The sequence below is a fragment of the Myotis daubentonii genome, chromosome 1 (assembly GCF_963259705.1).
Source record: "Myotis daubentonii chromosome 1, mMyoDau2.1, whole genome shotgun sequence".
Taxonomy (NCBI): domain Eukaryota; kingdom Metazoa; phylum Chordata; class Mammalia; order Chiroptera; family Vespertilionidae; genus Myotis; species Myotis daubentonii.
Genome location: NC_081840.1, coordinates 219,736,684 through 219,808,772, shown reverse-complemented (window position 1 = coordinate 219,808,772; position 72,089 = coordinate 219,736,684). Strand labels below are relative to the sequence as shown.

General features: G+C 38.5%; 1 protein-coding gene and 1 pseudogene across 1 annotated transcript; one reads left to right on the top strand and one right to left on the bottom strand.

Moving 5' to 3' along the window:
* Positions 1-14,646: 14,646 nt before the first annotated feature.
* On the bottom strand, positions 14,647-71,069 carry DHX15 (DEAH-box helicase 15). Its single transcript, XM_059674312.1, has 14 exons — positions 70,849-71,069; positions 64,202-64,637; positions 58,441-58,634; positions 39,432-39,591; positions 37,965-38,183; positions 32,298-32,465; positions 28,880-28,966; positions 27,801-27,950; positions 27,289-27,397; positions 26,589-26,780; positions 23,631-23,753; positions 19,599-19,789; positions 16,676-16,845; positions 14,647-15,214 (listed from the first exon to the last, which is right to left on the bottom strand). The coding sequence occupies exons 1-14, from the start codon at positions 70,917-70,919 to the stop codon at positions 15,097-15,099; spliced, it is 2,388 nt and encodes a 795-aa protein (XP_059530295.1). The 5' UTR covers positions 70,920-71,069; the 3' UTR covers positions 14,647-15,096.
* Positions 17,071-17,982, top strand: LOC132214204 (reactive oxygen species modulator 1-like; annotated as a pseudogene).
* Positions 71,070-72,089: the final 1,020 nt, after the last annotated feature.

Here is a 72,089-nt window from a genome sequence, read left to right as displayed (position 1 = left end):
ACACTGGGCAAGAAGGTGGCTCAGCATCCCCATCTCCTCAAGGCAGGTCCCTGTGAAGGGATAGCTTAGATTGATCTGAAGACTGTGTGGCTCCCCTCAGCTGGCTCCCGACTCAGTGTCACAGCCACCTCATCTGTCCACAGGGAAGATGAGAGTGTGAGAGGCATGAGGCTAAGAGCCGGCTTCACTGTTCTAAGTTAACCTGGGCAAGGAAGTGTTTTGGTTTCAAAGCCTGACAGCTAGGTGTCAGGCATCTGGGGAAAAGAAAAGAGAGAGGGTTTATCAAACCCATTTAATTATGCCAACAGAGCTCAAGTGAGATTTGTTACAAGATGGACAATTGGATGGTCCATGTATGTCAATGTCAGGGAAAGCTCACTAAACTTCACTCCTCTGATCACATCAATAAATATTTATCTTTTCTACATCTATTCAAATAATTCATTAGCCGGCAACTATGATGTGACCACAATATTTTCTCTCAATTTAAAGATTAAGGGGGAGTGGTCAACTTCTAGATCCAGATAACCTGAAAACTTTCTGTAACACCTGGAAATGAGGGGGAATAAATATATAATAAACATAAATATATGTAATATCTTTCAAAATGCATAGTTTAGCAAGTCAGAAAAAATAGGGGAAACCTCCAGGATGAGGATGGAAGGACTAAAAATTCAAATATGGACGTGTGACTGTGTGTGCTTTGGACATTTGCCAAACTTGGCAAGATGGGCAGGAGGAAAGGGAGTAAAAGGTGGAGTAGAACTGCAATTTCTATATAAATCCTGGGCCTTCAAAAGAGCACATCCCAAGTGGCACAGATATGACAGTGAGGTTCATCTTTGCAGTGGGGCAAGGTGGATTATGAGAAAGAACATTGCTCTAATATAGTTGGCTTTGGGGCCCTACTCTCCCCACCTCCACCCCACCTTCAAGAGTTCAAAGCCAGCTCTCTCACTTACTAGTCCTAGACCTTACTTAGGTTACATAACCTCACTGCACCTCACTTTCCATGGCCGGGCTGTTGTGAAGAACTGATGAATTTAGTACCTAAGTGCAGAATTAGCACAGAACCTGGTACATAAAAGTCATGTTCAAAAAATGGTAGGGCAAATCAAAACATGTTTTCCTTCCACAATTATACAGTTTTCCTTAAGAAAGTTAAGAATGGTAATGTATTATCTGAGAAATATACTTCATCTTTAGTTGTAAAGGACTAAGATTTCACATCTATATCAGATGCTAATCAAATGATCAGAAAAAAGGCTGAAATTAACAAAGGTTAAAACTTCCTCCAGCCCGGCCCACGGCTCAGTGGTTAAGTGTTGACCTATGAAACAGGAGGTCATAGTTCGATTCCCAGTCAGGGCACATGCCCAGATTGCAAGCTCGATCCCCACTATGAGGTGTGCAGGAGACAGCCGATCAATGATTCCTCTCATCACTGATATTTTTCTCTCTCTCTCCCTTCCTCTGTGAAATAAATTTAAAAATATATTAAAAAACAAAACAAAAAACTTCCTCCACAGTTAAATCACTCCATTAATACAAATGTTTTGAGTAACTATTATCCAAATTCTTTTAATGCCATTGGCATAATTGAAAAAGTTTTTTGTTTATTAGAGGAAAGCAGAAATCAACTGGAACTATACATAAAAGCTACAATCTACATATATAAAGAGCCAGGGGCTGTCACATCCAAAACAACCAAATGGACAACCAAACAGGCTGAGTGGGACGACCAGGCCAGCAAGGTGGTTAGTGAGGGATGACCAAACGACTGGACAGCAGGCTGTGTGGGGCAATCAAGCCAGCAGGGGTGGCAGTGAGGGGCAACCAGGCCAGCAGGGGGTGCAGTTTGTGGCAACCAGGCCAGCAGGGGGGGGCAGTTGGGGGTGACCAGGCCAGCGGGGGGGGGGGGGGGGCAGTGAGGGGCGACCAGGCCAGTGGGGGGGGCAGTTGGGGGTGACCAGGTTGGCGGAGGGGTGGCAGTTGGGAGCAACCAGGTTGGCAGGGGAGCCAGTTAGGGGCAATCAGGCAAGCAGGCAGGTGAGCAGTTAGGAGCCAGCAGTCCTGGATTGTGAGAGGGACATTCGACTGCCGGTTTAGGCCCTGGGAATCGGGCCTAATCCAGCAGTCGGACATCCCCTGAGGGGTCCCAGATTGGAGAGGGTGCAGGCTGGGCTGAGGGGACCCCCCCCCCATGCATGAATTTTGTGCACTGGGCCTCTAATTTATATATATATAAAAGCCAAGCGACCAGAACGCCAGAATGACCAAAACGACCAGAATGACAGGAACAACCAGTTTCTTTGACACATACTGTGGCTCCGATCAGCCCCCACTCCCACCCCATTTGGGGACGGGGCCGGCCGGTTGACCTCCAGCGTGCCCCCCCCCTCACCCCCCCCCCAGCCCAGCCCTGATTGGCCCCAATTGGGGCAGGCCAGCCAGACCCCACCTGTGCATTAATTTGTGCACTGGGCCTCTAGTGTATATATAACTGCAGGTGGGGGGAAAGCCAGCCCTTAAAATGAAAAAATAACAAACTGAATGACCTTGAAGAGAACCTTGTTATCTCAGGGCCTTGGTTTTCTTCAAAAAGGAAGGTTTGAAATCGGTGACTTCAGAGGTCCCTTCCAGCACTGGTTTTATGAGAGCTGTTGCAATTGCAACAGAAACTATCCATCCATGTGGCCCACCCATTCCACAAAAACAGCACGCAGAGTATCATTTTAAGAGCCAGAGTCAAATTCTTATTTTGCATTTTAAAGTGCTACATGACTGCTAAGGTTAAAACTCTTTGTCGAAAATCAAAAAGGTTGAATTATCAGGATAAAACCCATCACCACTGCAAACCAGAGTGGGTTTTCAACCTAGTAGAAAATGTGAATTGACAAAGAAAGCAAAAATTAGCTCAAATAGCTGCCATCCTCCTCTCGGAGTGGTAAAAGCTTGGTGGGTTAAGTGTTTACTGTTTATGCAACAGGAAGCAATGAGGCTGGAAGCATGAATGTGATATGCCTGGAAACTAGATCTTCATGTGGCAGGGAGGGAGTCTTCTCCAAGGAAAAATAACACAACTAAAAATTAAAAATTCTTAATCAGAATTGTTTTCATAGGATTTTAATATTTTGGGGGGGAGGGTGATGCATGGAGGTAAATCACCAACTGTCAATCATGTGTTTGCAAATTTTGATTTTTACAGTCACTGGATTTATACACTCTTAGAGCTGTTTCTCCATGTACACATACAGTGAACAACATTGTCCAAATAACTTTTGAGTAAAGTGGAACTTAGAAAGAAAAATCACTTGAGAAATCAAATCTCATAGAATGGAAATACTTTAACCACAGCATTCACACATCCCAAATGCTTATCTAAACAGAGGCAATGCAATTAAACTGCCTTCACTCAAAATGGTGTCAGAAGGCAACTACCCTATTTACTAGCCACTGATAAGTTATGACAACACTATTTCACAGCCTGTCACTGTATTTCTTTTAACCCCAGGGTGCTAGGATTCAGGATTTCCTCAACACTAGGACTTATCTCAAATGCTTTACTGCAAAATGTTAAAAAAAGAAAAGAAAAGAAAAAAAACCTTGGGTTGCAATGCCGTATTCAGAAATGAGATAATGACTTGGAAATAAAAAGTGGGAAAGTGATGAACTGCCATTTATCAGTTTTTCTACGTTCTCTATTTTTTAATACAGAGGAAAAACTTTAAACTTAAAACATAAATCTAGCAGGCCTAGAAATTCTTTGGGAAACCCCCAAAACACAGAAAACTTTTAGGTTACATCTAGTAGGTCTTTGTATTGTTCCAATATAATAATAAAAAGTATGACTTTATGATCAATAGTGCTTATAGTTACTAACCAGATAAATTTGGCAAAAGATACCTAATATTCCTTCTCACAATGAAAATGAATTTCGAAAAAATTATTCTCTAGATATCATGTCTATATAAACACTATCAGTATTATTGTTTGATATAAAATATAGTAAGCAAATATCCTTACTTATGTCATTGAATTATTTTTCTTTTTTCTCTTATAGGACTGGAGAAAGATGCTACAGAAGAAAAATAATTGTTTCTGCCAAACAGTTAAAAAAAGTCTGAGTGCTCCTGCTACCTAACTGCACTGCCCCCCACCCTGCAGACAAATACTTTGGTCATTTACTTGCAATCAGACACCGCCTTCAGCAGATCACAGCACAGCATCTGTAACAGTCATGGGTACCACACTGTCAATTCACAGACATAGTGTGGATTATCCACGAAAAGCTTGGGATTCCTTCAATACATTCTTTCTGGAAACTTCCCTGCAAGCATCCCTGACATATAATCAGGGAAGGAAAGCATTCAGGTTACCTAAATCTTGTCATATTCATAGCAGTATCATTGTTTACACAGGGGAATCTCTTTCCAGGTGACTTTAAGAATCCTAGAGTCGGGGTTTAAGCAAGACAGACCTCTCTGGACAGAGGTCACAATAAATATTTCAGAGTCCAAGTAAAGACTGGGCTTAATCAGCCCCCAAGAAATACCTCCCACTTACAGGTATTCATCCACTGGACCAGGTATTACTTATACGCATTATTTCGTTTAGTGAAATCAATCCTTTGGCAAAGTTTTTAAACCACCCCCCCCCCCCCCTTTATAAACAAGGAGGCAGGTTAGGTAAGTCACAAATCCACGATCTCACTGCTGGATAAGGGATTTAAAACCAGTTTGTTTATGAAGTTCATTACATCATATTCCTACCTTACTCCTTGGACAACCTGGTTTCTGGCCTATGGGGTAAAGGACAGGCCTAAGAAGTTCCACCATCTCAGTGAGGAAGGAAACAGCACTATTAAAAAGAAAACACAAGAAACCACAGCAGCAGTATTTTTTAAATATCTGCTGAAAAGGTGCACACCAGGCCGAGGGTTAGGTACGAGGGACATAGTGACATATGGCCTGGCTCCAGCCCTTCCTAAGGTCAGCCGCAGAGTCCATGACCATCACCGTGATGGCGCCAAGTCCTGGGAAAAGGCATTTCATGTGAATAAGCAAGAAGACATGTGCTTCATTTTGGTTTGGAAGTATTTTTCATCCTAACACTGAACAAGTGGCTTTTGGATTCTGTTCACTTCTGACTAGGATGTCACTGATCCATTCTAAAACATAATCAAGAAATAGTTGAGCTGAAAATCCATGCTGTAATAAAGAAGCAGGTCACAAGTAACACAAGATCGCCTTTTCAGACCCCTGTCTACACACACTTAGGGACCTAGGATGCAGCGCAGTTTCCTTCCCCATTTTCTTGTGAACATTAAACCAGAATGGAGAACCAGACTCACCTCACTCACACAGGTGACTAATAGGTAATGTGGGTAAAATGTTTTAAACTTGTGATGAGCACCACAATCTTAGAACCAGGCAGCGAATCAAGGACTCCATCCAGGATTTATGGATGCAAACTCCCCAGTACACAGCCCAGGGAAAACGCATGAAGTCCAGGAGTGGTTAGAGGCAGAGCGAGGAAGGCCAGCTCTGCTGGTAAACAGCCACATGACCTTGGACCTCAGAACTTCTGGAAAAAATAGGAATAATGCCATCTACCATAGAGTTATGAGGTTCAGTTCTGATCAAGGACTATGAAGAGTTCCTGTAAATTACTTGAAAAGTTGCTGTTGATCGCTTTCTTTCTACAGCATGCCCCATCATTTCTACTCCTTCAGTCTGTCTACCTTACTATTTCTTGGTGAAAACATGACTAGACTACAACTGTCCAAGAGCTATCTGTTCCTTGAAAAAGTCCTCTGTACTAAAAGGCATTATACTAGAGGCCCAGCGCACGAAATTCATGCACAGGGGTGGGGGGGTGGGGTTTCCTCAGCCCTGCCTGCACCCTGTTGAATCCAGGACCCCTTGGAGGATGTCTGACTGCCGGGATGGGGCCTAAACCAGCAGTCGGACATCCTTCTCACAATCCAGGACCGCTGGCTCCTAACTGCTTGCCTACTTGTCGGCCTGATCACCCCCTAACTGCACCTCTGTCTGCCTGATCACCCCTAACTGCACCTCTGTCTGCCTGATCACCCCTAACTGCCCTTGCTTGCTGGTCTGGTCGCCCAACTGGCCCCTGCCAGCCTGGTCGCCCCCTAACTGACCCCTGCCGGCCTGGTCACACCTTAACTGTCCGGAAGCCGGATGTCTGGAAGATGTCTGGTTGACTTGGTCTAATTAGTATATTACCCTTTTATTAGTATAGATTCTCTACCAGAGGCCTGGTGCACAATTCGTGCATGGGTGGGACCCCTCGGCCTATCCAGCAATTGGGGCCAATTGGGGCCTGCCAGGCGAGGGGAGGAACTGCAGGAGGTTGGCCGGCTGCGGGAGAGCACTGACCACCAGGGAGCAGCTTCTGCATTGAGTGTCTGCCCCCTTGTGGTCAGTACACATCATAGTGACCAGTCAACCAGTTCGATTGACCGGTTGTAACAGTCGTTTAGGCTTTTATATATATATACACTAGGGGCCCGGTGCACGAAATTCGTGCACTGGGTGTGTGTGTGTGGGGGGAGTGTCCCTCAGCCCAGCCTGCCCCCTCTCACATACTGGGAGCCCTCAGGCGTTGACCCCCATCACCCTCCAATTGCAGGATCGGCCCCTTGCCCAGGCCTGACGCCTCTGGCCTAGGCATCCGGCCCGAGCAGCGGGAACCTGCAGTGGCAGCGGGGGGCGCCGCGATCGCGTGGGCTCCGCCCCTGCTCCTGCAGGATGCCTCTGACTGAGGCGTCGGCCTGGGCAGCGGGCACCCACAGCTGCAGCGGCCCCGCGATCGTGGGCTCCGCTTTAGGCCCAGGCAAGGGGCCCCTAACTCCTGGGACTGCCAGCTTCGACCGTGCCCAGCTCCCATCGCTGGCTCCACCCCTACTTCCTGCTATCACTGGCCAGGGCGGCAAAGGTGCCTGATTCTCTGATCATGGCTGGGGGGCAGGGCAAAGGCAGCCCCAGGGCCGCCTTTGCCCTGCCCCCCAGCTCTTAGCTCCCCCCTGGGTTTCCGATCACTGTCAGTGGCAGGGGGCTTCTTCCTGCTTTCCCTTTTGCCTCCCTGCATTGTGTCTACATATGCATATTAACCACCATCTTGTTGGCAGTTAACTGCCAATCTTAGTTGGCAGTTAATTTGCATATAGCCCTGATTAGCCAATGAAAAGGGTATCACCGTACACCAATTACCATTTTTCTCTTTTATTAGTGTAGATACTAGAGGCCTGGTGCACAAAAATTTGTGCACTTGGGGGGGGTGTCTCAGCCCAGCCTGTGCCCTCTCACAGTCTGGGACCCCTCGGTAGATGACCACCTGCTGGCTTAGGCCTGCTCCCCGGGGGATTGGGCCTAAGATGGCAGTCAGACATCCCTCTGGCAGCCTGGGAGCCCTGGGGGGATGTCCACATGCCAGCGGGGAGCAGACTTAAGCTGCAGTCAGACATCCTTAGCGCTGCTGAGGAGGCAGGAGAGGCTCCCACCACCACTGCTGTACTGGCAGCCATCAGCCTGGCTTGTGGCTGAGCAGAGCTCCCCCATGTGGGAGCGACTGACCAGAGGGCAGCTCCTGCATTGAGCGTCTGCCCCCTGGTGGTCAGTGTGTGTTATAGTGACTAGTCATTCCCAGTCTTTCTGCTGTTAGGGTCAGTTTGCATAATACCCTTTTACTATATAGGATAGAGGCCTGGTGCACGGGTGGGGGCCAGTTGGTTTGCCCTGAAGGGTGTCCCGGATCAGGGTGGGGGTCCCGCTTGGTTGCCTGGCCAGCCTGGGTGAGGGGCTGAGGGCCATTTTCAGGCTGGCCGGGACTGAAGCTCTCAGCCTCTCCTTTTTTCCCCTGGGATTTATTTACCTTCTGTAATTGAGACATTGTTGCCGTCACTGGCCCTCCCAGCTCTGAGGCCACGGCCGGATGAAAGCAAGTATCTGGGGTTTGTTTAGCTTCTATAATTGAAACATTGTTGCTTTCGGGCTCAGAGCCAGGCCACGGCAGGCAGGGAACCTTGGCTTCCTCCATCACTGAAGCAAGCAAGCCTCCTGCTTGCTTCAGCTGTGTGGCTGCCGGTCGCCATCTTTGTTGGCAGTTAATTTGCATATCTCGCTGATTAGCCAATGGGAAGCGTAGCAGAGGTACGGTTAATTACCCTTTTGTCTTTTATTAGATAGGATAGATAGTAATAAAACAAAAACTGAGGGAAATGTGGGCTTCAAAGACTTTTCTTACCCCTGATAGACAAAATGCCTTGTACAAAACTGTTATGAGCAAATCCTGATTACATTCCTTTAAGGAGACATCTCTAAAGCAGTTGGCATTTCTGTACAAACTCCTGTCTCTTTAAGGTAATTAAATGTCTCTAGAAAGGAAAGTACAGACTCAGACATTCACTGCTTTAAAAAAACACTTTTAAAGCCATCAGTCAAGGCCCTTTTATATGTAAAAAGGTAAACAATTAACAAAAAATGTAAATTATTTTAAATCACAAAAAATTCATTAATGTAATTAATCTTGGGAAGTAGCGATTATACAAAACAGCCAAATATAGCTTTAAGAATTTTTAAGTAAACTTTCTACAAGTCTTATGTTTTTGTACTAAGCAGAACTGAGATTGTACAATGAAAAGCAAATACACTAACAATATAAATCACTATTGCAATTCACAGATGAAATTCTAATCATTTCATTTATAATTTTCTGCAAAGGTTTATCTATCATTCTGTAAAAATGAAAATGTTATTTATTTATTTATTTACTTACTTGGCTGTAGAGCCTTATCTATTGGTTTTATGTTAATCCTCACCCAAGGATATTTTTCCATTATTAGAGTGGAAGGGAGCGGGACAGAGAGAAACATCCATGTGAGAGACACATCAATTGTCTGCCTCTTACATGTGCCCGACCTGGGCCGAGGCTGGAGCCTGCAACAGAGGTAGTACATGCCCTTGCCCAGAAGTGAACCTGAGACCCTTGAGTCTTCTGGCTGATGCTCTATCCACTGAGCCAAACCAGCTAGGGCAAAATGTTTCCCTTTTAAAGAATATCAGCACTGGTAAACTCTCCCTGTGAGTCAAATACTAGGTTCTTTGATATTGCACTAAATAATGCCAGTGACAGACTGAAATAGTTGCCGGCATCTAATTCAGCAATTCTACTTTATATAATCTAGATTAAAACACACACCTCTGTACGCATTAAGATGTCCACTGTTTTAAACAAGTCACTCCTTAAAAATGATAGCATACCTCATTTCATTCTGATCATGCCTCAGATTTCGCTAAGTCAAAATTTCTTTCCATTGTCCAACAATTCTTATGAATAATCTGAGGACACCTCTTATTAAAGATGTCACATCTATTACTGAGTAGAATGTGTTCACCAATGCCACTAACCCCAAATCATAGGAACACAAGACATAAGGTGAACTCACAGATACTAGACGAGTTCATGAGTGTAATTGCCACCCAAATCTAAGTACGCAGAATGCATTAAACCTTAAGTTTAAACAACATTGGCTTTGCTTAATGATTTTTAATGGCAAGATCTTAGACTTTACCACTTCTCTTCATGTCTACAATACCCCTCCTCAACAACCCAGGGTTCTTTGCTTTCAGTTCCCAGGCTACAGATCACTGAAGAGAAAACTAGAGAGTGAACCCATTACCAACTTCTAAGATCTAAACCCAACCATGACCTGAAGATCCCTTTGATAATCCATAGCTTATTTATAAGCCACTTGGCAAGTCTCATTCAGACATTATTCCCCTTCTTAAAGATGAAATTAATCTGCCTCACACTCAGCTCAAGATACCACCTCCCTCCCCACCCCCCCTCCCCCCAGAAGCCATGAGTTGAGGTCCTTAACCCTTTCTTCCATTTTTACCTTCGTTTTCTCACTCCCAAGGTTCATGCCACCAAGCTTGGCCTCAACCCATCTCTCCTAAGATACCGGTGGAAGTTTTGCCTAAATGTAGTTTTTCTTTAAAAAAGTATCCCTCTTCTTGATGTGTCTTAACCACACAATTTCTTGTAAAAAGTAGCCTTTGCAAGCCTTTTCCACTTCAAAACCCTTGTACTTAGCTGTGCCTACGGAGGCCAGGTAGGTGGGATAAATGTATGCAAGGGGATCTGGCAAACTGAAGAACATGTGCCTATGTACAGGGGACAGCCACAACCCCAATGCGGATAGTTAGGCCTGTTTTTACCTGGTCTATGGACAATTTGAAAACTATGTGGTATCTCTCCATTTCTAATCAGTGGCTCTGATTTAACACATCCCATGAGGCTCCATAAAACAGATGGTCAGGCTACATCTGGTTCTTTTGGCTACCTGTTTGCAGCCTCTACCTTAAACCTACATAAGCTGGATAAAGAACAAACTACCAACTCCAACTGCCTTCTAGACTCGTAACACTCAACCAACCTATCTCCCTGCAACATGAAACTGCACTTATCTAAATTGTTTTCTTTCTTAGTCTCCTACTCACCTACCCCATTCCCTTATTAAAGGTTCTATACTTACAATCTCTGCCACTTTTTTCTAGGTGGCAACTAGGATCTCAATAAATGATCTGAAACTTAGATTCAGTTGGCACACCAAGCCATTCATTCATGTATATACGCTAAACCTGGCAATTTCTCTTAAAATTAAACAAACATGTACTTATCACACAGCCTAGCATTCCTAAGTATTTACCCAAGAGCAATATGAACCTATAGGCCAGTATACAAATTACTTGCCTGCAGCCCCTCCCCCAGGCTGGAACTGCCCCCAATTGCTGCCCCCCCCTACCCCAATCAGAGGTGGTGCTGGCCAGCCAATCTCGTGTCCCCTCCCCCCTGCCAGCCTGGCCCCAATAGGCCCCTATCAGGACTGGTGGCAGGACGCCACCCGTGTACGAATTTATGCACTGGGCCTCTAGTTCAGCAATAAAAAGAAATGTACTGATATTATCAATATGGATGACTCTTAAAAGCACTATTCTCAAGAAACCAGACACAAAACACTATACAGAGTATGATTCCATTTATGACCTGGGGAAAAACAAAAAGGACAGAAACTTTAGTGGTTGCCAAGCACTTGGAGACAGGTAGAAATCCTTTGGGGTGATGAAAATGTTATATATGGATTATGATTATACAACTGTATACACTTGTCTGTAGAGCTAAAAAGTGATACTTTACTATCTGTGTACCTCAAAGCCCAACTTTAAAAACTTCCTATGGCCTGAAATGCTGTTAATCAGCTAAGAAATCCTTAGTGCTGTTGAAATTAATGTTCTGAAGTCCAACTAAACCTCCTTCTCCTTCACAAAAATTTTCTGATTACTTAATGCAGAAGTTATAAACAGCTGCCCAGAATCCAGCATTACGAGTTTGAGAAACAAAAAATAGAGTAACCCTGCAATTTCAAACAAGATTTTATACATAAATTTGGATTCCCAGCTTTGTTTGAAATACTATCAGGAATTCTGACAAGTGGCTAGAACCAGGGATGTAAGCTAATCTCAGTCCAATGGCTCACACTTAACTGTTTAATTTGCTTATTTATACCACTTTCCTCAATATTTGCCTAATCTTAACCCACCTTTCCTTTCTGATTACTATAGCTCTTTAATCTTTTCACTAACACATTAACTATACCTTTCTTTATAATACAGGTCTTTGCACATTTTTTAAAGCTACAACCAGCCCATAATTCAAGCTATCATTCTATTTTTATAGTCTCACACAATGCCTTCCAGAGTTAGTGCTTAATGAAATGAACAATGATCGGTATCACTAGGCAGTTTATACCGAAATTCTATGAGGGAATACTACAAGCAAAACAAAACTGGTGTCAAAAACAAAACCAACATATATAAATGTGGTTTTCCCATGTTTATGATTCGAGTTCTCAATCAGATTCCATTTATTACAGTCTACTATTATAGATGAAGACTACAAAAAACAGCATCTTTTCAAACAGTAAAATATGCCCATATAGTAGTTAAAGAAAACAACCTTGCTAAACATAAGTAACTCTCAGGTTTGGGCTAAGTGAATAATACAGGTGCTAGAGTTTTTTGCTGGCTAAGTTCAAATATCCTAAAAATGAGAAACTACCAAGTCCAAACTAAATAATTCAAGTAAACAAAATAATAAAGTTCCTATGATCTGGGCAGTGTATGCCAGTAGAATTAAAAAACACTATCTCCTCCCATACTTTCTCTTCTATTAGAAGAAACTATAAAATTTAAATAGATGTTTAATGAAGTATATACCAAATCTCTTTATTAAATTTAATATTGATAAAAAACTGCATTTGAAGTTTCTCACTATAAACTGCATAATTAAGATATTCCTATCCCAATTTTAGAAGCAATTTTAAAAATGTCTTTGATATTTTAAAGGTTATTGATGAGCTATGGATACATTTAAATGTGTGAAGTCTCCAAAGATTATCGCGGCCCAAGGTCTGTAAGGGTCTTTTCTCAGCCCCGAGTGACATCCACAACTATCATGTAATAATTAGATGCCTTAAATTTATAGTAAGATAAATATAAGCTGAAAGTGTGCTGTGCTTGCTGGAAAGGTTAATATAAATCATTTTATGTTATCAAACTTCATTATAATGTTAGCCATAAGCTGCATTAACAGAAATGATGGCATGTCTGGTCCCCTGGGAATTATAAGTTCCACTGCACGCTGCCCATTTTAGACCACAGTGCTGAATGCCTGGCAGAGGTAGCTCAAGATATCCAGAAACCACGTCAAAGAGGAGGCTGAGGGGAAAACAGGTGATTCAGCCTAAGTAAGAATAAAGGAAGGTGACAGTTAAATGGCGTCGTGAAACAGTCTTACTTAACTAACTTTGCTCTGGAAGGAAGAATTAGAAACAAATTTTAGCTCAGCATTTCTAACAGAACTATTAAGCTGTCTTCCAAAGTAATGGCCTTTTTTAAAGTATCTGGGCAGCGGGATGGCCATTAAAAGTTATTCAGAAGAGAATCCCAAGTGTTTGTAGGTACTTAATAAACCCTAAATTGTAGGACTGTCATAGGCCACATAAAGAAGTTGAGAGAACACTTTCTGGCTTTTTGGATTATGGCTAAATGACCTGATGACAGGATATATTTTATCCTGTCCTATTCTCCCAAAGCTGTGTTTACTTTCTCAACTTTTACAGTCAAAAGTTCTAATTGTTGCTGGCCTTCTTTCCTTACCATATAATCACAATCAAAGCTACTGTTTTAAGTTGTGAGAGACTTTTTCTGAAAATCTTTAAAAACAATTTTCTACACATTATAGAAAAAATTTAATTTTCTTGTTGTGACCACCTATGTGAACATGGGAAATTGTAACCATTTTAGTAATCAGTTGCCAAATCTATAAAACAAAAGGATTGCAGAACATGTGCTTTAAAGCCATAGCCTTGCCAATAACATCAATGATTAAGAAATTTGCTAAAAATGTGGTTAACAAAATAATAAATTACCAGATATGATCAGATGTGGCCAGCCTTGCAAAACTGGAAACAGTGAGTAGGCAACATATAAATTTGACAAGAGCTGACTTTTGGTGAAAAAGTCTGACCAAGTACTTTCTTAACCTAACTCTAAAAAAATCTAGCAGATAATGTTGCCAATACTTAATGTAGGATAAAATGTTAACCAATTTAAAAGTAATCTAAAATATTATATCAGCATGTAAATTGTTCCACAGAACAAAAACCAGATACTTACAGAAGCACACTAACTCCTTTAAGCCATCAGGCATCATTTAGTAACAACTACCTACACTCAAAAGTACGTCAGTAGCCTGAAATACTCTTTAATTTGCCCAATTAACTCTCTCAAATCACATACTAGATTTATGCTTCCAAGTATATTTAAATTCCAACTATACACACACTTATAAATTTCCTTTAACATTTAAATATTTTTAAAGGGGGAGAGGTTGAAGAAGGGTGTCCAGGCATTAATGGGTACCAGTACTTAGTCCTTATGCAAAAGGAAGTAATTACAGACCCTTTGATGGGTCACACCAAACACTTTATTTATGGTTTAGAAAAAGTTTGTAACTTGTCTACTGCCTGTTACAGTAATGGAAAGTCAAATGCACATTTTACACACTATACTAATTACTTTTGTACATCACATAAAAACACCCAATATGGAAACCAAGACCAAGATCTACCATATAGTATCATTCCCTACTATCAATTTAATACAAATAAACATTTTTTCCATAGTATAGTGCTTGGATTGTTGCTCTAACAAAAAGATTTGCTAAAAATGTGGTTAACAAAAATAATAAATTATCAAACTTATGAAATGCACTTTAAGATGAAGAGAAAGCTCTCCTTTTCGGATCCAATTTTGAATAAAAACCACATACTTTATCTCATTAGATCAGATCCTACTCAATTAATAAAGTGCAAAACTGTGTGTTTAAGACTATTGCTTTAAAGACTACTTTATCTAAAGAGTAGTCTTTGTGGGAAGATGCTAAATATGTAATCAGAGTATACTTACACTTTTTAAATAAGCCCACACTTGGGAAGAAAAGAAACCATATACTTAAAGAGACTAAAACAAATGTATCAAAGTACTTTGACCAAAATTAGTATAAATAGACTTTATTGAAGTCAGTGCCTCTGTACTGAGACAGAAGATTGTGTCTACATAAGCACAAGTTGTAACATTTCACAACTTCTAAAAAGGAATGTCAACAATTACAACGATCATGCATACCATGGTCGATAATCACATTTTAGAAGCATTTTCAACCATTTCTAAAGAAATGCTTATAACATTGTTATATATAGAACTACTTTCAATAAACTGCAAAACATTGATCGACTTTTCCAGTATGAGCTACAGTGTCAACACAAAAGGGAGGCATAAATGTTTAATTTATGAAATCAGAATGGAATATTTACTGTAAAGAAAAATTAAAAAGCTTTCAAATAAAGGCCATTATTGAACCAACGTGAAGAGCACAACTTGAACTTTTCAGTTCATTCATCTTTTAAAGCTGTCCTCTGAATAACTTCAGTTCTAAGCATTGAATTCAGTACTGTGAATATTCCTTGGATTGAAGTTTGGCAATGATGCGGTCCAACTGTCTCTTTGCTTCACACTGTGGGAAATTGCTCATGTCATAATATTGAGGGGCAATTTTCACCAACCTGTCCAGAGGAGAGTAAAAAAATTACCAAATTAACATTGAATTAAAGTTCTGGAGTGCTAATAAGATAAGCATTGCCCATGAATGAACTGATTGGTTTAGGCAAATGTATAAATCCAAATCAATGTTGAAATGATAAATTGCCTAAATCCTTGTAAACCTCTTTTAGCAATGTGTAATTCTAATAAGCTCTAAGTTTTCTAATGTTGGACTTTCCATAAACTTAAAAATAAAAATCAAGATAAATAAAAAAACCCACCCTTTATTTACATTATTTCAAAGATATTAATATAAATGCATTCATTTATTCACTCTAGAACATTATTTTAACCAATCTCTCTGAGGTGATAGTAATACAGGTCCTATAAAGGAAACATCTTGGTATTCAAATGATTGGATCTTTTCATTTACATTTTCATGTAAATATAAGTCGATACCCCAAAGAATACAGTTGACTGAAATCTTTTTAATGTTAAGCCATATAATTTTTTCTCAACAAAGCATGTAAGATAAAATGGTAATGTCCTATACAATTTAAGTGTCAAAAGTCATAAATCACTGTATGAAAGAAGACTCACAATATATAGCAAAGTGACATCAACTAAATAAGTGCTTTCAGTCCCACCATTCTTGGCTGATGTTTGCCATCATAAATTATTGAATGGATTCCCGGAGGGGAAAAAAAGCCCCAAAACACCCACACCCAAAGGGTGGGGGGTGCTAATTTTGCTTAAAATAACACAATCAGTTTTGATTACATTTTGTAAAATCAAGTATGCTAAGATACAAAGACAGGCATAATTTTTATGCTTGCTTATTTAGCTCCCAAAGCACCAACATGTAAATAATAAATAGTTGAAAGCCAATTACAATGGGACAGATAAAATATAAAGACTGATTGACTTCTGGAACTGGGGAATTTGAATTAATCACAATAGCAGGAGAATGGCTCCAAAACCACTCCTGATGCTAGTCAACTGTAGCTTTTTATATTTGGTTCCAAATCCTGCCCATCGGCGTACCAATAATCCCCCTGTCCTCTTAGCAGAGCAAAGATTTTAAGAGATCAACCATACTATGAGGTCAATGCCACTAACTACACACTGAAGTATATAGAATACGAAGTTCCTTTAAGAGGGAAAAGAGAGCCCGGCTGGCTTGGTTCAGTGGTTGAGCATAGACCTATGAACCAGAAGGTCACAGTTCGATTTCAGGTCAGGGCACATGCCTGGGTTGTGTGCTCCATCCTCAGTGTGGGGCATGCAGGAGGCAGCCAATCAATGATTCTCTCTCATTATTGATGTTCCTAAGTCTCCCTCTCCTTTCCTTTCTGAAATATATATATATATATATATATTTATTTTTAAAGAGAGAAAGGAAGAACGCCGCTCCTATAATAAAGCCAGATTCCATTCAGAGCAAAATGCATAACAAAAGCTAATGAAAAAAAGATGCTGCTTACCATTCTGGCTTGATATCTGTACACGTCCGAATATAATTCTTTGTTGTAAGAACAAACTCATTATAAAGCACCCATTCAGGCTTGTGGTCAAGAACAGTAGAGGGATGCAACTGAACCACCTGGTTATCTTTCACAGTTAAGTAATGCCCTGTTCGTTCTAAATGTGCCACCTGAAACCAAAACACAGTAAATTAATACAATGCTTCTGATATGCTAGTTACAAAACTAAAGTGGTGTAAAGCTACCATATATATAATTAGCATTCAGGCCTCACCTTTTGCCTTTTATTCCATGGCTAGCCTTATTTATCACTGCCTGATAAAAGCAGGGATGAGCAAAGTACTGCAGGTCAAATGCAACTCACTGCCTGTATTTTTAAGGCTTGTCAACCAAGAATGGTTTATACACCTTTAAGTAATTGGGGTAAGAGGGTAAACAATCCACCAACATTTGGTACTGCAGAAAGATCATAAAGTTTAAATTTCAGTGTCCATAAATAATGTTTCGTTGGACCACAGGCATGCCCATTTGTCCACAGTTGCCTTTGCACTAGAAGAGCAGGCACAGCTGAGTAGTTTCAACAGGGATCCAATGGGCCAGAGAGCCTGACACATATACTATCGAGTCCTTTTCCCTGCCATAGACAGTGGGTTCTTTAGCACCAGGTGACAACTATGGAGTAGATGGAGCAATTACTAGAAGATTCACATACAAAACCCTAATACGCGTAAATCAACCAAACAGTGGAACAACTAGTTGCTATGATGCGCACTGACCACCAGGGGGAGCGCTGCTCAGCCAGAAGGCAGGCTCACAGCTGGCAAGTGCAGCAGCGGTGGTGGGAGCCTCTCCGGCCTCTGTGGCACCTCGGACTGGGAAAGGGCATGGCCGGGCTGAAAGACACCCCCCCAAGTGCACGAATGTTGTGCACCAGGCCTCTAGTAGAAATATAAAGAGTAAAAAAGGAGAAGCAAAAAGTACCTCCGAAGACATAAGACTGGAGAAAAAGGTAGAGCTGAGCTGGCAGTGGTCCTGGGTCCCTATGGACAGTTGCAGCCAAGCTGCTTCTACTGCCTGAAGACCAGCTTTGTGATGGGCTATGCCACAGGCATGGCAGCTGAGGCACCTTTTCCTGTCTCAAAATTGGAATGCAGGGTTGGAAGCCAATGGGTGGAACTGGGACAACCATGATGCAGAGTACTGGCACCTTTAACACACTCATGGTTATGGAGATAGGCTCCAATGCTAATCAGGGAAATGGTTGTCACATTCACCCCATCCCACCAGTCCCAGGCAATATACTATAATAAAAAAACTTTTGAGTAATCAGAAAAACAAAGGGTGAAAAAGAAGATGCATGTGGGTCTTGCCTACATTTCTTCTGTCCAATATCAAACACACTGATTTATGATTCTCATCTAATATTTAACAAATGCTAAAGCAGATAACTATGCCCTTTCCAATTCTAGAACACTAATAACAGTGTAAATAAAAATTAATAAATATAAAATGAACTCAATTTCAATCAATATTTAGTAAGCACCTACTGACAAGCTACTGTGATGCATACCCTTTTTCTAATAATGCTTGAATATGGCTTTGTCCATCTTCTTTGAATTATTAAAAGCAAATTTAAGAACATGTAAAAAAGACACTAGTATATACTAGTACATATTATGAATGCAGTTAAAAATTTGGAGAATTTTTATACTAAACTCTTCTATTCATCTAACTCTGATAAGCATAAGTACTTAAAATAAGACTAGAGGCCTGGTGCACGGAATTCATGCATGGGTAGGGTCCCTAGGCCTGGCTGGCGATCAGGGCTGATCTGTGAGGTGACTGGCGGGGCGATCGGGGGGGCCCCTGCTGGCACCCGCCTTAGCTGGCTTGGGGCCTGCGAACTGCTCCTGTGTTGAGTGTCTACCCCCTGGTGGTCAGTGCGCATCATAGCAACCGGTCATAGGATGCTGGTATAAACATTCTTACACTTACTTTGAATTCAAATACAGACAAGGCACCAATTTGCTTTTATTTGGACTCTGCATTTTAAGTCCATTTTATTTATTGAGCACATATGGCCTTAACGCCAGCCACATTCTGCTAAACAGACATAGCATAAGAGAGAATGAATAAACAAGCAGGAGACAGAAGAGATTAAAATCAATACCATTCCAAGTAATAAACTGATTTGTTTTCGCTTTTTTATCACCAGAAAATTTGAGTTTTTTAAATTCCTTAAAATAAATGTTCACTAAATTTGCCTGAAAAGTTTCACTTCAGTTCCTATAGCTTCCAATATAATACACTTAAAACTAAGGGAAACATTTTAAAATTATTTCATCTTTATTACTTAAGATACTTTTGGCTTTTGTAACACCCAAAAGTCTTAGTTATAAATACCAATGATCTCTATACTGTTTGAGTATTTGAACTTTTGAAGTGATCAGTTTCTACATAAGGAAGAAAGTGAACTATACTTCTGGATCCATCCAGACAGCTACTTCCTTTCAGTACCGTTACGATGATAGGCCTCCAATGGTGATGTAGATTCAAGGAAATTTTAATACATTTATCAAAGTCCAGGGTTGAAATTTACATTGAGTAAATAGCTGCTAATATCACCTGAAAACAGCCAACATATCCATTTGGTATAAAAAACACTCCATTAATAAAGAAGTAACTCTAAAATTGATTTTTACCTAACTGAATTGGTAATTTGCCATTTAGAGTATTTTAATTCATTAGACACATAAAATATCTTAGTATATTAGTTCATTTGCGACTCTAGACATAACATTTAAGATCAATATTCATAGGCTTTCTTAAACTGACTTGTGTTTAAGTAGATTCAAAGGGCTGTTATGGGAAACAAGCAATATTATGCAAATATTTATATTGTATTCCTGTATTTTCCACATACCTGCATAAAATAACCAGTAACCAAAGCTTTTCTTATATTAATATAATAGTCCCTGCTTGTAAAGTCAGTACTTCGACGAGGCAAATTAAATCTGTCCATAATTCGAGATAGCTGCTGGCGAACATTGTCTGCTGACATCAGGGACCTGTAGTTAATGAAGTTGTCATAACACCACTGAACCGATTCATGATCTACAAAGTTGAAGAGAAAGGTGGGTGGGGGAAGAAGAGACATGAATCATCCAAACAGGTGTATCATTCTAATTAAACAGGAAAGTTGTTATAAAGAGTAACCAAAGTAACCCAGAAAAGGGATTTACCCAAATCATCTTTTTATAAATGAATCACAATGTTACCTACCACTTTACCTACCACTTTACTAACAACCCGTAGCGAGGGTCAAAACCAGAAATAAACAGTTTTAGGTGATTGGATGACAAAACAATGATGTTTTTAATAAATCTTCTTTAATGAATTGAGTTATTGTTTCCAATTCATGGTCAAAGAGGGGGTGAGTGGAAAAAATTTGGTAAAATGCCATGTCTTTCTTTTTGTTTTTCTTTTTAAAAAAATGTTTTTACTGATTTTTAGAGAGGAAGGGAGGGGGAGAGAAACATCAGTTGGTTGTACTTCTTAATCCTTCACTATATTGTGACCCATGTGCCTTTTAGTGTTGGACACAGTTTAAAATGCAAGTGATAAAGTTTACAAGGATATCAGGAACCCCCACTCACATTTAATAAGCAAGGCTTATATTTAAGCACGTCTAAGTAATTTTGCTACAGGTATTTATTATCAAAGGAATTTCCCCATTGATGAATCCTTGACAAGCTTCCCACTAACCTAGTGTTGCTCATCTAAGAGTTAAACTGTAGCAAATGAAAATATACAGTAACATCTTTATGCACCAAAGGCAATCACAAGGAGGCCCTTTGAAAAATAAACCTGAGGGTCACTACAAAATGGAGGGAATTGGGGGACCTAAGAATTGGAACCACATTGCTCCTTCTCCAGCTACTGTGATATACATTAATCTTTGACATACTCTTTTCTCCTTGGTTTTAGGATTCTATCACTTATAATCTTCATTTTCGTTATAGTTTTTCAGAGGAATAACAGATATATTAATAAATGTTTACATACTATAAAATGCAGCCACATTCATAAACAGAATAGGAGGGGTAGTAAAATGGATCTTTAAATTGAAGTGTTAAAATGTCCATTAATTAACTCATCTAGAATGAGAAATAAAAGGTACCAATCTGAACCTACTGACATTTAAAACAAAGCACTGAATATGTCCAGATTAAACAGAGAGAAAGTACGCTTTAGAGGTATTTTTGCTCATGTTGATGCTTTGTAACAAGCTCAAAGGCAATGACAATGTCGAAACTAAAACAATAAAAACGGGAACTTTTGAAAAGTGTTGTTGATTACGCTTTGGAGTATAGCTTTTCTGAGGTTCTAAAGTTTTAGAATACACAAAGAGCAACAAACTTTAGGTCAGCCGTGGGCAAACTACGGCCCACGGATCCGGCCCGTTTGAAATGAATAAAACTAAAAAAAAAAAAAAAAAAAAAAAAAAAAAAAAAAAAAAAAAAAGACTGTACCCTTTTATGTAATGATGTTTACTTTGAATTTATATTAGTTCACACAAACACTCCATCCATGCTTTTGTTCCGGCCCTCCGGTCCAGTTTAAGAACCCATTGTGGCCCTCGAGTCAAAAAGTTTTCCCACCCCTACTTTAGGTTGTCAAGATATACAGAACTATCAGACATTATTTATCTAAACTTGTGAGAAATAATTTGATAAATGGAAGGGATAAAAGAAACATTTATTAAACAATTCTAGTTATATATTTCTTGCCAATCAGTAAACTACAATTACACCTAAGATCTAAAGCAAACAATTTCAGAGGGAAATCATACAAACACACACAGAAATTAAGGCGTTGCAAAATAACTCAAATCCAGTTGTTTTTCAAGTGTTATATAAACAAATAGTATTAAGATGAATTTTAGGTTTACTATGTAATCAATCATTGCATCTAATAAAATAGACCCTCTTGACTAAACAGAAATATATGTTATTTTTCAAATATACTTATTGTTTCAATTAACACAATATAGCATCATTTAGAAATAAATTAGTGAAAACATTCCAAATTCAATAATTATAAAATATCCAAATATATCTAGGAGTTTGATATTTGCACTTCTGAGTGCATGTTGTAATTCTAACCCATGACACTTTTTCTAACTGCTAGTCCTATTTAGAAGTAGGAAAAAGCTTTTATAGATATCTACTATTAAATATTTTCACAGAAGTCTCCCAAGAATAAATACAGCATAAAGAACTAGCATTATTTAGCAATGTTGTCAGTTTTAAATCTTAAGTTCCTAATTTCATTTAGTACAGTTAATGACAAAATAATAGAATCTCTTCATTTTAAAAGAATTAAAATATCTTGTGAGAATAATAGGCTAAAGAAACCATCTGCTCCTTTAGAAATCTTAATACTATCAAAGGATTTTGAGAACCACGATGGAAGTGAATCTGCTCCTTCTCAAAGACCTCCCTTTACAGCAGGTGTCAGTCTGTGAGTAGGTGATGTGTCTGATGGTTACGCTGTATTAACCAGTATGATACAGCTTGGCACACAACAACAAGAGAGATTTCTTAAACTGACCTATCCTATAAGGGATAATCTTTGAAAGTATGCATTTCTAATGCTTCAGGCACAAGAGGGATAAAATAAATGCTCTGAAGTAAACTATGTATTGACCATCTCCTGGGTTCTCATTTACCTCCCTTACCTGCCCCTAATTTGTCAGACCCGGGCAGAGAAGGGTTCCACACTTTTTCTCACCTGACACCATCAATTCTATCGAGCTCATACCAGGGTTCACAGGTAAAACACAGATGTGCAGAACCTTGGCTGCTATGCTCTTTGTTCCACATATTGGCCCTCCAGCACTTTTTGGACCCTGAGATGAGTAAATTCACCATCACTCCTACAGAGAGGTGCCAAAGTTAACAGACTACTTTAGAAGTATAAATAGAATTCTCATGAGATAATAGAAATGAGTTACAAATAAAACAAGAGGTGTAAAATGTGAACACCAATGTTATAAATTAAAAATCTAACATTAGCAGAAACCACAAACTCAGCATGACTGAGAACCCCATATTTTTGGTAATGGTGATGATGATGTATGTCTGTCTTTGACTGCCTGTCATCCAACAGGGTAGCCTACATATATGTAGAAATCAAACACTTTCAAAAACAGTCACTATTATTTCTGTATTTTTCTTTTTAGGTTTTCCTCTCATCTAATTTTAAAAATGATGCATACCAACAACAGCATCTAGCATCAACTTCATTATTACTACGTTTCCTCAACTTCAAGTAACTATAACATGCTTCTCATGTCATTAAAAATTGCCTGAAAACATGACTTAAAGCTAGAATATCATGTGGCTATAGCATAAATCACTAAATCATCTTTCTACTGGTTAGCATTTAGGTAGTTTCCACTTTTAAAGTATCTTAAATAATTCTGGTTAAAATTCTTTAATCATATCAGGATACTAAAAGATAATTTCTGGGTCAAAGAGTGAATTTCTTAAAGTTCTTGATAACACAAGATCTATTGCTTTTCACAAAGATGACAATTTATATTCCAACTTCTGTTGTATGATTGTTCCACTAAACCCACTTGTACACAGCTGTGTTCTTTTTTTAATTGCCTTTGCCAATTTTACAGGTAAGAAAATGGTATCTCATAATAATAATAATGCATCTTGAAAAGTTTAACTTTGCTTTCTGTAACTGCCCTCCCATCCTGATAAAAGCAAAACTTTAAAGAAGATAATCAATTTCTATCTTAAATGCTAGTCAGGAGTTTTTCTAAAAAGTATCTCTGACTTTCCAATGTAAAGTTGTCTCAAATATATGAAAGTGAGATGAAGACATATATGATGCACATGACATTTGGACAAAAAGTACCTTTAGCCTGTTTTACACTTACTTTGTTTAAAAGCGTGGTATACATTAAGCAGTGTCAGATGATCTCCATCTATGTGGGCAAATCTCATCTTGGCCTCATCCGCAGCTTTCTTGGCCTCCGTGGGGCGAACAAAACACTGTGGGACTAAACAAGGTTGGTATGGGCCCAACACAAACGCCCATATCGATGAGTCACGCATTCACAGATAGAGGAACAAGGCCTAGCTAGGTCAGTTCACAGAGCATAGGGCAGGGCAGGATGGCCTCCAACTGCATCTTGGACTGTACTACCTTGATTTGGTACATCAACACCTAACCACATCTGTAAGACAAGAGGGTTGCAAAGCTACAGAGTACCTGATTATTTTAACTAGATCTAAAAGTAGGCATCAAAACAGCTATTCTGAAGGCCATCAAGATACTAGAAAGCTCAACTTATTTCAAAAAACCAGTGCTGATAGCTCTACCAATAACCAGAATTATGGTGTCAATAGCCTTTTAGCTAGATGTAATTTTTCAAAAGGCCATCCAATGAATCTACTGAATGGCTATTAAAGTTATGAAGCTACACCTGCAGGGCTAAAAACAACTTTCAAACCAGTCTACTGCCACATTTCTATTTTAATTTTTTCCCTAGTGCTGTGGCTATTACCAACTGGTGGGTATCACTATTAGCACCGGTGAGCAGAAGCATATGTAACATAAAAAATATCATGAAATCTTGGGTTTTGATGATAGCAGTAGTGGTGGAAGGTTAAACCGCCTCTGAATTAAGAAAATTCAAAAAGGCTTGGATGAATATTCAGCCTAGTTTTCCAGCATTTTAATAAAAAGATTAGTAAATAAAGTCCCAAGCTAAAAAAAAAAAAAAAAAAAAAAGTTATTTAAATCAAAACCTCAATATAAAAGCAAAATCCAGTATTTAAAAAGTTGACAATTAGTCTGAAACAGTCATTATTTCAAGGGTCATCAAAATGTGTAACTACAGTGTTTAGAGCCTCAATATTAATTCACATGAAACTTGAAGTTGTTACAAAGCGTGCACTACATTTTTTGAAATACAACTTTCCTTAATTCACTTTAGCAATTCCATAGTCATAAAAGCAATATGAAAATAAAAATACTTAACAGCTTGGGACTTTGTCAACACATTTTTAAAGCTTTTAAAACCTTGTCAATTCAAATAATTATCAGTTCAGATAGAAGTTAATGGGAATAACCGACAATGAAATCATATACAGTATCAAATTACTTGTTTCCATACAGTTTCCCCTTTAAAAAGATGCCAAAGAAGCCAAAGAGAGACAAAGACACATGACCACAGTAAATATTAAGTCTTGCTTAATGTAACTGAAGCAAGGTAATCCATTAAAGTACATAAACCTCGCATAGTTGTGAAAGTTAATGTGAACTAGCTACCAGTTAGTGGGAATAAGTAGCACTCCATGACCCGATTTGTATTATAAACTTCAGAAACTATTTTAATGGAAAACAAAGCATTCCAAGCTCAGCAATCTTTTTGCTCCATGACATCTTCCTCGCCTTTCAACATTTCCCACCCCCAAAGGCCATTCTTAATAACTGCTGCACATAAATATTCACTCCCTTAAGGTACTGAAGATGACGGCCAGTAAACCCTATGTTTCGTAGAATTCCTATTACAAGTAAGACATGTAGTTGGAAGATTATCAACTGCATCACAATGACCACCTTTTAAAGGGACTAATATTAACTCAATGGTAATTGTATGCCTGATAAGAGAACTAAGAAAAATAAAAACTAGATAGGTAACAATAAATATACAGTAAATACACAAATAATCTGATAACTCTTGTCCTGTTCTTGACCTAAAAACTAAAATCCTGGGATAAGCACAGTGGAAGAATCTATCAAACAACATATAATAAGAAAGGCAGACAACAACCTACCACCACCTCCGCAAGTGAGACTACAATTTAATTAAAATGATTCAATACACTGCCCTGCCCATCTGCTCTGAGTCTGATCAGTCATAACTCTGCAAAAAACATTTTAGCTAGTTCTTAAAACAAATTTCACACCATTAAAATATACCATAGATCTGTAGTAGGCCAAAATTTTATATTTAGAAAAAATTTCAATTTATTCTTTAATTCCATAACACTTTGAATTATTTGAGGCATTAAGTTGTAATTAAGACCAATAAACCACTCCATGACTGGAAGTCAGTTCTTCCCAGTACTAAAACTAGTAGAATAAAAACTTACATATAACCAAAATAATCAGTGTTCCTTTATATATAAAAATATTTCTTCTTTTTGGAAAATATAACTTCCTAATTATTACTCAATTGTGAATTAAGCTTTACTGCTACTAAAACAGCACTATTTATTTTGTTTAATGTTCCAATTTTCAAAATTAACAATTTTATCTCATGTATATTTCTTTTATCAAGTGTCTGTCTTCCATAGTAAAAGAATTATCAGGTTAGATCTTAAAGCTAAAATTATACATTACTATTTCTATTTACTTGATACTAAGCTTGAAATTCATCTTTGACTGCCACAGAAATACATATGTACACAAGTAGAAAAAATTTACTTTAAAAGATATAGTTTGGGTTTGTCTCAGGCTGACTTAATAGTGCGAAGTATAGAACAAAGTTCTTCTCGTATTGTCGGTAATAAAGGGCAAAACTGATGGACTTACCAAAGAACTCAGTTACAATTGTGCTCAGACTTAGTTTTTTCTTATTTCATTTTTTATTTGCACTAAAGGGAGCCAATGTTTTTACTCTATTTTGTGCACAATGACTTACTTTACTTTTCTAAATACTATGTAATTATAAAGCTATTTACAAGATATTTAGGAAACAAAATGAGTTCCTTAAGACCATCTATAAAATGCACTATAATACTAAATATTAAAAAACAAAACCAAAAGTGAAGTCCACCCAAACTTTGAAGAGCTTGGTTTTTTTTAGTTCCTTTCCCTCTATTACCTGACAACATAGCAGTAATAGATAGGACCTCATTAGAACAGTTGTAGTCACAACTTGCAATAACCATTTTAGCGAGCTGTGGATCTAGAGGAAACTCTGCCATCATGGATCCCAATTCAGTCAGATCTCCATCATCATTTAAAGCAGCCAGATAATTCAAAAGTTCTAGGGCTCTCATCAGAGTTTCAGGAGCTAGGGGGCAAAGATAATCTATTAGTCAAGCTGCCTTCAGCAAGCAAAAGTGTGACTAAGTAAAAGGCATTATAAGCAGTCTTTTCATTCTATAGTTGACCAAACTAAAAACTCAAATTGTCATCAAATTCAATTACCGAGATCTAGCAAACAATGAATCATATGAAATTATAAAACTTTCCTGTATAGTAGTTAAAATAGTCATCAGTAACTATTCATTCAACAATGTGTTCATCAAATTATTTTTTTCTAAAAAGTAAATTAGAAAATTTCTCTCATTTTCATGCCTAGTCAATAATTCCCAGGATAATTTAGTTATTCTGAAGGGAGGGAAAAATTGATTCATATAGTTGTCACTCTTTTAGTTTTAATGCTAACGCATAGGATTTATTTTGATGCTTACTGGAAGAAAAGGTAAAATGTTTTTAATATATGTACTAAATAGAATGCAGAGAAAGACAGCCAATTTTGGTCATAAGATTTGATGAAATATACTGAGAATGCATACCTGGTGGATCCATAAAATCAAAATGCACCAAATCATCAATACCAAGTTTCTTCAACTGTAACACAACTGATCCTAAATTAGAACGCAAAATCTCAGGATAGGTATTATCCTAGCAAAAAACAAAAATGGTTGTTCTGTTAAATATTCCTTAATCATCTTGCTCCAGAAAACACAACATTTCTGTTCTCTTCCTCCTTAGCTATTTACTTTGACATTACTCCCACACCACTGACTCAGATGAGAAACATACTTGTGGAACAGACTTGAGAGCATTCACTTTCTGTAAACTATCTTTATGGTACTCTAAGTGTTAGTGCTGCTGTCCACCTCAACTTCAAACTGTAACAAGAGTTGCATTGCTAGATTACACCATAATCTGATCAGGGGGGAAAAAAAAACTAAGGAGCATATGGTGCCAAAAGGCAAGATGAAATAAATGAAGCAATTTTCTTCTGGTAACAAGTTCAGCTTAACTTTCCAAACACAAAGGAAGGATACAGTAAATCTCTTACCTGCATTTCTGTTTTATAAGCTTTCTCTGTGTAAAGTCTGAAGCATTTCCCAGGTCTGGTACGTCCAGCACGACCAGCCCTTTGTTGGGCTGAAGCTTTACTAATAGCTGTCACCAAAAGGGATTCAACTCTGATTCGAGGATTGTACACCTATTTGAACATAAACAAACAGCAGAATGATTCTTCAATTAAACTTAAAACTGTGATCTACAGGAAGTACCCAAAGCCCACAGCTAATCCCAAAATAAACATAGTATTGATGACCACCACAAATCATGCTCCCACAGAAACAGAATCTGTCATCCTTTACCTTAACTTTTTTCAGCCATTTCTGACTCCATCATTCTGAGAGACTCAAGCTAACATGGAAAAGCTCTTATCTAACACACAGATCATCTTTACTCCTTCTAATTTAAAAATCTCATTTCTATCAGTTTTACCTTGCCCTTATATAGTGAATAGTGCTGAAGACTTTTGCCTGAAAAGAATCCGTCAATTCCAACACCTGATGTTCAAAGTGGGCATCAAGAAAATATTTTAAACTTGGTCCAAGTCAGTTACATGCTTTCAGTTTAAAGGGAAAGTTTTCCATCAAAAATATGAATACTATGTACAATGAATGTAATCAAATGTGTTTGAATAATAAAACATACGGTATTTACTGAGTCACTTCATTTGGCAAAAGTACTTGGTATTTAGTACTATTACTAGGTGTGTCGTCTCATAAAAATTCTAATTTAGTTGATAAGTAACTGATCTGCAAGGATAATTCTGTACTATTAGTACCCCCATATTCCTTAAATACATACAAACCAAAACACTTACCATTATTATATAGAAACAAAGAAAATATAACCTTAAGGAGAAATAAAAACTTTTAAAAAATCTAAAAGTAAACATTAAAATGGACTTAATTTTCAGAGCCATATAGAACACAAAAGGTTCTTAATGCAGTCTTCTAAAAATTATTTTTAAAAAGTCTAAAAAGTAAATTTCAGCCAGTAAATGAGTAGTTAACTACTGTTAAGCTTATACTAATTTGTTTATAAAGTATATGACTATCGTACTAAAACATGTACCTTTTGTTTTGCAAATCCAGGATCAATCACAAATACCACACCATCTATTGTCAAAGATGTCTCTGCAATGTTAGTTGACACAACTACCTGTTTAGAAATAAGCAGTATATAAGTTTTATTACAAGTCAAGTAAAATTCAAATGACAGTAACATTAGCCATTAACTTTCACTAACATCACATTACAATCCAGTAAATAAACTTGAAATAAGGTTTGATGTTCAATGCCCAATGTTATAAAAAGACTTAAATTTAACAATTCAAAATTTCATTTATCTCATCGTAGCAATTTTCTTCTTCAACAAAAGCTAGTACATTTTGAATATTCAAAAAGAAACATACCATAAAAAGAGAATCACCAATAAAACAGTATCAGTTTACCATGTAGACTATCTCCCTGATAGAACACTCCTTGGTTAATATCCTACTCCACACAGGTACATCTTTCAATATTTACAAAGGAAATTTTCTATCACCAAACCTCAACTCAACATTTTAAGCAAAATGGCACATGTAGGGAAAAATCTCAAATTATAATACAAGAAGAACAGGTAGATCATGAGAATCAACAATAGATGTTTGGGTAAATATACAATCTCAAAGATAACATGTAATATACCACTGCATTCAAAGCAATTATTAAGAACCAGTTGAACTTTTTAATTAAAGAATCTACATACAAATATAGCTTGGTTTTTTGTGTTTTGTTATATTTTAGATGTATTTGGCAAACTGGTTAGAAACTTGAGAAGATAAATCAGATAGTCTGCTCTTATAGCTTTTACAGTTTGTAAAGAAAGATTAGACACGGATAGTGCCTGACCAGTGTGTTTCAGCTATCTTGAGCTGAAACTGGCATCCCTCCCTCCTCCTTTCAGACAGCTTCCCTATTCAGCACCAAAAATATGATTTGATGAGTAAACCTTCCCGTATGAACTATCCTTCTATAAAAATTTTTCACTTTCCCTTAAACATGGGCTTCAAGTGTTCTTCTTCAAAATAAGAATGTATCAATTGCCAAGGAAACCCTCCTTCTCTCTCTGGATCATCCAGGAAGTCTATGGCAATGCTCTTCTTAACCTCAAGATGAATTTGACTCATGCCAAGAGATAAAATATTTCCAGCAAAAAATCCTGTAGCTTTAGCTGAAAGAAGCACCATCAACGGATGATGAGGTGCCATTGTGACCCTTAGCTTTGATTCTGAACTAAAAGCCAAGGTATTACAATCACTTGCTGGAGAATCTCTTTTTTCAGTGAAACATTTTCCTCAATATTCTAGGATTTACTAGAACACAAAAAGCAAGTTAGGACTAGCTTTAAATAACTAATTCTCCTCCATGGGTTTAAGTTGTAGATTCTACAAAATGTATCATGCATTGAACTGGCACCTAAATTAACAGAGCAAAGAAGGGCACACCTGTAAAGTAAGATTAGTCAGCGTGGACCCATACTTCTCAAAGTAACTCAAAAGAGAATGAAGAGAACTACATGAAAAGACAACAGTAAATCTTGCTATATGACAATTTCGTGCAACAATAAATAAAATCACCATTGTAAAATTAAAACAAATGCAAATATGCCAAATGCACAAAGAAGAAAAATCCCTTGCCTGGTGGATGCATTAACTTCTCTTGCCTACAGAAATGTTTACAAAATAGCTAGCTTACATACTTCTGTTAATATAAAGCTAAAAGCTTCACAGAGAATTAGTACTTTTTAGTCAACAAATCAACTTGAAAACTGTTATATACTAAATGTATTCCTTAAAACTTCATTCCCCCCGCAAAGTTCAGTATGCACATAAAGTAACAAAAAGAAAAATATCTTAGCATGTTCTGGAGACACTCTGAAATTGGAAGGTTCAACATAATGAAGCTAGCATCAGACTATTTTTATGGCGCGCACTACTCATGCTGATCCATGAAAAACTAAAAAAAAAAAACAACAACAACAAAAAAACTGGTTTATTCCCCCTATCAACTTTTAAAAAATTATTTTTATTGATTTCAGAGAGGAAAGAAAAGGGAGGGATAGAAACATCAATGATGAGAAAGAATTATTGATAGGCTGCCTCCTGCACATCCTACACTGGGGATCGAGCCTGCAACCTAGGCATATGCCCTGACTAGGAATCGAACTGTGACCTCCTGGTTGATGATCATCCACTGAGCCACGCCAGCTGGGCCCCCTATCAATTTTTTGTTAATTCATATTCCACTAGGCTGGTGTTGCATATCGTTTCAGTAATTCTTTCAATTAAAAAGTGTTTTTGGTTCATTTAACTTTTATAGAGCCATGTTAAAGAATTAGCCATGATATAGTTAAATATCTTCATTAATCTGTAATTTGTCAATAATCATTGAAAACATTAGCATAAAAATTGAAAAAAATATAGCAAAAAGAGTTGTGGATCTGTTAGTTCTGAACACAGAAATAAGAAAAGCAGTAGATACCAAATTTGACAAGTACGTTATAAATGAGTAATATTTCAAGTTAGACTTCTTTCTACACATATAAAACTCAAGAAATTTGTAGTAGATAAAACCATGAGGACCTAGTCTGTTCTTGATGTTAGTAACTATATACACCAAGCTTAATCCTTGACAATCATCTGTGAAGGTGATGAAAGTAATGATACCTACTTTAAAAAATGAAATTTTAAAACTGAAGTCTACATGCAGCTATCATGTAAGTTAATGACTGGGCTCTTAAAAAAGGCAGCCAACACCTTCCTTCTAGTGGTTTTCAATCCTTTTCAAACAACACAATCTTATTTTCAAAGAATCTATTAGAGTCACCATGTGTTAAAATACAAAAGCATGGCTGTACTGTTTCAAACTAGAAAACTCAGATCCCTTTCCCATCCCCAATAAAACACCCAGAAACAGGGTTGGAAAACCCTTGCTCCCTTCTGGTGCCAGGTACATAATCGACTGTACACCAGTAAGATCCACAATTCTGACACTCAAGAAACCCACATATTTATACAGTGTAGTTTGTGCTACTGTTATTAGAGATCTGTGCAATCAACATTTCATACCTGTGGACATATTTGGTTAGACCTTAAAGAAAATTCTAAGCAGAAGCCAAGGCACCGAAGAAAAAATGCTTAGTTTTGGCCATGTAACTTAATAGAAAGACAGCAGTTGGCCATATTCCTCTTTTCTTAACTCACCCTAGCCAACCTCCCATTTGCTAAAGTGAAAAGCAGTTCTGCTCTTTCTCTCAGGTCAAGAGGTATACAAAATTCCATCTAACTGTATTTTTCTATTTGTTTTTGAACTATAGATTGTTTTGTAGTGTATAAACCAGTTCAATCACCCATAACTTAGTCCTTTGTAATTCAATATAGTTTGATCTCTCAAAGACAATTCTCATAGTATACATAAAATGTTTATACAGAGCACTTCTATGCTACCTTTCTTCCAATTGCTCCATTCTGTTTTTTTGGAGGCGGAGGTTCAAAAATGCGTTGCTGCTGCTGAGGTGGGAGTGTAGAGTACAATGGAATGATTTTAATGTCACCAACTTCAGGGCCCAAATCATCAACCTCACGTTTTATTCTCTTGCAGGCTTCATCAATTTCCTACAAAATAAAGTTTGAGTCTGAAAACAAAACAAATACACCCTAAAACAATTTAAGTATTTATCACAATCCCATTTCTATGTGGCATATTTTCAATTTAGTAATCAAACTAATTTAGCAAATTTCATTGGGATTTCTAAAATAACTTAAAAACTTTGATTTCTGTAGCCAAACATACAACTGCCTTATATGCATCCCACACCCCTTATCTCAAAGTTGGATGTCCCAATTAATTCTCAACAAATTGTACTAAAATTCAATTTCTCACTTAGGAATATTTAACTGCAGTCATAACCTTTTCAATTTTCACAACCTAAAAGAAATTGATGTGCTAGATTTCTAAAGAAGCCAATTAGGCTGTAATGTCCTGTTATCACTAATGCAATTATATGGAAGATTTGTTTCATTGTTCCTAATGAGAACGTACACCTTTTACAGTATCAACATACTTAAGAACTAGGCTAACCCAAATATCTTTAGAGCACCTTCAAAAATGTTCCCACCACAGAAAACTACTTCAATACATTTGCATTCAAATCCAGGTTTAAAGTGAGGACACACACTGAATACTCAGAGTGTGAGAGTCACAGAAAGGTAAGGTAGGTAGAGGCTCTAGCAGTTGGCAAAGGAAGTTAAAAATTCAGGAGGGAAATGTGTTTTAAATTTCACTGAAGCATTAATTCAGTTAAACTCAGAAGTATGTTGAACAAATGATTTGGCAACCTGTCCAGTGAAGGACCCAATCATAAGCTATCCTTATAAAAAAAATTATCTTTTATTCAAAAGGCAATATTTTTACAAAAGAAAAAATTTATCAGGTAAACTTATTCCGTATTTTCACTATTTCAAACTAGAATGTTTCTTGAAATGATTTTAAGTCAAAGTGCAACCTTTTGTGCTAAAGCATGCAAAATTCTTGGATACTTAAAAAAATTTTTTTTGGTCATTTCAAGCATACTAGTTTTCTTAAGCAACAGGTATAGTCTTGAAAATTATGACAAAGAAAACTATCAATGATTTGATGTTCGTAGTTCCCTTTGAGACCTAGTTTCGAAAAGAAAATCAAAGAATGTTATTCACTGAAAGATAAATAATGTAATGAAACAATTTTTTTTTTAAAAAAAGTATTGTTTTAAAATGCTGTATAGAGATTAGAATGCTCCCTGCTGGTATGCAAACACAAAAATTAGATTATCTTCCAAATCAAAAAGTTTGCATATAAATGCAAAACTAGATTTTCTACAATAAAAAAAAGAGAGAAAATGGCTGCAAATATCCTGAATAGTCACAACTTTATTAATTTAATCATATATTTGGACAGAAAATAAGTTGTTAGAAGTCACCAAACACCAGATTTCATATACAGTATTAGAAAGCTATGTGCGCCAAATTGTACATTTGCAGATTCTAGAATTTTAACAAGAAGATAATTCCAACTTTACTTGAGGGGAATGGACTATTTAATCTACCAAGCATATGTGGAGCTAAAATGAAATCACTACTTCATGGACTATAAAGACATCTCTATACAGCACTGATGTTTTTAATAAACAAGATTCTAAAGACTAAATTTAACTGCAATAAAATTTTCTTCTAAAGTTTATACAACTTTGATAAAGTTGACACACTGTTCAGAAGACCACAAAACTCAAGTCATCAACATAAAGCAACCATCTGCTCAGTCATGAGCAATGAGCAATACTGAAATTTCAGACATGAATATCTGATTTGAGAAAAGACTTTCAGTTCTAAAAGGATCATATATAAATTAATTTGGACACCACTAATATAAAGAATCTGAACTCACTAGATGTGTAAGACGTTTTACTAAGCAAAATTAAAAAGAATGTTGCTTAAAGAATGAAGGGTTTTAACATCCTCAAGTATGCATTTACAAACAATTGGTTTTTCAATTACATCCTTATCTAATTCAGTAGTGTAGCTCCCCAAAGACTTCATAAGTTCCGATTTTAAGCATTAGAACATAAAAAACATTCTACAATTCAAATCTTTCCCAACCTCTCACCAATTAAAACTGGTCTCTTCCAAATTAAGTCAGCTGATTACAGAGGCACTATTGTTTAAGTACTCAAAATGGTAATTTAATATGATCTTAAAAATCATTTTAAAATTTCACGAGATACACTTTATGGATGCTATTCAAATTTATGAATAAGGAATTCCCAGAATCTGCCATTTAACTAAGAAAAAATAACAAAGGGTCAAGAACAGGAGGAATAATTATCCTATTTTATATAAAAAAAGGCTAATATGCAAATTGTCCCCTCAGTTCAACCAGGAGTTCGATTGCTCGCTATGATCTGCGCTGACCACCAGGCGGCGGTATAGAACATGGCAGGCGACCAGCTGTGGGGTGGCAGGGGTGCTGAGGGAGCCAGGGAAGGAGGAGGCAGGGAACCTGATTAGCCCTGATTGCTCGCCAGGCCTAGGGACCCTACCGTGCACAATTTTCTGCACCGAGCCTCTAGTTTTACATATCTTTAAATCAGTGCTAATATACACAATCAATGAAACAAAGTACATTTACTTTGCTACTTTCTCCCCAAAGGTCTTCAAGACTAGTCACCTAAAGGGCACATATAAACCTAGTTTGGCATTACCATGACACTCTATTGGAAGACATATTATACTCCCCCTCTAGAACACATTGAAAACCATGGAGCTTGCTCCTTTCCCTTCCCGAACTATAGGAAAGTTGCCAAAATATTAACTGCACAAAATATCTATAATAATAAAAGTGTAATATGCTTATTAGACTGGACAGCCGAATGACCTTCTGGACGAAGCCGCAGGAGCGGCGGCAAGACAGAGGCAGTTGCCATGGCAGGCAGGCACTGAAGCAGATGTGGTTAGGGGCGGTGAGGCAGGCAGGCAAGTGGTTAGGGGCAATCAGGTAGGTGAGTGGTTAGGAGACAGCGGTCCCGGATTGCGAGAGGGTGCAGGCCGAGCTGAGGAACCCCACCCCCATGCACAAATTTCATGCACTGGGCCTCTAGTCAACTCATATAAAAGTCTTTCAGGTCCTCACCATGAGGACATCTGATATTTCTGATAGATTTCTAATATGCTTGGTTACCTGAACATAATTATTTTCAGTAGTCATTTAAGAAAATATGCTATGCATTTTAGAAGAAGTGAGAAACTATAAAGACCAGACACAAAAGGACAAAATGAATACTTCAACAACATATGGTTCATATGCCATCAAAAAAGCATTTGGTACTCTTGCTTACACAATATACAAAATTTCTTTCATTCAAAATGCATAGAAAGGAAGACTAATGTTAACAGAGGTTTATCTGTAAAAAACTGAATTTGCAACACATCTTATTCCCCACCCCCCAAAAAACAAGTATGATTCATTCTTTACTAAGAATGATTTTTAATCCCTCCAGGGACATTTGACAAAGTCTGTAGACATTTTTGGTTATGACAATCAGGGGAAGGAGTGTTACTGCATCTAGGGGTAGAGGCCAGATAGTCTAATAAACACCCTACAACGCACACTGCACCCCACAACAAAGAATTAATTGGTCTTCAACATAAATAGTGTTGAGGTTGAAAAAATTTACTCTACAGAAAAGAAACTATAGCCATTAGGGCAGAAATTATAAATCATAAGACAATACTGAAGAAATGGACAAAAAGATTACTCAAATATTATATACCAAGGATCCCTGTCAAAACAAACACAAATTAATACTTCACATTCTAGTGGAGACAGGCGATAACACAGCAGACCTCTGGGATAACTAGGGCAATTTCCCTCAACATTGTTTAGGTGGTGGCAATAACGTACCAAAGCTACTAAAGCATTTCTCTGGGATAGAGAACTTTAAACCTAAGGAAATATAAAATGGCTGGAGAAGCCTGTGGAAGATGTGATTCCTATATTTCACTCTCAAACTTCACCTGTTTTAGCAAGTCTGGAACAGGGTCAAGAACCTCCTTTGCTTTAGCAAACTCTACTCCCCTAAGCAGGCAACCCACTGACCACACTTGAGCAAAAATGTTCTGGAACAAGGGTCAGAACTTTCACTATAAAGGGCCAAAATAGTTTAGGCTTTGTATCCATATACCATGCATGCAGCATATTCCTTGTTTTAATTTACAACTCTTTAAAAATGTAAAAGCAAATCTTAACTAGTAGCCATACAAAAACAAACAGGAGAGAGGGGGGCAGCACATGTAGACATTTAAATTTAAAAATTAACTAAAATTCTAAAATACTGCAATTCAGTCCCTCCTCACTAGCTACATTTCAAATACTCAAAAGCCATGTCCTTGGTGGCTACCATATTAACAGCAGAGATAAGAATATCCCCAGCCCTGACCAGTTTAGCTCAGTGGATAGAGCGTCGGCCTGTGGACTGAAAGGTCCCAGGTTCGATTCTGGTCAAGGGCATGTACCTTGGTTGTGGGCAACATCCCCAGTGGGGGGTGTGCAGGAGGCAGCTGAATCAATGTTTCTCTCTCATCGATGTTTCTAGCTCTCTATCCCCCTCCCTTCCTCTCTGTAAAAAAAACAAAAACAAAAAATAAAATATATTAAAAAAAAAATACTTCCTCTCAAAAAAAAAAAAAAAAAATCCCCAGTACTGAAGAAGTTCGAATGGGACAGCACTGCTCACTCTTGAACCTTGCTATTTATCCCTTGAGAACTGCAGCATTACCTGGAAGCTTGTTAGGAATACAGAATCTAAGGCCCCACCTGACCTTTGAATCAGAATCTGCAAGTTTTCTAAGTGAGCTGCATGTTTATTAGCTTGAGGAGCACATTCTAGAAATTCACAAAGCCCATTAGAGCAAATGACAAGCTCTAAGAAAAAACTTTCTTAAAAGGCTTTATAAAAACCATTTTATACAGATACTATTTAAGATTTTAAAAAAATGTCCAATGAACAGGAATCGAACTGGCAACCTTGTGCACTGGACACGACCTAACCAATTGAGCCATACCCACCAGGGCTACAATTCATATCTTAAAATGAGGTAAATTCCAAATAAGAAATTTCAGTGATTCCTTTCAATCCTCAGCAAGCATGTGGAAGACGACAAAAACCTTCTTGGACTGTGGATGGGCACCTAAGTTACCCGAGCTTCCTCACAAACTTAAATAACTATCATAACCTGATTTCACATCTGCTGTGATTAAAATTCATACTTCAGTAAAAGTGCAAATTACCACACACTACTGACCACCTAAATCTCTCCAAAACCAAGACTAAATTGTTAAATCTTAACATTCTGAGAGCACTTAACATTCTTAGGATAACTAGAACACAACATTAATGGCATAAAATAAGTATTCTTAAGAGTGCATGGATAAAAAGGTATATAAATACAATCATGTTGAAGAAATAATTTTAATGTTGGGATTTAAAAATGGTTAATACATGCCCGTTTCTTAAGTTAAAAGTTGTTGCATATAGAAGTAATACACCAATGGCTAAATAATGAAGCAAATAATGACGATACCTCTTGACCAGTTAAGAAAAGTAGAAGATCTCCCTCCTCTTCTTCACACATATGAATTTGGATCACTGTTCGAATTGCTGCTTCAAGGTAATCTCTCTCTGGTTCAGGAGTATAAAAGATCTCAACAGGATGCGTACGTCCAGGAATAGTTAAGAGAGGGCAGTTATCAAAATAAATCTGGAATTTTCCTGCATCTAGAGTAGCACTCATAACTATAACCTGACAAAAAAGAAAACACAAAAACAAAACAGTAAATTATCTGAAGTTGTCAAGGATTCTAATGTGGTTTTAAAGAAAAAACAAGTAATGTTTCCTGTTCTACATAATGTGTATCAGTTATAAAAAATCTACAAGTCTTCATACCAATAAATTGTGATTACAAAAATCAAATACAGTAAAATTGAGCTACAGTAAGCTATTTAAATTTAATAAAATGAGACCTAAACCTGACATCCAATAAATAGACTACAAAATTATCTTCATGAAGCAATACCTTAAAAATAAAAATTTATAAAATCACATAATATGTAAAAGGGATTTTTAAAAGGCATAATTAATATGTGGTATGATTACTGCTCCATTTACTAAAACAGAACACAAGAACCTTGCATATGGGAAAAAACAAAAAGAATCAGTGGCAGGTATAAACTTTATCCTTTCTTCCAAATCACTTTCAATAAGCATGACTTCCTTGATAGATTCCTAAAATAAACATGTTTCCTTCTTTAAAAGCCACAACTACAAAAGTTTGTTCAGGTGCAGATCTGCATGATTGTGTAATTACCATCCTTCTATGTAAGTCATACATTATATAACTCATTAAAAATGTACTTAAATAGAAACCCCCCAAAACATTCTACACTACAGAATTAATTTCTACTTGATGTTTATTTGACTTTGTCCCCAAAACTTCAATAACTCATAAAGCTTAATCAATAATGGTAGTATTCATATAGTTTTTCAAATGCATTCTTTAAAAGCATAATTTAGTTTTTATAAGAAAAACATACTCAGACATAAAAAAAAAAGTCAGAACATTTAGTCAGTTTTAAGACCTTATCAACATAGTAAAACTGGCCAGAGCACAACTGGTATAACAGACAGAAAGAACAAACACACTAGGATAAGCAAACGAATTTCTAAGAAGTGGGTTGTTCTGGTTGTAGCTATTCCCACTCACTAGCACTGTGTTGGGATAAGGATAAAGATTTGATCCTTAGAGATCTCTATATTTAATAAAGGGTAGGGTGAGCAGAAGGGTTACAAAACTACCCTATTAGATCGTTAAAAAAAAAAAACAACTAAAAAAACCTGGGTGGGTTGGAAATTGAAAAGGTTTGGCTTAAAAATACATTACTCAAAAGTAGAAGTATAGTTCAAATCTAAAATGAAGACAAAGCAAAGTAGATTAGAAAAACAGCAATATCTACACATATGCTTTATGAATAAAATGAGTAAAAAAATTACCTTTAAATCTGATCTCTGTCTTACAACTTCCTTCAGAACACCCATGAGAATATCTGTAGCCAATGTCCTTTCATGCGCCTCATCGAGAATTATTACACCATAACGCTCCAGGAGGGGATCATTCATAGCTTCACGAAGTAACATCCCATCAGTCATGTATCTGTATTCACAAAGAATGTGGTTGGTCAAGTTTCACTTAGGGAATTTTAGAACTAAACTTTGTGACATAAAAATGAAATGTAAAAACAGCAGGTAAGTCAAAATTTGCCCAAAACAAATGTGCTATTGTTTCATAATCATTTGCAAAATTAAGCTTTAAGAAAAAAAATTTAGTGTATATCAAACAAGCTATACATTATCAAACCTAGTCAAGTATGATTGCAATACTGAAATGCATGGAGAAAACACATCTGAATACAAAATATAATGGTCACATGGTTTCACACAAATGCCAAAGCAAAATTCGAAGCATATATTACTACATGCACATGTGCATTTCTTTAAAACCCTTAAAATTCTCCACTTGCGCTACAAAAGGCTCCTAGTTCAAAAGGGCTAAGAGAGCACATGAGTCTACCATCTCTCTCCTGCCTGACCCAATTCAATAAAGCAATTATAAAGAAGCACAAAAATACACTCACGGAATAAAGAGCATTAGTAACAAAGAAATGCTGACAAATATACAGTATTTGGAAGAGCTATGTACACCAGCTAGATTAATGAACCAAAGAGAGGGAAACCAGGCTTAGGGGGTGACTCAAAAGAAGTTAGCTAGTATGGAATCCAGGAACTAGTTGAAGGGTGGTTTGCAGAATGGTTGTATGTATGGGTCAGCCATCTCCTGTCCATTCCATTCTATTACTGTCTCTAATACAAAACAACTATCTTTAAGTTTGGTGCCTGAACATAAAGTCTGCCTACAAATGCCGATGTCACAGTTTGTTCCTTTAAATATAAATCTATGATTTTATTTATGGATTTAAAAGCGGTATAAAATCTGAAGTCATCATTTATGACTTCACTATTTTGGCTCTATTTTTCACAAAATTAGTCTAACCTAATCTTTCATGGACCAACTTGATATTCTTAGCTGATGCCATCTGTTGGAGCAGTAAGTTCAACAAATTGACAATGCACAAGAGAAATGAATCCTCTTTATTTCAACTGAACACATTTCTGGAATCGACACAGCATTATCTGCAAGCTTATTTTATATTAAGACCGTAAAAGCAAAAGTGTCAATTAAATTATGACTCAATGCCTTAATGATAGTGTAGCATGAATCAACTACATTACAGTCTCTAGTTGTCTTTGATGTATTTGAGAACATTTAGTAATTTCTTCTGTCTTAGATGTTAAACAATCTTTTTGCACATTATCTCAATAGCAAAACATAATAGCTTCATCTTCTTGTAGGTAACTTCCTGAGATTAAACAAAGCTCTTGACTTGCTTTTAATGGCCAGAAAAAAAAAATTGGTCACTCTTCCAACAACAAATATTTGATTAAATATGATGAAAAGTACAACCTGCTGCTTGGTTTCCAAGCCTATTTATTTCAATATGGAATCCGAGTGTGATATTTTTGAAGGCATTTTAATTAGCAAGTAACTCAACAAGTAGTTCAAAATATGTACATTACTTAGCTGAAGTGACAATACGTATAGTTACATCAAGTTCAAGAATTCACAGGCAGTGACAACCACCAAACTACCAACAGTTTATAAGACCCTCATAGGTTATAAAATAAATACAAATTTCACATATTAAAAATGTGAGAAAGGGTCACAACTGATAAAGTATCAAACTTTAACGTGAAAACTTCTTCTTAAAACTCATTTTTAAAAAGCTAATCTTTACTTTGATCTTTTACCCTCTCACATTGAAGCTTCAGACAACCACAATATAGAGGCATTCAAAAGCAGAGCTGACCCAAATATTCATTCTTTTACATTTTTCCGAAGGAAAATGTTACAAATGGTAGATTATAAATATTGTAAATTAGGTTAATGACACTATTATTTTCCTTGTTTTATTAACAACTATGCATAAGCCCGAACCCTATTACTTCTAGGTTCCAGAGACAGACTCCTGGATACTCCTCATTGTTTAATTGATCATCACCCAGGGAGATCCAATTCACTGAGATGCTACTTATGTACTATATCACAAGTTAATCAAAAGTTAATATGAGAAGACTGCCATTTTTATAATAGACAGCTTTAGGAAAAATGACATTGTAATAGCTAGAAGATCTCTCTAAGATACAAATTGGTTGCCTTTACAGTGGAAAAAAAAAAAAGAATAATTAGCAGCTAACTTTTCCAAGGTCTCAAATCCAGTCCAATAACTTACCAAGACTAGGTATCAGTGCACCAATTCCAATCTTAGACCCCTCCTACAATACACTTTCCTGAAAGTCCCAGATAAATATGTGTGTGTGTGTTCATACATACATATACATCTTATATAAGGCTAATATGCAAATTGACCAAACACAGAATGACCGGTCGCTATGATACGCACTGATCACCAGGGGGAAGACGTCTTGCTCAACACCGGAGCTGCCCCCCTGGTGGTCAGTGCGCTCCCACAGGGGGAGCGCCACTCAGCTAGAAGCTGGGCTCAGGGCTGTGAGTGTAGCAGTGGTGGCAGGAGCCTCACCTGCCTCCACAGCAGCACTAAGGATGTCTGACTGACGGCTTAGGCCCCAGGAGCACACCTAAGCTGTCAGTCAGACATCCCCTGAGGTCCCCTGGACTAGGAGAGGGTGTAGGCTGGGCTGAGGGACTCCCCCCTCCCCCCCCCCTCACCAGGTGCACAAATTTCATGCACCGGGCACCTCCAGTGTGTGTGTGTGTGTGTGTGTGTGTGTGTGTGTGTGTGTGTGTGTATTTTATATATATAGCAAAAGCTGATAATTCTCTGTACTGCTAGATGCATGAACCCCTTTGCTAAAAAAACAAAGGAAAACAAAGGAACCTGACACAGCACAGAAATAAAAGGCAGAACCAGGTACTGGTGGTCCTATAAAAACTATAGTCATTTGCCTTTACCTAAGTCAACTTTTACTACATTTCATAGTAGTAATGAAATAATTTACCCAGTCTGAGGGGTGAGTCACAAGAATAGGATGTTACAATAAAAAAACTATAATTATATAATTTTGAAGTTTCAATAATAAAGAAGTAAACAAAAATTGCTTAGGATGGCCAAAGTCTGCATTTTTCTGGGTACCCTATTATCCAATGTTTTTCTCACTCTTTTGGGACAAAGACTCACTGAAAAGTCATCTGCATATCCTGGGAAATGACTAGAAATACAAAACTTGGACCTCATCCCAGACCTATTTAATCAGAAATTTTAAAGGCAGGGCATAGCAATTTGTGCTATAAGCTTTAATGTAATTCTGATGCTTGCTAAAGTTTGAGTAGCACTAGTCTAAATTAATCAAGTTTAACAAGATGTAGATTAAGCAAAGCAGACACATAAAACAAACAAACAAAAAAATCCTTGGAGTAAGTCAAAACAAGTTCATATTTCCAACTACAACTGTTTAATGAATAAACAAAAAGAAACCAAAAGAAACCCAGTGTGCTGAGTAGTATCAATTCATGTATTTTTGCAATGGGCACACACAGATGGCATAGTACAACTACAAGCCAACAGCCAACCCTGACCCCAGTCAACATCATCAACTGTAATATAAAGCATGATAAAACATTATGCACTACAAATGTGTTGTTTATAGTTTTGTGTTTACATATATTTATATATAACTTTTTTAAACAGCTCAAGTTGTCTGATTCCTAAAAATTCATAAATGAAAGGAAAAAAGATTCACAGAAAGGTGAAAAATGTTTTCCTAAATGAATGCCATATAAATTCTAAAATACACCATATATTATTCATAACTTTAAAAATGATACTGACTAATGTTAAAGTATGAGTAATAAAAAAACTGCCCATGTGGGGAAGCAATCCTCAGTAACTTAGTGTTATACTATTTGGTGAAGGGGGGTGGAGTGCAGTGGGGTGGAGTGGAAGGGAGGGGGAGAGCCTTCTTAAATCCCTCTTACCTCCCCCCAAATGCCTGATTTATCAAAGATGTTTAAAACAAAATACCAAAATACAGAGATTTAAAATCTTGAGCAGGGTATGATGCACAATCCCATGTTAAAAAATACGTTGCTGTCCAGACCGGCGTGCTCAATGGTTAGAGCATTGGCCCACACACTGAAGGGTTGAGGGTTCCATCCCTGGAACTGGTCAGAGCTCATATGGGAAGCAACCAATCTATGTGTTTCTGTCGTTCTAAAAATCAATGTGAAAAATATCCTTGTGTGAGGATTAAAAAAAAATTATTAATTAAATACTTGCATAAAACTCAAGTTTTCTGTATGGCATGAAGTACAGGGGTGGGCAAAAGCAGGTTTTAATAATCTATAATAATAAAAGCGAAATATGCTAATTAGACCAGATGTCCTTCTGGACATCCTTCCTTCCAGACAAAGCCACAGTGGGCGGGGGCTGCAGCAGAGGCAGCAGAAGCCCCCCGCCACAGCGGTGGTGGGCGGGGGACGGGGCCAAGGCCCTTGTACGAATTTTATGCATTGGGCCTCTAGTAATGAATAATACAAGAATAAACTTTTCACTGCTGTAAAAAAGAAAGAACTCTTACCATTCGCAACAGCATGGATGGACCTGGAGAGCATTATGCTAAGCAAAATAAGCCAGTCAGAGAAAGATAAATATCACATGATCTCACTCATTTGTGGAATATAATGAACAACATAAACTGATGAACAAAAATAGATCCAGAGACATAGAAGCATTGAACAGACCGTCAAACCTCAGAGGGAAGGCAGGGGAGCGTGGAATAGGGGTAGGGTGGAGGTAAGAGACTAACCCAGGGGTGGGCAAACTTTTCGACTCAAAGGCCACAATGGGTTCTTAAACTGGACCGGAGGGCCGGAACAAAAGCATGGATGGAGTGTTTGTGTGAACTAATATAAATTCAAAGTAAACATCTACACTAATAAAAGAGAAACATGGTAATTGGCATATGACCGCTACCCTTTTCATTGGCTAATCAGCGAGATATGCAAATTGACTGTCAGCCAAGATGGCGGCCAGCAGCCAGGCAGCTTGAAACTAACATGAGGCTTGCTTGCCTCAGTGACAGAGGAAACCAACGTTCCCGCCTGCGGCTGCAGGCCTCTGAGCCTGCAGTTTAAACATTGTAACAAATACCGCGCGGGGGGGACTTCAGCCAGCCTGGTCGCAACATTGTATGCAAAGGCCAGAAACCAACTTTCAGCAGCGGAGGCCTAAGAGCTGGAGCCAAGCCTCAAGCTAAAGCTGGCCCAGAATAAAAAAAAAAAGGAAAAAAGGAGCGGTTGGGAGCTTCAGTCACCCCCAGCCTGAAAACAGACCTCAGCCCCTCACCCAGGCTGGCCAGGCACCCCAGTGGGGACCCCCACCCTGATCCAGGACACCCTTCAGGGCAAACCAGCCAGCCCCCACTCGTGCACCAGGCCTCTACCCTATATAGTAAAAGGGTAATATGCCTCCCGGCACCGGGATCAGCATGACAGGGTGCAGCACCCAAACCCCCTGGTCGCCCTGCGGCTCTGTGTGGGACAGGGGAAGGCGCTCCAATCCGCGCCCCCCCCCCCCACGGGCCCTGCTCTGTGTGTGACGGGGTAGAGCCATAACCTCCCCATTGGCCCTGCCCTGAGTGTGAGAGTAGCGGCGCCCCAACTCCCCTATAGGCCCTACTCTGTGGGTGACAGGGGGGAGATCCTCAACCCCCTGATGGGCCCTGCTCTGTGTGTGACGGGCGGGAGCTCCCCAACCCTTTGATGCGCCCTGCTCTGTGCATGACAGGGGGTGGGGCTGCAACCTCCCCATCGACCCTGCCTTGAGTGTGACAGGGGGCGGTGCCCCAACTCCCCAATCGGCCCTACCCTGAGCGTGACTGAGGGTGGCATCGCAACCTCCCAATCCGCCCTGCTCTGTGCATGACAGGGGGCGGCACCCCAACTCCCCAATTGGCCCTGCTCTGAGCCCGACCAGGGGCTGCACCTAGGGACTGGCCCTGCCCTCTGCCACCTGGGAGCAGGCCTAAGCCAGCAGGTCATCTCCCGATGGGTCCCAGACTGCAAGAGGGCACAGGCCGGGCTGAGGGACCCCCCCCCCCCCGAGTGCACAAATTTTTGTGCACCGGGCCTCTAGTCATTACATAAAAGGGTACGGTCTTTTTTTTTTTTTAGTTTTATTCATTTCAAACGGGCCAGATCCGGCCCGCGGGCAGTAGTTTGCCCACGGCTGGACTAACCAAAGGACGTGTATGCATGCATATAAGCATTACCAATGGACAGACAGTAGCGGGGTCAGGGCATGTGCTAGGGGGTGGGAGTGGCCAGGGAGAGGTCAATGAGGGGGAAAAGGAGACGTATGTAATACTTTTAACAATAAGGAATTTAAATTAAAAATAAAAAGACGACACTGTTTTGTGTACTCACAACTGTAGACCTATTTTGCCCACCCCTGTATTATAAACAAAGCAAAATACCAACTAGACAAAAACTGCATCTTATATACAGAATGCTAATTTTGTGAAAAGCTCCTACAAATCATTAAGAAAAAGGCCAAGCAACCATACACAGGCAAAAAATAGGAAGACATCAAATTTAATCAACCCTATAATTCCACGTATTTTTTCAAATTTACCTTCTATGTTATTGGGATGCAATCTATCTATCTATCTATCTATCTATCTATCTATCTATTATAATCACCTGAGGATATTTTTTCCTTTGATTTCTAGAGAAAAGTGGAAGGGAGTAAGGCGGGGGATGGAGAGAGAGAGAGACAGAGATATTGATTGGTTGCCTCTGGTACACACCCCAGGGCCAGGGATTGAACCCACAACCCTTTGGTCTGCAGGCCGATACTCTAAGCCAAATCCCAAACCAGCCAGGGCTGGGATGCATTTTAAATAGAACCTTACAAATGATTGTCAACCAGGCAGCAAAACTTCTGGAAAGAAAATCTCAGATTGCAAAAAGAAATACAAAGGGCTCATAAACACATGTAAAGTTGCCCAATTTCATATAAAAGAAATGCAAAGTAAAACAATAATGAGATTCCATTTTTCATTTCGACAATGACAAAAATAAAAGTTCCACAGCACAACGTTGGCAAGGGTACAAAAACAGATGCCCATTTGCTCATTTTTTACTCGTCAGAGTAGGTAAAATCTCTATGGAGGGCAATCTGGCAAGAGTTAATAAAATTCAAACATACCCTTTGGCTCAACCAATTTCATTTGTAATAAACTCACTTCAGTTATACAACTGTGCATGTGTGAAAAACAGCATATGTATAAGGTTGTAAGAGGTACTAAGGGCAGCAGCAATTTTTATATATATATATGTTTATTGATTTCAGAGAGGAAAGGGGGGGAGGGGGGAGAGATAGAAACATCAATGATGAGAGAGAATCATTGATTGGCTGCCTCCTGCATGCCCGACACTGGGGATCGAGCCCATAACCTGGGCCTGTGCCCTTGACCAGAATCAAACCTGGGACCCTTCAGTCCGCAGGTTGACACTTTATCCACTGAACCAAACCAGCCAGGACGGCAGCAGCAATTATTAATAACAAAAACTGCAAATTTGTGTATCCATCAATAGAATTAGTTAAATAAACTATGCAGCCATTAAAAAGAATGAGGCAACTTTATATTTATTGTTCTAGGACAATCCCTAAAATTCAATGTAAGTGAAACCAACAGCCATTTGTATTTTTTTAAAAAAAGATTTTTAGAGAGGGAATTACTGTGAGCTACAAATATCCTCCTGCCCCCCCCCCCCCCCCCCCCCCCGCCTCAAAGACCTCTACCAGGACATGTGCCCCAACTGGGAATCAAACCTGCAACCTTCTGGTGCACAGGAGTTCACCCAACCAACTAAACCACACTGTCCAGGGCAGGAGCGGTATGTCTTGAAACAGCCCTGCTATAAATAAACTCTGAAGTTAATTTTTTCTGAAAATCCTAGTTATGAAGTGCTATTTCAATACTGTTAAGATCTGGTTACCTTTCAAAGTATAGGTGTTACCCTGGATAACTAAATATTCAGATAAATCAAAACTGTTTTTAAATCATCTAAAACTTGCCTCAGCATGATGCAAAGAAATTCTCAGCATCTGCTTTAAAAAGTATATCTATACTAATAGAGGAATGTGCAAATTGTCTGGGATGCTGTCACAGTACCAGTAACGACCAAACAGTAGGCTGCATGGGGCAACCAAGCCAGCAAGGGCGGGGCAGGGGCAGTTGGGGGTAACCAGGTTGGCGTGGGGACGTCCAGGCTGGCTGGGGGGGAGGAGGGTGCACACGACCAGACTGGCAAAAGGGGGTAGGGGCAGTTAGGGGCAATCAGGCAGGTGAGCAGTTAGGAGCCAGCGGTCCCAGATTGTGAGAGGGATGTCCGACTGCCAATTTAGGGCCTAAACCGGCAGTAGGATATCCCCCGAGGGGTCCTGGGTGGAGAGGGTTCAGGCTGGGCTGAGGGGAACCCAGCACCATGCACGAATTTCGTACATCAGGCTTCTAGTATTATAAATGACTGGCATTGTTTAATCTGAGTAATTAGGTTTACTGCCTTCCCTATTACCTAGGAAAGATTTACAAATACACAGAGATTTGCATGGAGACATGAGGAATGTGGATGGAAAGGAATAATACATACAGTGGTTTAAGACATCCTTGTTGCATAAGTTCAAGTTCCTGCTTTCTTAAAATGTTGTCTGACCTTGACCAAGTTCAACTTCTCTAATGCTCCATTGTAAAATGAGAATATGGTGGCTAGTGTTAAACAAAACAATGTATATAAAGCACTTAGTATACCAACTGCCTGGCACTTGGAAAGTATTCAATATAGAATTCTGTACTACACTCTTTAACTTTCACCTAATAAATTGAGATAACCTTACCCTCCATAAAACATACTGTAGTATTATAGTTACATTTCTATCCCTACCAGTTGGATTAATTATATTTGACATGAAGCATCAAACTTAACACAGGAAAACACTGTTGCATATCCTAAGTTGTATGCTTCAGAAAAGTTTTAAAAAGATGAGTCTCACACACATAAAAACTATCAAATGGATGAGGGTAACTATAAAAGAGTGAAAGGGGTCTGGAATTCCAGAAAAGCAACACCTGTGTATTTTGCAAGTGTTTGAAGTTTATACTTCACTTTAAGAACTAGACTATTTTAGCTCAGCAGATGGTTGGACATCATTCCATGCACTGAGAGGTCACAAGTTTGATTCCTGATCAGGGCATACATACAGGTTGCAGCTCTGTAGGGGATGTGCAGCAGACAGCCAACTGATGTTCTGATTGCTATTTCTCTCACCTATGTTTTTATCTCTCACTCCCTCTCCCTGCCTCTCTCTGAAATCAATAAAAACACATAAAATAGAACTAGACATCTTACTGCATAATGGAACTCCAAACAAAGGCCCCACATTCAGGAAATGGCATTGGTCCTACATCAATAGATTGATAAAAAGAAAAAAGAAAATATTTGAGGTTTGTATAAATTTCCTATTTACCACTAAGGTTTTAGGTTAAGCCACCGCAATCCAGTCAAATCACGAGTGCCTCTATTAAAGAAAAGCCACCCACATTAAAATGCCTACACAAACAGGTTTGCATTTCGTAATTTCTTCAAAGTTATAATAGATTAAGACCTCTGAAAAAGACTATGACCAAACCAGAATAAATAATTATTCTTTTGTTTTCCCTACCATGTAACATATTTTTGTGCTTAGCTCCTACCAGTAAAATACTTTTTGAATGACAACAGTAAGAAACAGAAGAATGACAAAGCTAAAACAGCTTTCATTTATCAAGAACTATTTTAGAAGACAGACTTCGTATAATACAATGAATTTTAAAACACAGCTCTCTTCACTACTAAATGTGGTAAAACTAAGCACCCTAACCATCCTTCCTTCACAATGTCAACACTATAAAATGGTTGATTACCGAAACAAGAAAACAATTTCAAACATGGTCACAGTGACCATATTATACTTATTCAGTAACTACAGATAAAAGTTACCAAAGTGTCTTCCTTCATTCAAAACAATTTCTTCCAATGTTACTTCTGTACGGCTACAGGTACCAAAAAAATTGATCATCTAAGTATACATGTCAGCTTAAAATGACGTTATCTAGCTATTTTTGGATTTAAAATGGCTAACACTATATACCTGCTGTGGTGGTAGAGCACTATACTTCTCAATTATATAGGTCTATGAAGTTAGGACAATTTCACAAACCTGATCCATGTGAATACAGCAGTTTTAAAAAACAAGACCTTTGTCGTTCAATATTAAGATTTCAAGGATGCTTATGTATAATCCCTCAGCACAATCTGAGTTTAGACTGCTGTATAACCTTAAGATGTATGTAGTCATGCACTGCGTAAAAATGTTAACAGACCAAACATACCATATAACCTAGGTGTGTAGTAGGCTATACCATCACAGTTAAGAGAATAAACTACTTTCTTGGGTATAAACAGGTTACTTAAGGTACAAAGAAAATGCATTCAATTTGTTAAATGATAGCCTATTTCCAGAGAAGAATAACTATGTTCAGCGCCCTTAAAGATTCAAAGGAATTTAGTTTCCCATACTCAACATGTGATACCACAGGACTAGATTGAGGTAGTTCAGACTTTTAATTGTGTATCATGCTACATTCCTTTTCAAGATGTCATCTTTGAAAAGCTGGACTTTTGACAGTTGCTATGATTAAAAAGCAAGTACAGCTGCCCAGCTGGTATGTCTCAGTGGCTGGAGTGTGACCCATGACATGAACCAAGAGGTCATGGGTTAGATTCCCTTTCAGGGTACATGCACAGGTTGTGGGCTGGATCCCCAGTAGGGGGCATGCCAGAAAGCAGCCGATTTAATGATTCTCTCTTATCACTGATATTTCTATCCTTCTCTCCCTCTCCCTTTCTCTTTCTGAAATCACTAAGAACATATTAAGAAAAAAAAATTGTATTAGATCCAATCATACTATACTGTCTGGGTGTTACTACTCCCTACCACTCCCAAGCTATGGGAAATCACTAAAGAGTGACAGGATCTTTAAAGAGGGTCATATTTGTGTTTTTAAAAGATCATTTTGGCTTCTGGATTGAGGATTAATTGGAAGGGGCAAGTGATATGCTGTGGTGGTATTTCCTCTCTGAAATCTAAATTAAAAAAATTTTTTTAATTCAAAAGAAAAGTGCAGCTAGCCCTCGAACAACATAGTTTTGAACTGCATGGATCCACTTCTACAGGTTTTTCTCAATAAATTCCTGCACTACTTTCCATCTGAGGTTGGGAGTCCACGGATACAGAAGACCAACAATATACAGTGATCTACGCCATTTGTTGCTATCTGTGGGGGATGGTGGTCCGGGAACCAATCCCCTGTGGATACCTAGGAACAACTCAAGTTTTTGACATGGGCATGACAGACCAGCACCCCTAACCCCCATGTTGTTCAAGGGTCAACTGTATGAGACAAAAATCAGTACAGAAAATAAAGGTGGCAGTGCCCAATCTGATTCCAACATTTAAGAAATTGCAGTGTTCCACTGGCACAGACATCACATTAGTAAATAATGGTGGTTAAGAATGAAATTAAAATATTGGGGTTTTCTTCTTTCAACTTATGTTTGGTATTTGTTTAAAGTGCTATTAAGTTGTTAGAACATACATACTTAAATACATAAGTTGTTAGGACTGAATTCTGAATTATTTCTTTAGACAGAGGGTACTATGAAAAAAATTACTGACATTAAGCATACTATAAACCAAGGCAGCATGGAAACTTCTACCCTATTTAAAACCTAAACTTGCCCTAGCCAGTTTGGCTCAGTGGATAGTGTCGGCCTGCAGACTGAAGAGTCCCAGGTTCGATTCCAGCCAAGGACACATGCCTGGGTTGTGGGTTCAATCCCAAGTGTGTGTGTGTGTGGGGGTGGGGGGGTGGGGGGTGTGTGTACAGGAGTTAGCCGATCGACGATTCTCTCTCATTATGGATGTTTCTCTCTCTCTCTCTTTCTCTCTTCCTCTCTGAAATCAATAAAGCAATAGATTAAAAAATAAATAAATAAAACCTAATCTTGCTATCAAAGTCTCAATGCTCCTCCAATGCATGTGACATTCAAACTACCTCTTAAATGCTTCACAGTTTACCTCTCCAACCAAGGCAAAGTGCCAGTGACACTAGTAACAGTTTCTTAATATACTTAATGTTCTTTTCATTGGTAAAGGATAAACTAAGATTTACTAGTTAGTACATAGGTTCAAGTGCAATGACATATTCCTAGGAAAACATTACAGTATGAGGCAACACTAATCTCACTATAGGAATAAGAACTTACTTACAATGAGAACAAACTAGTAGATGTAAACAGTCACATGGAAAGGCAACATATATTATTTTGAATAAATTGAAATCTGCAATGTTTTAATGCATTCCTAATACAACAAAAGATGGACATAAAGAAAGTAGACAAAATACCAAACCACATTTGTAGTGTGTATCGCCTCATGATTCTTAGTCAAAGTGCTTAACATCAGCAGTCAAAGCACACAGCTTTATTTCTGTAAACAATTAAAATACATTCAGGCCCTAGTTTGTTTGGCTCAGTGGATAGAATGTCGGCCTATGGACTGAAGGGTCCCAGGTTCAATTCTAGTCAAGAGTATTTACCTCCGTTGCAGGCTCCTTCCCAGTCCTGGTTGGGGCACATGCAGGAGGCAACCAATTGATGTGTCTCTCTCGATGTTTCCCTGTCTGTGTCTCTCCCTCCCTTCCACTCTCTAAGTATCAATGGAAAAATATCCTTGGGTGAGGATTAACACAACAAACAAACAAACAAACAAACAAATAAATATAAAGATGTTTTTAAAAAAGAATTTTTAAAATTCTATGTATTTCAGAGTTAGAAGAACAGAAAAATTTTTTCCCCTCAAAACACTATCCAGCCCTGGCTGGGTTGCTCAGTGGTCAGAGCATTGGTCCACAAACCTATTCCTGGTCAAAGGCAAGTACCTGGGTTGCAGGTTAGATTCTCTGCCAACGCATATGTACAGGAGACAACCAATCGATGTGTCTCTCTCACAATGATGTTTCTTTCTCCCCGCCCCCTCCCTTATATTAAAAATCAATGGAAAAAAATATCCTCTGGTAAGGATCAAAAAACCAACCAAACAACCCCACCCTACTATCCAGTGCTCAAATTTTCACAGGTTTTGAAGAAAATGCCTAACCATCCTCACAAGAGAATTTACAGAAAGCTAGGTTGTTTTACATTTTTTAAAGACATTGGCACTCTAAACAAAAGGCCTTCTATAACTAATATCTTGCATGGCTTAAGTATAAGCACAAAGGTCAAATCCTATCCTATAGAATAAAAGCCTAATATGCAAATCGACCCAACGGCGGAATGACCGGTCACTATGACGCGAACTGACCACCAGGGGGCAGATGCTTAACGCAGGAGCTTCCCCCAGCCCGGAGACCCCAGGCCAGCCAAGGTGGGTGCCAGGAGGGGCCCGCCTGATCACCCCACAGATTGGCCCTGATGGCCAGCCAGGCTTAGGGATCCTACCCATACACAAATTTTGTGCATCAGGACTCTAGTGTAATAATATATGCAGTCCTTTAGGAAATCAAGTTAGCTTTCTATAAACTAACACAAGCCAATAGATTTCTAATTCTAGAGGGAGGACAGTGATTACCACCCAATCCCTTCCTAAATATCCAGTAAAACTACCCTTAACTTCAGTGCTATACTTAAATTAAAACAAAGCCTACCACTAATTACCAGATGTTCAATAAATTAGTTTAAAATTAATCCTATGTAATAAAGAGGTGATAGGCAAATTGACCACTACATCCTCGCACAAGATGGCCGCCCCCATGTGGTCACAAGATGGCCGGCAGGGGAGGGCAGTTCACTAAGGACTTCACTAAGTTGGTTTAATAAACCCCCTTCTAATAAACTGGGATAACTAAGTTAACGGGTAATAAGATCTAATAACTTCTCACAACAGAAATCTACCATCAGCAGCAGCAGCAGAGTAGCAATGTTGTCTTAGCACTTGCTGGGTGACAGGAATTACTTTAAGGGCTGTATACAAATTAACATATTTGATCTCAGAACAACCCTATAAAATAATTATTAGCTCCATGTTCCGAAAAAGCACTAAGCACAGGGAAGTTCATTAACGTAGCCAAGATCACAGCTAATAAGTGGCAGAGCTGGCACACAACCAGGCACTGATTCTGAAGCCTGTGTTCTAGGATCTATTTCCTTTTGATTCTCTTCTTAAGCCATCTATTTTAAAATGAGATTGCTGTAATCTCTACATAGGCCATATGCAGTTGGTGCTTCAAACTGTTGTTTCCAGGGGCCCCAAAGAATCTGCTGTAGCAATATCTTATAATCCTCCCCAATGTCAACCTTAAAGGTTCTGTACCAGCCAGCCCCTTATTGTAGCAGTGTTGCCCTGGGCTCTTATTTTGACTCAATATTAGACCTAGAACCTAAAACTTATGTATTGTGTCCCAAACATTGAAGAAATTATCTTTGGACCCTTATTTTTAAATTCCTTTCATCTTCTTGCCTAGATTGGCTTTTGGAGATTAAAAAATTCTACAAGTTTCGAATCCATATTGTATGAGTAGTATTTCTTTGGCTGATCTGTTCAAAACTTCTATCCCTCAAGTTTTACAAGGGACTCATCACACCTTGAAATCCAAGGCTATTCTTTTCTCACTGTCAATTATAAATTTCAACCATGTCTTATCTTTAATGTTTCTTGATTATCTAGAAGCTTGTCCTGAAGTTATATATAAAAACATGTGTCCTCCGAGAGATACAGCACATTTTGCTTCATAAACATTTACCCCAGAGCAGGTCCATAGCCTTGTGACAGATTCCAAATCTGAAATGAATCTGATACTCAAAAGCAAAACCTTCAAAATAAAAGGCAAATTATGTATACCAAATCACCCTACCATACCCTCTCCAAGAGATGTTTCAACAAATTAGGGAAAATGTCTTTCCATGAAAAATCTACCCCTTTTTCATGATTATGCTGGAAAGACTCCCAGTCTATTATTTTGAACTGGCAAATTTCACACTGTTACCTCTTCCATTCTCAAGAATTTTTTTTTTAAGGGTTCTGTGTGCAAAGCAAGTACACAGATACAGACACAATCTCTGTTCCCAAAGAGTTTATACTCCAAGAGGGAGAGGCCAGTCTGTGATCACCATACTATCTAAAAGCAGTCTATAATATCTCAAAAGAGATCTGGCATGGAGTGCTGATCTTACACAAACCAGTTGGATACTTAAAATATACAAAAATAGCCTTCTCAAATAAAAAGGTTATTTTCCCCTACCCGCCCCCAAATAGTTTTTTTAAAATGCTGTTCTATCAACCTAGAAAACTCTTTCTGAACCCTGTAACACAACCCCTACTCTAGCAAAACATTACTTTCAATTCTCCTTCTCTTCCCCAACCTAAATTGTGCTCTCAAATCATTATTTCATATGAACCCCAATGTTTTCTTTCAGACACCTAATCACAATTTAAAGTTTTATATTTACTTTTTACTTGCTTTATGGAGACAGGAACCAGATTTACTTTTTATTGTAACTAGCACTGCCTAACATACAGGAGATACTCAGTATTAACTGACTAAATGACTAAGTAAATTATAGGGTTCCCTCAATATCAAAAAGAGGGCAGTAATTTTAAAGCTAGGTAAAAAAAATAAAAAAGGCATCACCACCTAAAATAACAGTGAAATTAACTATCAAATTAACAACTTCAAATATTGTGATGTTTTCCAGAAAGTTCAAGACTATCAAACTTGTTTTATTCCCTAAAGAATTATCAGCTCTCTCTCAAAAAAAAAGAATATCTTAAAAATTGTCTTAACTGCAACTACAAAGTACTTCTTAAAATCCACTGCAAAAGTCTATCAACCTCTTCTTCCATTAAAATAAATTAAGATATTTTTATCTGACTAGTCTCAAATTTGGCTATCTTTCTCTGACAGGTCTTGCTCTTCTTTGGCTACCTCACTGGGTTTTTTGTATGTTTCATAATTTCCAAGTTGGCAAAAGAAACACTTCAGGAAAAAAAAAAAGATGAGAGCAGACAAGTACATAACAAATGAAACGTAAAAACCATTTAGCAGTGGTGATTTTGCAAACTAACTTGCCTGTGGGGAAGGGATAGCTATTTAAGGCTACTCTAACACAGTGTGCACTAATTTATCCTAGAACCAATCCTCTGAAAATGACACAACATTAGACCTAGAACCTAAAATTTTTGTATAGTGTCCCAAACACTGAAGAAACTATCTTTGGACCCTTAATCTATATAGAGATGACTTAAAGAGAACCTAATTTAGCTAAAGTACTCTCAAACAAACTTATACAAATAGTACTTATCGTCAAACATGAATCAAAAAAAGATAATGGTTAAATTCTGAGTCCATCAGGCAGAAACTTCAGAAGTCAGTCCTCTTTACCATCCTCCTTTGGTAAAAAAAAAATTAAAGGCTTCACATAAATATTTAAAACCTATATATGAAAATAGCTAATGGAAGGTATTGATAGTTATCTGATGTAGTCACTCTTCCTACCTAATTATGTAGCCAATCTTCATTTAGTTAAGGCTTTAACTGTTTTTAACATCTATGTTCTCAAGATGAGTTAATAGATGACAATATAAAATATATCTAGGGATTCATAAACACTACTTTTGATGGAACTAGACCAGTACTATTAAATAGGATTTAACATCACTTAAAGACATTACACTAAGTTAGCTTCTAGCTCTTCAGAGGATTTGAAAAGAAATCCCAATAACCTTACCCCGTCCGGAGTAAATTTTTTTTTAAAATTTAGTTTTACCATTCCATTAAAAAAATAATCACAATGCCAAAAACACCTTCATTTGGAGCTATCAAGTCTGTTACTTGTTAATCTAGTAATGGAACAAGATTCTTTCACAAGCATACATCTTTTGAAAGCTCACCACTTCCTACACACACATTCTTTCTCTCTCTCTCCCAATACTGCATATAACTTTCTCATTTCCCATTTTCCAAATTCTGTTTTCCCTGCTCCACTGTGGCTTACCAAGAAAAGTCCAATGCATAGTGAAGCAAATGTCAGAGTATTCCTCCTAAAAATGAGTAAAAGCTGCCCTTTATTATCTACAAGTCCTTGACATTATCACATTTTTAAGTAATATAAAACCACAGCCTGTGATTATCACTAGACTAAAAGGTTTATTCAATGAAGGTTTAGGTCATAGACAAATTGATTTAAGTAATCAAAAGTTCAGCTGCTATTAAAATGATACTGAATTTATTAATCTCAAGTTCTAATAAAATAAAAAATATATATCAAAGAAACTAGCTGGGTATTTTGATTAAGAAAAAAAATGTAAGTTGTGATACCAGTTACTATATTTTAAAACCTTATCTTTGAGAGACATACACAAAAATATTTACAGATGAAACAGTATGATGTCTAGGATTTGCTTCAAATTATGAGATAGGAAAGGATTGGGATATGCATAAAACAGGACTGGCCATGATTAAAGATTCATGATAAATACACTGAAGTTCATTACACTATTCTACTTCTGCATACATTAAAAAATTTGTGATATATATCGTTCCCTCCCATAACATTATAGATATTTCTGCCATCAAAGACTCACGTTACTGCCTATATAATGTGTTCCAAAACTGTCTTTTATAAACAACCTCTAGGGGAAGATTGCATGGTGACAAATCATTTTTAGAAAATGATTTAAATGTCAAATATATACAGAATAAACAGAGCAATAAAGGGGAAAGATTTTTCAAAAGAATTACCATCAAGCAACATATATCACAACTTATGCAGAATGCAAGTTAAGAAGAAAGCAAAATATTAAGAAAGCTAAATAAAATGTTAGAAAGCTCAATATGGAAGTCAATAGTGTACCATGCAATAATGAAGAGGAATGAGGACTTTGAGGAGACTCCAAGAGTGTATTACAGAACAAAAGATTTCTCCCTTTAGTTCATAACATGTGTGGTAATAACTGTATAATTAACATTAAAAGCCCTCTCCCCTAAATAAATCATATTCCATCCCACATCATTCTTTCTAAAAGTAACTGTCCTTTACTAAGGTATGTCTATTTTTCTATCACATTTAAATGATACAAAATTTCACCTAAAATTCGGCACCAACTAAAATTTAACCTTTGAACTTCAATGTCTACTGAACATGTATTACAACCAAGAAACAGAATCCTATATGATAAAGGGGTAATATGCAAATTTACCGCCACACCCTCGCACAAGATGGCTGCCCCCATGTGGTGACAAGGTGGCCGCCACAAGGTGGCTAGCAGGGGAGGGCGAATAGGTCAGCTGGAGAGGGCAGTTAGGGGTGACCAGGCCAGCAGGAGAGGGCAGTTAGGGGTGATCAGGCCGGCAGGGGAGGGCAGTTGGGGGTGATCAGGCTGGCAGGGGAGGGCAGTTGGGGGCAATCGGGCCAGCAGGGGAGCAGTTAGTCGTCGATCAGGCTGGCAGGGGAGTAGTTAGGTGGTGATCAGGCTGGCATGCAGAAGCAGTCAGGGGCAATCAGGCAGTCCCGGATTGTGAGAGCCGGCAGTCGGACATCCCCTGAGGGGTCCCAGATTGGAGAGGGTGCAGGCTGGGCTGAGGGACACCCCCCTCCCCCGCATGAATTTCATGCACCAGGCCTCTAGTCTATAATAAAAATGCTATCTAGTAAGTCTAAGGTCTACTCTGGACTACTCTAAATTTGGGTGACTAGAGACTCCACCAGAAAACTGAGAAAGTGTCCATTTTTAAAGATAGTACTTACTTAAGAATGGTTTTTGCACTACTGCAGTCTTCAAATCGAATGGAGTAACCAACTTCCTGGCCCAACATCACATCCATTTCATCAGCAACTCTCTGAGCCACACTCATTGCAGCCACTCTCCTGGGTTGGGTACAGGCAACTCCTCTCTTGGGTCCTGGTAATGATCGCATGTACTCCACACACCACTGTGGAATCTATCAAATAATTTCACATTTAAATTAATTCTACTCTGCCTGCATATCAAGTATATTTAACATTAAGTACTTTACCACATTCGAATAATTGAACACAAAATTCAATTAGGCACACCACAAATTATTTTTTATGACTCAAACTTATAATAGTATGAGCACTCTAAGCCAAGGAAGGGTCATTGACTAACACTGACATAACTGTACTACTGAGTAGACTAGGTCCACTGAGGCTTTGCTGAATATGCTCTACAGCAGGGGTGGGGAACATGCGGCTCACAGCAGCACCAGGTCCTCAAAATCATTTGATCTGGCCCTGCCAAGGTATTAGGGGTGAGTTAATTACATGTTTGATCAAATATAGCAGGCTAACTTTTAAGCTGATAATTTTGTATGGCCCGAGGATGATGTTATAAATATCACATGGTCCTTGGCAGAAAAAAGGTTTCTCACCCCTGCTGTACAATGTCAACAGTTCCACCACTGACCATTTCTCTATTTACTGGGGGGAAAATCCAACTAAGGAAAAACTCTACATGATAACAAAGGTTAGTTTCAAAAGAAGAAAAATCAAAGAAACTATAACTTGAATTCCTATACAATTTGAGTTACAAAATGCAAGAAACTAGAAATCACATACACTTATAATTATATAGCTGTTACCTTTTAACTTAATTCAAAATTTGTTTCATAAGCCCAGCAGAATCTAGGAGAGGTATGCAAAATGGCAACACCTTAGGTAACATACTAAAAGTCAATTTCAGTAACTGTCCAATAGAACAGGACCTAGAGAAGCAGCAGCAGCATTTCCCTGAAGAAGGGAGGGCAGCCAAGGGGAAAGGAAGAAAAACCAGCAAGCACAAGTTGGTTGACTGCCATGAACAGGGCATTTCCTCCCTATTTCAACATCAATAAAAGCTACTAGGTCTATAATTTCATGGTTCTTCACTCATTACTTGGAAAAAACAACAACACATGGGAAAACTCTAAGCACTTTTCTACATTAAATGGGAATCAAGGACATGATGGGTCTCCATCCAAGCTTTCAAAAACCCATCAGACTCTAATGCTAAAAAGAAAAATGCATGTGGGAGGATTTTTTTTGATATTGAATTTGTACAATAACACCTGAAGAATACTGATTGCTGTACTATTATTACGTTTTAGTTAGGTTACTTCTATAACTTTGGGATGTGTTGTTACTGACAAATAATATGAAAGAGGGTGGGGTGGTTACACTGCTTCTCTAGAAGCACAACAATGCATTTCTTTTTAAAAAATATATGTTTATTGATTTCAGAGAGGAAGGGAGAGGGAGACAGAGAGAAACATCAATGATGAGAATTATTGATCGGCTGCCTCCTGCACACCCCCTACTGGGGATCGGGCCCGCAACCCAGGCCTGTGTCCTTGAGTGGAATTGAACCCAGGACCCTTCAGTCCTCAGGCCGATGCTATATCCACTGAGCCAAACAAGCCAGGGAAATGTGTATCTTTAAAGGATTTTAAATGAATGAAAATACTGAACTACAAGAGAAGTGGCTCTCTGAGTCTGTAAACCCACAGGCCAAAAAGCTTAAGTGGTTTTCCTGCAAGGAGATAGATAGATAGATAGATAGATAGATAGATAGATAGATAGATAGATAGGCAGGCAGGCAGATATAGAATCTTGCAGGAGCATCTGCCCCCTGGTAGTCATTGCACGTCATAGCTACCAGTTGGATGGTCGCTTAGCCTTTTATATATATAGATACATCTTCATTTCAGCAAGCCTCTCACAAACACAAAAAGCACTTCAGAAAACCAAACAAAATGAAAAAAAAAAAAAAACAACTCACGGGTCAATTAAAGCTATTTAAAATTACTTCAAAATTCTCAAAGCAAGAATGCTCATAGATTTTTTAAATTCACCCCAATGAAATAGATAGCTTACTCCCACTTAAAAATTAAAATATAAACAATTTTGGCTTATTCAGCCATTTTAAACTTTTGATCTCAGAAACTCTTTATAATCTTAAAATAACTTAGGATGCCAAACAACTATTAGATTTATATATTAGGAAATTAAAATGAAATAGTTAAAATTCCTAATAAAAATTCACCCCACGTTAGCATAAACATTTTCTGTGAAAAATAACATCTTCCAAAGCAAAAAACGTCTAGCAAGAATACATGTTTGACATTTTTGCTTATCTCTAACATCTAGCTTAACAGAAGACGGCTGGATTCTTTTATCTGCTTCTATTTTGAATGCTCTGCAATACTTTTGTTTTGCGTGTTAAGTGTACAAATAAATCCCAGGAACTTTGTAACAGCTTCAAGGACTTTCACGGGTTCCCAGACAATATTTGAAGAACCGCTAAATTAATCCATCTATTCATATTTCTAAGAATAGCATTGAGAAAGGAAGTAGGTCCTGAAATATGCAGGCTACTGGCTATTCACACCAGGGTTTGGATGTTTTAGAACTATTCCTTTCTTTCAGCTCCTTCCTTCCTAAAAACAGATCCTCAACCCTCTAGTCTTCTTGTTTTATATATCATCTTGAGTGGTCTTACTCTTCTAACTTCTAATACTACCTATAATACATCAAATGTCAATCCTAACTCTAACCTAGTCGTCATTTCCACCTGAAGAATATTTTATTGGTATCCCAAATTAAACAAGTTTAAAACCAAAACTATTTCACCTTCCTCCAAATATTTATTAATTCCTCCCAGGCCCCCTACTTAATAAAAAGTTACAACTTAATTCCTAGCTATCAATTCTCCACTCTACTACCCCATACAGAGTCAAAATTTTGTTTAACCTCCTACACAGTCTGTCATCAACCTTCTTACCAGACAAGACATTTTGTAAAAATCCTTGTCATTATAAAGCTCTGATGGATATGTAATACTTTCAATAATAAAGATGGATGGATGGATGGATGGATGGATGGATGGATGGAAGGAAGGAAGGAAGGAAGGAAGGAAGGAAGGAAGGAAGGAAGGAAAGCTGATGGCTCCTCAATCTACAGCAAGATATATTAAGGCTCAACCTACTGCTCCAGTTTCACCAACCGCACCCCACTCAAAACATCCTACACTCTGTCCAGGGCATACAATGCTTTCCATTCTCTAAACCTATGCCCTTGCTCATACTGTCCCTTAGCTGAACTAGCTTTAGTTTCTTATATATGGGAACCACATGTGCATATTGGATTGCAATGTAAAATGTCTTTATTGAGTCTCAATCAAGTTAGGCAATATTTAATTGTGTTTGGAGAATTTCATTTTTCTGCTAGGCACAATAAGATAAACAAAAAATAGCTGACTACTCTTAATGGTCTTGAGTTTACTAAGAGTATACCAAAGAGCATTTGGGTGAAATTCATTATTTAACTCTTCAGTTTCCCCTCAAAGTCCCCAAATGCCCTGCAATCCTCAGTATCCAAGTATTTTAAATCTCTAAAAAAAAACAAAAAAATTAATCGAAATAATCATAAACCTGTTTTGAGTTGACTGGACCTTTCTCTACACTGCTAAAGAAACTCATCTAACACACACACACACACACACACACACACACACACACACACACACACACAACTACCACCAGAAACTCATCTTTGAAATAAAATTTAACCATAAAAGACCACAGAATAGCAGTATGAAATAAATGCAACTTTGGCTGTGAGACAAAGGGAAAAAGTTAAATATTGAGTTCATCTAAATCTACTATGTAACCCAGGGAAATCCACTAAACCTAATATTCTCATAAATCTAAGCCTCATTTTGCTCATCTATAAAATGTTGATTAACAACTTCCTTGCAGAAATGTTGAAAAATTTAAGTAATACACACCAAGTACACAGTGCCTGGCTTTAACTAATTAAATGGGTGTTGTTAATACTATACAAATGAGATAAGCTAGATGGATTAAATACTATATATTAATAAGTTGCAGAGTTGTATCTTTTCATTCTTTAAATTTAATTCTTTAAATTTCTATCAGATGATAAAAATAAACCAACAGTTTCAGTTCCTAATATCAACACTAAGTCTTCCTTCATTTAAAAAGAAAAATCACTATGGCCCAGTGGTTCTAAATCTTCCTAATGCCGCGACCCTTTAATACAGTTCCTCATGTTGTGGTGACCCCCAACCATAAAATTATTTTCATTGCTACTTCATAACTGTAATTTTGCTACTGTTATGAATTGTAATGTAAATATCTGATATGCAGGATGTATTCAGGCGACCCCTGTGAAAGGGTCGTTTGACCCCCAAAGGGGTCGCGACCCACAGGTTGAGAACCACTGGCTTAGACTTTAATAAAAGCTTCCTACTTTAATTGCTATTGTGGCCTTCAAAATGCCTCCATGAAATACTCAAACTGATATATTTGTGGCATATGTAATTTAAAATAAGGATAACTTGTACATGCAGTATGCTTAAATATAAACATGTATCATCATAGGTACATAACATGGAAAACAGGCCAGTAGGAAACACAACATATTAATAATTATAAGTAATTATAATTAAATTCATTTCAACACTTCCCTGAATTTTCCAAATTTTCTACAATGGCCAGGAATTACAAGTTGAAATTTTTAACTAATGGATCAGGTTAGAACCTATGAAAATATGGTTAACCTCAATCTTAGCAAGAAAATGTGAAATTAAAATCATACTAATACACCATGTTCCACCTATCAGATTCAAGTTCAATAGAACAAGCAAATGGTTTCCCACATATGCTGTCATGCATGTTCATGGAAAGGTAAACTGATATGTTACCTATAGAAAGCTATTTGGTTTTATGTATCACAATTACACAAATAATCCTCTCACCCAGCAATTCCCATTTCTGGGATTTATCCTACAGATAATACTTGCTCATACAAAACAACCATTAGAGCAGCCTAGATATCAATAACATGGATCCAGAAAAAAATAAAATAAAAAATGGCTCACCCATGTTTAAAAATGTCCTGGATATATTACTAACAAGACACTAATTAAGTGTTTAGGGGTAGGGGTGTGTGTGTGTGTGTGTGTGTGTGTGTGTGTGTGTGTAAGTGGATGGAGGTCAGGAGTAAAGAGACTTTAACTTTAGCTCTTCCATTTTAAAAATAGATAATAATCACATGGTTCAAAACAATTACAAAACAAAACACAAATAAATCAATGCAAAGAAAAAAGCAAGAATGACAAAAGTGGAAACCATTCCAAAGGTTCAGATTTCTTCACCCAAGCACTAGAAAATAAACCTTAATCCCAAATTTGTACTACCCCAGAGTCAAAGTGGGAGGTAAACACCACTCTGCCATCCTTAATGTTAACAAAACCAGAAAACAAAAACAAAACAGCACTGCTATTTCCCCTTACAGATTCAGGAAAACAGGTACTCCCGACTGGATTTCCACTCTGAAAGTCACTAAAAAGTATGAAACACCAAAGCAGCCATTTTTCAAGATACCCTACCAGGCAGCAGACAATGAGAATGACCAGGAGGATCAAATAAACATCATTTAATAAACTTAAAAATTAATAAAACTTGTAGCATGATTTACAGTAACTCACCTGTGTTGTTTTACCAGACCCAGTTTCACCAACCAGTACAAAGGACTGATGTCTAACCAGAATATCTGTAAACCTATCCTTGTATTCCCAAACAGGGAGCTGAAGCCGTTTCTTTAAAATATCATAGTATCGAGGAGTATGGGGCAAATTGGTAAACGGATTAATGCACTGTGGAAGTGATGTGTGTCCTGCATGTCCGGTGTGTGTTGAATGTGCTGAGTGGGTTGAATGTGTTGAATGTGCTGAGTGGGTTGAGTGAGCTGAATGGGAAGCTTTTAGAGGTGGTAATCCAGCACTGATAAGCATAGCATTAGTGGAAGCTCGCAATTCCTTCTCTTTTTCTTTCTCCCTCTCCCGCTCTCTATCTCCTCTATCACGTTCTCGGTCCCGATCTTTAGACCGATCTTCCCGATCCCGGTCACGATCTCGATCCTTCCTAAAGAAAAAAAGAAAAAAATTTAGAATTCACATTCTGAATTTTATGCAAAATTTATGTTCACAGCACTATTATATTCACAAAGTAAATGTGCAACAACCAAATAAATACACTGATATAAAACTCAATGAATTACATAAGTACCAGAATAAAAAAGAACTTATAACCAATGTATAAACATCCTTCCACCTTTCTTGATGACACCTCAAATTCTGTTAAGGGACAGTCTCTTCACAACCTTTAGCCATCAGATAACACAAGAACTCAGTCTTCTGCAAGTAAAATAAAATCCCTTTCTAGGTAGAAGTTCAATACTGAGGGCAGGGGTGGGGAAAAGGTAGAAGCAAATCAGGTAAAAAAAAAGAAAAAGATAAAAAGAAAGGATGATATCACAAACTCCCAGAGTCTTCTTCAAGTATGTAAAAAGGTATTTTTTGCACTTCACATTATGTTCAAAATTTAGCAAGAATACTGCTTGTAGACACAAAGACAATTCCACTTCACATTATAGTAATGTGAGTATGAGTTCTACTTCTCAGCATTTCCCCAATTTTGTTCAATAAGCATACATTGCCGTATAAGAAAAATTAAAACACTTTTTATTCTTCTGTTTCATTTACTCTTGCATGATATCCCTAAAGCAATAGTAAAACATTGGAAGTACTTTGTAAACTTATGTACACTACTACATTATTTAAAATTATACAGATGTGCACTATATGAAACTAGACCAATTTTAAATAGTCAATTCTAATATCTACTTCCAGTTACTACAGAGGATCCCTAACACAGTAATTTAGAAATAATCTATGCTTATTCATTCTACAAATCCAGTTTACTTCAGACCAAGTCCTATGGCAGACAAACTTGCCACAGGTGTTTGGACCTAGACTTGAAATAGACAACATGGAGCTATGACACAAGCCACTAGATATGTCACTGCTCCTTATTCATAACACACAAGACATACAAATTTCCTACACCCTGATCGTCAGAAGCAGAGTGCAAGACCATTAATTCTCTGTAACAGCACATCAGCTGGGCAACAGTAACGCCCACCCCCCAGAATACGGCTAAAATGCTAAACCAAAGAGGAAGGATGGTTCCCCAATTACAGAAATAAACTAGCCAATTTGATCTCGTCCTTCCCAAATATATAAAAACTAGAGGCCCAATGCACAAATTCATGCACAGGTGGGGTCAAGCTGGGGGGAGGGGATGCGGAAGGTTGCCACCCCCCAATTGGGCTGGTTCACTGGCGGCAGTGGGCATCATAGCAACGGTGGTTTGGGCGTTCCCATCGCTGGCTTTTTATAGATAGATAGATAGATAGATAGATAGATAGATAGAGATTCTATTCCATGGGAATTTATTTATATTCACATACATATATCCCAATGCACACCACAGGACATATAACCTGGGATGAAGTTCTCTCATTCCATCTGGCACAAAAAGGAATTCAAAGGAAATCTTAATAAACATACAAGATGAAGTATCAATCAAATCTTGAGCTTCCTAGCCTATCTTTGAAACATTCCATTAGTTATTCTTTCGTTGCTTCTCTCATTCTGCCCCTGGTCTAAGGTGCTCATTTATATTGCCCCCAAAATGTGAATGAGGAACAGTTTATAATAGAAACGTGCCCAGCAAAATGAGAAGCACTGTAGCCACAAATGGTCCAAAGATTGGATATCTTTAAAAATCACAGAACATAAAAGAATCTTTAAAGAACAACTGATCTAAGTAAAAACAATTCACATTTGTAGCACTCCACAGGTTGCTGGGGGTGGGGGTTGGGGGTGCTACATTATAAAGTTTAATTAACATCTTTCTCCTATATATCTAGCACAGCACCAAGCACTTAACATATGGACCTGATCTTTCAAGGTTATAAAATATGGGAGCAGAGAGTGATGGACAAAGTAAATCATATTATCACCTTTTTGTTACAGTAATATCTATGATAACAAAGATGTTTTTAAAGGACCTATTAAGCACAAAATGCATTCTGAAGGCACAAAGATTAAATGAAATGGGGGTAACTGGGATATAAAAGTAAAAGAAGCACTGAGCTGCAGAAGGCAAATTAAATCACCTCAAAATGTTGCTTATGATTCAAACTGTTGACCGTCAACGGAGAAGGAAAAATAAAAACTAAATGTCAGTTGAGGGTTCAAAGCCACTGCTTCATAAGTATGTGTAGACTTGCTCATATGCAACTTTTATTTTAATTAGGCACTTTTTTTGTTGTTAATCCTCACATGAGGATGTTTTTCCACTGATTTTTTAGAGAGTGGAAGACAGAGAAATATTAATGTGAGAGAAACACATTGGTTACCTCCCACACGAGCCAACCAGGGCCCCGGTGGCGAGAAGCCTGCAACCAAACCACATGCCCTTGATGGGCATAGAACCTGGGACCCTTTGGTCCACTGGCTGATGCTCTATCCACTGAGCCAACATGGCTAGACCAAATTAGGCTCTTTTATTATAAAGGAGTTTCACTGTTATGAAGATATACTAGTTGAGGTATAATGCTTTAAAACTATCAAAACAGTGCTTTATAATCACTTAGCCACAATACTGGCAAGGGGAAAATATGAATTGTTGAACAGGTGGTTCTGTACTCTCTCAGTTCAATCCTAGCTCAGCACTTAGGCTAACTAGATGACCAGGTATTTATTTCCTCCTTTTTAAAAAGTGGTTACTCATATGCTCTGTGGGGTATTTCAAGAACTAAATGAAATACTGCTTATCATTCAAGGTATTTTTTTTAAATTTACACTAACATGTTAAAATTCCACATGGAATAACAGGTACTAGAATACTGCTAATGGAGATATGAACTAGTAATCAAAATGAGAATTATTTTACACAAGCATTGCTTTTTAAATATGGTAATCTCCCTTCCAGGAACTTCTCTTAAGGATGTAAGTGTGCAAATATGTACACATAGGATGTTCACCATACTTTTCATTTACAAAATGATATGAAATTACAAAATTACCAAAGCATCAAAGAACAGGAAATTGGTTAAGCAAGTTATGACACACCTTCACAAGTGGAATACTATGCAGCCAATGAAAAGGTTAATGTAGTCCCATTCTGTAGTTTGACATATTTTCAAGTAAATAAAAACATATATTGAAACATCCTACTGATATTAAATATTACAATTCATATTTATGAACAAATATTCAGAAATCTTTTTAAAAAGTTCATCAAAGGATTAAAGACAGATGAAAATTTCATGGCATTCTTTGCCTTTTTGTTTATATCTTCATGTATGGAGCAAGTTAATCTCACCTACATCAGATTGTAGTGACTGGTTTTTATATATGAAGCATCTAGAATAGTTTCCACAGAACAGTATGTACTCTACAGATATTATTAGCATATTTGTTCCACATTTCCACAATTAACAGAAAATGCTCTCATCAAGAATATCAAAAACTAACATCAAAGTGAAAAATGTCCCTATTTTCAAAAAATTTCCCCCCTACTTCAACAGTAGGTTGTCTTTTTGGTTATATGTATAAATTTGTGAGACGATGGGGGAAAAAATGAGGTCAGTTTATATCATAAACCTTTAACTTATCCACCTGACCAAGAAATTAAAATATACCAGGAATAAATAAAGCTATACAGGATGGAGAAAAAGTAGGTTTACAGTTTTTTGTATGGAAAATAATACAATAATTAATAAATAATGCAAGAATAAACTGTTTTGCATGTTCAAAGCTGTAAACCTACTTTTGCCCCATCCTGTATATAGTTTGGGAGCTTGAATCTGAGTGAAATCTCCCCTGAATCAATCACCTCTCCTTCTCAGTACTGGGGAAATGGTACAGCCATGTTTGGCAGTGTACCCTCTCAGATAAAACCAACTGCTAATAATACCAAGGCTTAAAAAAAAATCTGCAAGACTGCACGACAGTCAACAAAAGTGATTTTTGGGGGGGTTAATCCTCACTTAAGGACATTTTTTTCAATGATTTCCAGGGAGAGTGGAAGGGAGAGGGAGAGAGAAACATCAATGTGAGAGACACATCGATTGGTTGCCTCCCACATGCACTCCAAACAGAGCCAAGGATCGAGCCTGCAACAGACCAGAATTGAACCTGTGACCCTTCAGTCCGAGGGCTGATACTCCATCCCTGCTAGGGCAAAAGTGACTTTTAAGTTATAAAATATACAGGGGGGAAAACCGAGCACTAATAAACGTGGTAAGCTCACTGCTAAAGAAAATTCGTTTAATGAGATGATACTCAGGTGACACAGAAATAACTATACAAATGTCCCTCCAAAATATCTCAGAACTTGGGCTTTATTACAGGTATAAGTCATATAATAACCAAGGGAGTCAACCATAAGGTCACACCACCTTTGACCTAGGAAGATACCTGTTCTGCAAGAGAAAGGGAGCAAGCCATGTACAATGGGACCACTAATGTCAAGAAAAGCATTTTAATGGTGCACATACAGACAGACATCAATTGCATCTGAGCCAGATGACAATTAATTTTGCTTCACAGGAACCAAAAACCAAGTGTTCCCCACTTTACTGATCCACATCATAAATGTCCCTAAAATAGGCTTTAATGACTCTTAACTAGTCATAGTATGTGTGCTGTAATAGAAAAAGAGGCTAAGAATGAAAATAAACAATCAAGGATCTAAATCCAGCTGTGAACTGTGTAAATTTGCATAAGCCACCTTAACAACTCTGGGTCTCCCTTTCTCATCCCTGAAGTGGAGTTGACTGCACTCTCTTTTAAAATTACTGCCAATTCTAAACAGTCCATGACCAGCAGCTCTAATACTCTCTAGTTTTGTGTGTGTTTTTTGGGGGGAGGGACACACTAGCGAGAAAGACTAAAGTTTAACAGTGTAAACTAAGAAATGTACACGGTTAAAATGCTACATACTTCTGCTTCCCGTATCCAATACAAGGGAGGGTGTCAAAACGTACACCCTTAACCTGCCCGGGCTTTGGATGAACAAAAACTCACGAAAAGTTACACAGATGACCTGAAACAGTGATCTGAAACACATACAAACAATAAAACCATAAAACTATGCAAAGTAGTTGGATACCCAGACTTCTGTGTTTTTGCTTGCATTATCCAAATACCTTTACTTCAGGAACAAAAGCTCATGCTGAACAAGAAATGATTTTGATGCAACTGTTAAATTCATCGGTACCTTTCAAGGGGAAAGGAATCTGAAACACCACGAGTCTCTGTGGTATTTCGACTCTCAAACTCTCCACTGGCGATATTCTGCCAGAAATACTAAAAAACATTTTTTTTTTTTTGCAAAGGGTCTTCTTGTTTCAAAAGAACGAAGGCGGGACGGGTGGAAATCAAAAAGAACTTATGGGCAAAAACGATGCCTTCTAGTTCCTATCCCAGGAATGCCCAACAGCCACTGTTTGGGCCAAGGCAGGAAATAAAGGAGATGGCGGGAGCGTGGGCAGAAAGCGGAAGTTTGCCTAGTGCCTACTTTGTACGGTTTGAATGGACGGAGGCACGCGCTCTCCCGCCAAAGCAGGGGCCCCGAACCACCAGCCTCCCTGCCCCGCGGGTCAACTCCACGTCTTCCCCTCTCCCCGCAGGCCCTCTCCTCGCCCTTGCCCCGCCCGCATGCCTCACTCAACTCCCGCCACCCCCACACCAGCCACCAAGGACCCACGCGCGGCTCTCACTTCCCGCCCGCCCTCCTTTCTCCCGGCTGGGCCCCCGCCGGCCCCCGCCGCCCTCTCCCCGGCCGCTCCGCCCGGGAAGTGCCTGACGCCCTCGGAAGCCAGTACTCCCGCCGCACTCCCCACCCCCAGCCCCGCCCGGGGCGTCAGGCCTCACCCGGGAACCCAGGCCACGAGGTCCGCGCTTTCCGCCCGCCCGCTCCCCTCCGAGTGACTCTTGCTTGGCTCAATCCGGGGAGAGAGGCGCCCCCGTGTCCACCGCAGGCCTCTTCACCCTCCTGACTGGGTCGGGCGGCGGCCGCGCAACACATCTCCCCGCGCCCTTGCCCGGCCGAGTGCCCGGAGTGGCGCCGTTCTCCCCGACCCGCCGCTAGTAAGCCGAGCCCAAAGGGAAACAAAGGGCCGGGCTCCGGGCCCCACTCCGCCAAACTGGCCCTGGCCCGCTCCCCGCCGGGACGCCCAACAAAGCCCGAGCCGCTGCCTCGCGCCCCCGGCCTGGCTTACCCATCGGTCCCCGCACGCTTCTTGCCGGAGGGGTAATCCTCCCCCAGGTCTAACCGGTGCCGCTTGGACATCCTCGAGCGTGCGATTGCGAAGGAAGTGAAAAAGAGAAGCCGGTGGCCTTATCGGCACAGTCGACGGCAGCTACTTAACTCTGGAGGGCCCCCACCCCTCCCGCTACAACAGCCTACACCGTGCGGCCGGAACCAGGAGGTAAAATGGCGGCGGCGACGAGGGCTGGGCCTGCGTACGCGCTTCCGCAGCGTGCCGTGCGTGCGTGCGTGCGTGAACGCGCACGCTCCGGAGGCGGGAATTCCAGGCCCGCCCTACTTCCTTCCGCTGGCCTCCTTCTCTTCCAGGCTCGTGTGGCACTGCTTCGGGTGCTGGGCCGGAGGGTCCCCGAAGGCCTTCACGTCCCTCTGATCAGGAAACTGAGAGAGGAAAATGGTCAGTCCCAGCTAGGAAATCCTACCTATCTGGAGTAGCCTGGCATTAGGAGAGTTTGAGAAACCAATCGAGATCATGCCGCTGGTAAGGGGCAGAGCCGGGACTGGAACCCAGCTATTTTATAACTCCAGTTCTAGAACTTGAAGCCGCCCACGAGACACTCTCAATTGCAGTGAAGAAAATGAGCTGAGAAAAATGTCAAAACTAGCTATAACCCTTTTTTTCCCCCCCCCTTCTTTTCTTTTACCCGAACCGGACAACATAGGCTCAACCTCTTGATGTTTTTAAATTAATGTGGAATAGAGGAAATTGGTAGTAAGGACATAATTGGCTTCCCCGCCCCTCCCCGTGTGCTTTTTTAATACACTGCCCTGGTGTTAACCCTACCTCTATCCTCGTTCTTACAGTAACCCTGCAAGGTAGGTATTATTTTATGGATGTGGACTCTAAGCCAGGGGAAGGTTCAGAAGTCACACAGCCGTTAGAGCTGTCCCTAAAGTCGTAGCAAGTTTTTGGGGTAAGATGACTCTTATGACTTTTGTAGATCTCTCCCCGAAACCCTATCTGCTTGCTCAATTGCATTCATCCCCAGAAAAAAAAAAAATGCACAAGAAAAAGATCTGTGGACCAACCCAAGCTGGGTGATCTATGTAGTATGGAAAATGAATGTCCTGATGCCTGGGAAGACCATAAACAGGATCGTATCCAATCCTCAGAATGGCAATTGCTAAGGTTAAATACAACCTTAATATTGTAGATGATAAAGAGTTTTTTTTTTAAAAAATCTTTGTACCACA

Bases quoted from the DNA above. Each gene is read 5' to 3' on its own strand.
- DHX15 (XM_059674312.1), bottom strand. From the start codon at position 70,919: ATGTCCAAGCGGCACCGGTTAGACCTGGGGGAGGATTACCCCTCCGGC. The intron at 58,635-64,201 runs GTGAGTTACTGT...ATTATTTGATAG, and splicing joins GGTCTGGTAAAACAACACAG to ATTCCACAGTGGTGTGTGGA. The intron at 27,398-27,800 runs GTAAGAGATTTA...GTTTTTTGCTAG, and splicing joins CTTATAAAACAGAAATGCAG to GATAATACCTATCCTGAGAT.